Below are 72,089 nucleotides of genomic sequence, written 5' to 3' on the forward strand. Positions count from 1 at the left end.
TGTGTTTGAACTTTCCAGAGCCCCTAACCCTGCCCATATCTCTCCTAGAGTCTCACCTTCATGGTTTTCATAAATAGAATATACATGTTAATAGACTTTGGAATGAATTTTTCCTGAGAGCAGTAGACTTGATTAGATGCCCTTTTGTCGTCTCATCAAATCCTAGATTATGAGCTCAAAGTTTTTACATATAGTTTCTAATACTAAAAAAAAATAGTCTCACATTTATACACCTTCCTAGTTTAGCTCTGTTTTCCTAAGCCAGTTCAATATCAGAAGAAATAAAAGACATCCTTTCACATCATTTGAAAGGAAGTTACCCCTTTAACTAACACATAACTTTGAACTAATTCAAATCATATTCATAGAATCAATTTCTATCATATTAATAGAAACTCACTTTTGGTTTTATGTTGCTTTAATATTTCATGAAAGCAATTTCTTCAGTTATACAGTGATGGGGCTTGTCCCTCCCTCTTTACCTGGATGGTGTAACGCTGTCTGGTTGATGTCTCCATCTCTAGTCTCTCCCTTCCTAAACTATCCTGCACACAGTCATCAGATAAACTCTCCACAAGTGGTTTGCAAAGACCAGCATCTCCTGGGAAATTATTGAAGATGCAAATTCTTGGTCCCACTCTAGACCAACTGAATCAGTAACCACGAGCGCGGAGTCCGGAACTGAGTTCTAACGTGCCCTCTCAGTGATTGTGATGCAGATCTATCTATAGCACTGCTGCGGTAACACGGTTCCCCATGATGGCTCCTCAGCTTGGCATTCAAAGCCCTAGAAGATCTGGCTCCAATTTCCTACTCTCCCTCCTTGTACTCTACAGGTACTCATGGCATTCCTCGAACACTTTCCTGTGATTTGCCCTTCTCCCATTTTCCTTTTGCAAGTTTAGAATACTGTCCCTAAGATGTCTGTCCGATGTTACACAATGGCCCTTCAAAGTCCTATTCAAACGGCATTGTTCTAGTAACATCTTCCTGGGTCCAGATTGAAGGCATTTTCCCCTTTTCTATGCTCCAGAAACAATGTATCCCTCCTCATGCCCACATCCATTTCTTCTTTTTAATGTAGTTATTTTTTATCCCATTTCTTCTGAGCATAAACTCCTTGCAAGCATGGACTAGGTTTTGCTCATCTGCATTGCCCACCATGTTTAAAACTGACACATGGAAATAAAGCAAATTCAAATATTTGTTAAATAAATGAATAACTGGGGGAGTAGAAGGAAAATGACTATTTTAAAGGAAATGTAGTTTTATTACTTCACAGCCACGTAGCACTTTGGCATCCACTTGAGGGTCTTTATATCCACTTGCCTTAATTCCTCTACATTTGAAAGAATCTGTTTGCAAAACAGCATCACTAATGAGCTTAATAAGGATTAACGACATACACACCTCTATGGACAAAGGATAAGAATCAAGCTTCCATAGCAATGAACATAGTATCTTCTTGTCTCTAAACAGACAGAAATACTATGCAGGTATCCCTTTCTTGGTAACAGGGCTGGGGAGACAGTTATTTTGTAATTGGTGAAGAGTTAGGGGCATTTCTGGTATGCATCTTAGTGTAAACATTTCTAGCTCTACCACTTAACCATCATTTTAAACATCTGTTTTCATATAACAATTCCTGAAATGAAACCCTTAATACCAGTCTATTCTATTGGTAGCTTAATATTCTTGATCTATTATTTATACAATTCAGCTGATTTTTAATATTTACTGTTATTTTAATTCATATTAAATTACCAAAAATTTCTGGATTAATGATGTTCAAATGAATGTAGGTGGTCTATATTTTCTTCTCCTTTAGGCAACAATCCGAAGTTAACTTTAATTCCTTTCATCCTACTAAACCAACTTTTTCAAATCTTTTTTTGTGAAAGTCAGACAGTAAATATTTTAGGCTTTGTGGGCCACATATGATCTCTCTCACATATTTCTCTTTCTTTTCTTTTACTTTCATAGTCCTTTAAAAATGCAGAAACCATTCTTAACTTAATGGGCTATTTAAAAATAGACCATAGATTAGATTTGATCTATTGGTTGTAGACTGAATAGAAGAAGATGGTGTGTGAACCCTTATAAAACAAGGTTCATATGAGTGTCAGTCACTGCTCAGATCTTCTTACCATGTGAAACTTTTTTCTGTCTGCATTTTGTCTATATAATTTAAAAACTGAAAATGCATAGGACATAGCTAATGCTAGAGATGGGCTGAGACCCTATACAAACCTACAGAATTGCAGAATTTTATTGCTGGAAGAAATCTTAGAGATTATCTAATTTGAACCCCTTATTCATTTTACAGATAATACGACTAAAAACTCACAAATGTGATTAACTAACTTACAAATACTGGAGGGATAGCAGGCCTTCAAATGAATCCTTATGTAATTCAGTCAAATAATTTTCATTGAGAATTCTGGAAAATGAAAAAGTTATTTCTAGATTAAAATCCTAAGTACAACTATTTGCCACACAGGACTATGTCCTGCATGTGGGGGAAAGCTGGGTCATGGTCATTTCAAGACGGTGGTATCTGCTCTGCTTTCATTCAAATATTTTCTTACATTTTCCTTGTTGTGTCCATCTCTGTCCACCACTACACACACACACACACACACACACACACACACACACACACACAGAGGCACACACAGGAAAGCGCACACACACACAAGCACACCCCTACCCACTCTTCCCACCAAACTGCCTCCTCTCTAGATCCCAAAGTCCCTGTTAGAATCCACCTCTGGGTGGCACCAAGATCAGCAGAACTTCCATTTTCTCCTCTTTTCCCAAACCTAATGAAAGCCCCACATGGAACCATGTCAGGGCTGCAAGTGAAGCTATTCAACCTTTTACCCCCATCAAAAAAAATGTGAGAACTACAATGTGCATACAGTGTACAGGTCATCAATGTTCTTTGTATTTTATTTAATTTCTGAGACAGGGTCTCACTCTGTACCCAGACTCCTGGCTCAAGTGATCCTCCTGTCTCTGCCTCCCAAAGTGTTGTGATTGCAGACATGAGCCACCTCACCTGGCCAAATATTCAGTTTAATAATTAAAAAGGAGATACCCATATTGTTACAAAAGAACATTGCTAGCATCCCAGAAGCCCCAGTGTGCCCCTTTCCAATCAAATCCCTCTCTCTAACCCAAATTAGGTAACAACTATCCTGACTTTTGTAATAATTGTCTTGCTTTTAAAATGTAGCTCTGGCCTGGCATGGTGGCTCATACCTGTAATCCCAGCACTTTGGGGAGCCAAGGCAGGTGAATCACCTGAGGTCATGAGTTCAAGACCAGCCTGGTCAACATGGTGAAACGCTGTCTCTACTAAAAATATAAAAATTAGCTGGGCATGGTGGTGGGCACCTGTAATTCCAGCTACCCGGGAGGCTGAGGCATGAGAATCGCTTGAACCCAGGAGGTGGAGGTGGTGGAGGTTGCAGTAAGCCAAGATCGTACCATTGCACTCCAGCCTGGGCGACAATAACAAAATTAGGTCTCAAAAAATAAATAAAGCAATTATCCTGCCTCAGCTTCCCAAGTAGCTGGGATTACAGGCACCCACCACCACACCTGCCTAATTTTTGCATTTTTAGTAGAGACGGGGTTTCACCATATTGGCCAGGCTGGTCTCAAACTCCTGACCTCAGGTGATCCACCTGCCTAGACCTCCCAAGGTGCTGGGATTACAGGCGTGAGCCACCGCATCTAGCATGTGTTTTATTTTTAATTTAGAACTCACGTATGGCTTGTCTATATAAGTTGAACTGGTAATGTGACACACAAACTGTTGTGAAAAATGCCAGTTACTTCGAACGTAAGCATTTTTTTCCAAAATCATTTGTGTCTAAATCAATTCCTTCTACAAATCAGTAAGAAAAGGATAAAACAATTCAACAGGAAAAAGAACAAAGGATAGAAAACTCAGAGAAGAAACACAAATGTTCCATAAACATATAATGATAATTAAATTCATGAGTAATCAGAAAAATTCAAATTTAGGTGGAATCCCTTTTATTCATCCATAACATCAACAAAAAGTTGGAGAATACCGAGCGGTGAAAAGGTGTGGGGAAATGAATGATGTCATCTCCCCACACCTTTTCACCGCTGGGTATTTTCCAACTTAGAGTAAGTTGGCACAACATTTTTGAGGGCAATTAAAATTTTATATCTACATAGTCTTCACTTCAACAATTCCATTTCTAGATATCTATGCTACAGGAATACTTGCCCATGTTCACAAAGAAGCATGTACAGGGATTTCACTGCAGCAATGCATGTAACAAGAAAACTAAGCATAATCTAAATATTCATCAATGGGGGAATTATTAAATAAACTATGATGCATCCAGACTATGGATGATTCAGGAGTTTAAATGAATGGGGTGACCATCTGAGTACTGGGAAGGAAAGAAATCTATGGCATATCATGAAGTGAAAGAATCAAATTGCAAGATGTTACCATTTATGTAAAGAAAAAAGATTTTTAAAATCACACAGCAAATCTATTTTGCTTTATGTAAATATGTATGTAGGCAAATGGGAAAAAGTCTGGAAGGATGAACACTAAATGCAGAGTAGCATTACCTCAGGGATGAGGGAGTAGGGCACAAGGAGGGTTTTTGTTATACCTGTTATTGCATTTTTATACATTAAAAATAGAATTGGGCTGGGGGTAGTGGCTCATGCCTGTAATATGAGGATGTTAGGAGGCCAAGGTGAGAGGAGAACTTGAGCTCAGGAGTTCAAGACCAGCCTAAGCAGCATGGGAAGACCCTGTCTCTACAAAAAATACAAAATTGGGTGGGCGTGGTGGCGTGCACCTGTGGTCCCAGCTACTTGGGAGGCTGAGGTGGGAGGATCGCTTGAGGCTGGGAGGTGAAGGCTGCAATGAGATGTAATTGTGCCACTGCACTCCAGCCTGGGGGACAAAGTAATATCCTGACTCTGAAAAAAAAAGAGGAAAAAAGAGAATATAACCATGTATTATTTGTATGATAAATAAATTTAAGTTGCCTCTTAAAGAGAGCCTACCAAGGCCGGGCGCGGTGGCTCAAGCCTGTAATCCCAGCACTTTGGGAGGCCGAGACGGGCGGATCACAAGGTCAGGAGATCGAGACCATCCTGGCTAACCCGGTGAAACCCCGTCTCTACTAAAAAATACAAAAAACTAGCCGGGCGAAGTGGCGGGCGCCTGTAGTCCCAGCTACTCTGGAGGCTGAGGCAGGAGAATGGCGTGAACCCGGGAGGCGGAGCTTGCAGTGAGCTGAGATCCGGCCACTGCACTCCAGCCTGGGCGACAGAGCGAGACTCCGTCTCAAAAAAAAAAAAAAAAAAAAAAAAGAGAGCCTACCAAATTTAATTTTAAAATAACCATAGGATTGCAATCAACAGAGGCTGATTTGGGGAATGGAGGGGAAATATCTTTTTTCAGAGGTATTGACCTCAAAATTCTGGACCGAGAAGGATCTTACAATGCAGTTAGTTTTCTGTCATATTCAGAGAGAATATATACTCACAGTTTCTCGGTCCAACTGTATGCTTTCCATACATTTCCATCAATGTGAGAAATATAGTTTCCTTGGAAATTTCTGTGAAGAAACACAGTTTATATCTTTGAATAGGTAGGAAAAGAATGAACAGGATAAGTAAAAGAATCGTGGCAACCTTGTCGGGGATATTCAGTTACAGAAAATAACACCTGCTTTCTCATTTCCAGAGCTATCAGCTTCCCAGTTTTCACAATTCATCAAGAAACAATGCGGGGCCACTGGCACAAATGATGAGGCATCTACTGGAAGCTTAACTTCCTATCTGTCCCATCTCTTGGACAGACGATGCCAGTTAATTACCTTGAATGTAAGTATTTTATCAAAAACCACTTATGTGTTTAAACAAACTTCTACAAATCAGCACAAAAATGGTAAATAATTCAACAGAAAAATAGGCAAAAGCTTATCACTATCAATAAATAAGTAGAAAGAAACCCTATGCCAGGTAGACCAAAGCTTTGCCCTCTGCTGAAACATCCTAGGCTTTTTCTTTCCACTCTTATTACAACCCATCTGATTTGGACCCTTCACACTTTACTCCTACGTTTTGCGAGACCTTTCTGTGTTGTCTCCCTGGAAATAAGCTTCTCCTTTTGGGCGCTCTACATACGGATTCTAAAATAATCCTTTGCATGTCTACACTTGAACATAAAGCAAAAAACTAAATAAAATAATTCTCCTGTTTTAGTAATTTAACCTCTCTTGCTTGGAAACTTTCAATGGCTTTCCATACCTCACTGTGTAACTTTCAAACTCCTATAGCTGATAGTCAAGGTTTTACATAATCATATCTGCATTGCTCCCTCACCTAATTCTTTGCAGCCAGATTGGTCTACTAAATTCCAACCATACCTGTAGCCATGCCTTTGCCTAGACTGTACTCCCATTTTTTTTCTATTTAACAAATTATAGCTACTCTTTAAGACCAAAGTAAAGTTTTAGCTTATCCATATAGCTTTCCTTGATCTCCGCACCTCAAGGATCACAGATTCTGGTAAATTCTAGTACCGATAGTATGCATTTTCTTTTAGTGATTAATTATACATACTTCCCTTTTTATGCCTATTGTATTTCTTCCCTCCTATCATTTTCATGTTCTGGAGACAGTAGCATATTTGGCCCTGGGTTTGACACAAAACGAGTGCTACATATAGAAAGCCAGGGACAATGATGAGTTGTGGACATAACTAAAGGACTGAGTAATCATGTGGACAGCCAACACTCCTACATATGCTAGGCACTGATGAAGTGTTTCATATATTCACTCACCTACATTTCACAACAATCCTATGAAATGGGAACTAGCATAACCCCCAGTTGAAAGGTGAGGAAACTGAGTCACAGAGCGGAATAACTTGCTCTGAGTCACCAACCTAATAAACAGACCTGGGTTCAACCCCAGGTAGCCTGGCTCCGGAATCAACTCTTAACCACTTAGAGCCTCATCACTGAGATTGGGAGGGGGACAGGTTGCTGTAAAGAGGGTGAAGCAAAAATGGGAGGAGAGTGGCGGTTAAGCAATGATGTGATGGGGCTAAATAAAAATGGATGAGAAAACAAGTAAGAGTAAAAGACTGGAGTAAAAGTAAAAGACTGGAGAATGGGTCTAACATTAAAGGAGAATGAAGGAGAATGAGGAGAAAGGAGAATTGACAAGCAAAGGTGAAAGCAGAAAGTCAGTTGTCAGGATGGCTTGGGGAGACAAAGAAAGCCCAGGAAGGCCTCCAGGAAAAGGCTGCCACGTCAGGCAGGACACAGAGGACAATTGGGGAAAGGTGATTCTTACAAGATGGTGAAGGTGCCATTGTAGGTGTTGGGCTCTGGCACAGGCACTTGGCGGAGCCTCTGCTTTGGGCTGAGATTAACACATGACAGTGTCTCATCTCCGCAGGTACAGAGCTCACATATGTTGGTGCTTGTGGAGGCCTTCTGTTCCTCTGATGCAGTTAAAGCCTTATTTTGGGCGTGACTTTCAGACTGTACCAATGAATCCCGAGTGGGTTCTAGTTCAGTATGTGGACCTGTGACTTCAGTCAGGCTTTGATGCAGAGTCTGAACCTGGTCTGGATGAGAAGCTGTAGTCTTCTCCAGGGCTGTAGAATGTCTAGTCTCTGTAGTGGGCTCTGGAGTTACAGCAAGCCCCGGGTCTGGAGGCTGAGTTGAGGTCTCCTCTGTGGTTGGAGATGGTTTAACCTCTGTAGTAGGTTCTGTAGTTATAGTAAGCTCCAGGGCCAGAGGTTGAACTGTGACTTGAGTCAGGTGTGAATGCTGAGCCTGACCCTTGTCTGAAGGTGGAAGTGTCACCTCAGGGTGTTCTGGAGGAGGAGCTGTAGTCGTCAGGGCTGTAGAAGGTTCAACCTCCGCAGTGGGTTCTGGAGTGCTGGTAAACCCCAGGTCCAAAGGTTGAACTGTAACGCTGGGTGACATTGGATGCTGAGCTTCATGCTGACCTGGTGTTGGAATTGTTACCTCTTGAGGTACTAGAAGTTGGGGTACAACTTTCTTAGGAGGCTGAGTTGGGGTCTCCTGCATGGTTGGAGAAAGTTCAACCTCTGTTGTGGATTCTGGAGTGATGGTAAGCCCTAGGTTCAAAGGTTGAATCGTGGCTTGAGTCAGGTGTGAATGCTGAGTCTGAACCTGGTCTGAAGGTGGAAGTGTCACCTCAGGGTGTTCTGGAGGAGGAGCTGTAGTCATCAGGACAGTAGAAAGTTCAACCTCTGTTGTGGATTCTGGAGTGATGATAAACCCCAGATCCAAAGGTTGAACTGTGGCTTGAGTCAGGTGTAAATACTGAGTCTGAACCTGGTCTGGATGTGGAAGTGTCACCTTAGGATGTTTTGGAGGAGCTATAGTCTTCTTCAGGAGTGTAGAATGTTCAGCCTCTGTAGTGGGTTCTGGAGCGATGGTAAGTCCCAGGTCCAAAGGTTGAACTGTAACGCTGGGTGACATTGGATGCTGAGCTTCATCCTGACCTAGTGTTGGAATTGTTATCTCTTGATGTACTGGAAGTTGGGATACAACTTTCTTAGGAGGCTGAGTTGGGGTCTCCTGCATGGTTGGAGAAAGTTCAACCTCTGTCACAGATTCTGGAGTGATGGTAAGCCCCAGGTCCAAAGGTGGAACTGTGGCTTGAGTCAGGTTTGAATGCTCTGGAGGTTGAGCTACAACTTCATTAGGGAGCTCTGGAGTCTGAGCTGGGGCCTCCTGCTGGTTTAGAGAAGACTCACCCTCCTCAGCGGTCTGTGGATGCTCAGCTGCAGCCTCCTGCTGGGTTGGAGAGGGGTTCTCACTATTAACAGGTTCCGGAGATTGAACTGAAGTCTCCTGTTGAATTGCTGAAGGTCCAGCCTCTTGCAGTGACTCTGGAGGCAGAGGTGGGCCCCCGTGCTGGATGGCAAGAGGTTCTGCATCATTACCTGGCCCTGAGAGCTGAGCTGTAGCCTCCTGGAGGACTGGAGAAGTTCCCACCTCTGCACTAGGCTCTGTTGCTATGGTGAGCTGCACATCTGGAGGCTTAACAGAGACACTGGGCAAATCTGAATGCTGAGTCTGATGGTGACCAGAAGGTGAAACTGTGACTTCATGATGTTCTGGAGGCTGAGCTGGGGTCTCCTGCAGGGCTGGAGAAGATTCAACCTCCCCAGAAGACTCAGAAGGCTGAGCTGGCTGATCCTGCTCACTGGGGGAAAGTTCAGCCTCTATAGGAAGACCTGGAAGCTCAGTTGGGGCCTCTTCCTGGATTGCTGAAGGTTCTGTCTCTTCTGGAGGCTGAGCTGGGGTCTCCTGCTGGGTCTGAGAAGATTCAACCTCCCCAGAAGACTCCGAAGGCTGAGCTGGCTGCTCCTGCTCACTGGGGGAAAGTTCAGCCTCTATAGGAGGACCTGGAGGCTCAGCTGGGGGCTCCTGTTGGGTTGCAGAAGGTTCCGCCTCCTCTGGAAACTGAATCGGGGCCTCCTGCTGGGCTTGGAAAGATTCTGTCTCATTGGTAGGCTCTGAAGTTATGGTAACCTCCACATCTGCAGGTTTAACTGTAATGTTGGGCAAGTTATAATGAGCTTGATCCTCACCTGGAGGATGAACTGTCACCTCATGATTTGGTTCAGTTTGAGCTAGACTTTCCATAGAGGACTCTGGAAGCAGAGCTGGGGCCTCCTGCTGGGTTGAAGAAGGTTCTACCTCCTCAGGGAGCTGTGGAAGCTGCCCTGGGGCTTCTTCCTGGAGTGAAGAGGACTGGATGCCTTCCAGGGTCTCTGGATTTTGAGTTTTGGGCTCTTGCTGGAATTCCTCAGGGATCCCTGAAGGCTTATCTGAGTTCACCCGGAGTTCTGGAGGCAGGCTGCTGGGATACAGTATATCCATATTTGAATATTCATCTTGCAGAATTCGGGGAGTAAGCGTATAGGGAGTCTCCCGTGGGAGATCAGACAAGCCGGAAGACCAACGTTCAGTAGGTCCCAGGGTGTTAGAGGTCAGCTGGAGCTGGTGTTTGACCCACTCCAGAGGCTGAGCCTCCCGGACTAGTAGCCACAGGAGTTGCCACGTGAGGAGGAGCCGTGGGCCCCAGAGAGGTAGCAGGGACATGACAGGCGCTGGCGCCACGCACTGAGCGGGAGTCATTCTGGCAGCCCTGAGACCATCACGCCTCTGATAAGTGTGCGCCCCGCCCCGTCTTTATGACACCTTTATTTATGTCACCTTTTTTAGGCTCCAGTCTAGATCTGCTCCATGTCACCAGGGCAAACTTAGGTCACAATCCCTCCTAAGCCCCGCCTCCCACCCCGCCCGGCCGGAACATCCCTCCCCTCCCCTTAGGGAGGAAGGATTTGGGCCGCAGACCCGGGTGGTCCCAGGACTCCAGCAGCCTGTTGTGGTGGGGTGGGGGCGCGGCAGAACTTCCCAAATAAGTCAGGGGACCTCACTTCAGGATCTTCAGAAGTGCTAGTCCAGTTGTGGCAGCCTGAACTCTTCCTCCTCCAAGGTGAAATCTGAGCATACTCTTCCTTTCAGGGAGAGCAACTGAGCTGCAAAATGGGCGCCAGTTCGGGTGGCAGGCACGACGCACATTACAGTCATTTATTCCAAAATGTTGCCATTTTCGCTAAACTTTCGGTATCTTTTGTTGCATGTTTGATAATGAATTCACCACCCTATTAGGTAGGGGCTGCCAGGGAATAAGCGAGGACTCCACATTTTCTGTAGGAGAGGTGTTGGGGGTGGGCAATTCAGTCTGGGAGAGAAGGCTTTAATCGGAGTCAAGAGCCCTTTGCACTAGCCTAGGAGGAGCCTGAACTGTCATCCTGCCTTGACTCAACACAGCTATTACTCTAGAAGTTACAGTGCCACCCTTCAGAGATCTACCCTGTGTGCACACATGGAGAGGAGGCTTAGGCTGTTAAAGTCAACATGTTAATTTCCTGAAATTGGGCTATAACTAGGACCCAGCTGACTTCCCCCACAGCCATTCTTACCTATTTTATTACTGTCTGGCACAATTATCAGCATGTAAACTCCAAGAAGGTGCTTCATCTTATTCCAGTGCCTAGCAGAGGCACAGGGTGCATAGTGATGGTTTTAAAATGGAAGGGGGGCCAGGTGCGGTGGCTCACACCCGTAATCCTAGAACATTGGAAGGCCGAGGTGAGTGGATCACTGAGGTCAGAAGTTCAAGACCAGCCTGACCAACATGGTGAAACTCTGTCTCTACTAAAAATACAAAATTAGTCAGGCATGGTGGTGCATGCCTGTAATCCCAACTACTCAGGAGGCTGAAGCAGGAGAATCGCTTGAACCTGGGAGGCGGAAGTTGGAGTGAACTGAGATCACAACACTGCACTCCAGCCTGGGCAACAAGAGCAAAACTCCATCTCAAAAAAATAAAATAAAAAATAAAATTGAAGGGATTCCAAGATTCACCTCACTTAGGGATGGATCTATTGTTATAATTAGATTTGTGAAATCAGTGCTGACTTCCTCTCACATTTCATGGGAACCTAGACTTCTTAAAGCTTGAAGTTTACTGGGTGGGTTTTATTTAAATTGAATTAAAATAATTATTTTACAGGGAAAAATTTCAGAACACGTTGCAACTTTGGGGTGAAAGTTAAATATAACACTCTAGCCCCAAATTAGTTCCCATTGAAATGAAACTTTTGCTCCTTTTTAAAAAAAATTCCATAAATAGTAAATAATGACTGTTTTCTTTTGAGATTAATTTAGAAATTTATTCCCTATTTAAGAGCTTTCATATGCAGTCATGCATTGCCTGCCATGTGAGGAGCTTTAGAAATGTGTCACTGGGTGATTTCACCATTGTGCTAACATCATAGTGTATACTTACACAAACCTAGGTGGTGTAGCCTAGAGTACACCTAGGCTATATGGTAGGGCCTAGGACTCCTAGGCTACAAACCTGTACCCTATTTTACTGTACTGAATAATAAAGGCAATTGTAACACAATGACAGGTATTTGTGTATGTAAACCTGGAAAAGGTACAGTTAAAATACTGTATAAAAGATAAAAACAGGGCCTGGATGCAGTGGCTCACACCTGTAATCCCAGCACTTTGGGATGCCGAGGTGGGTGGATCATCTGAGGTCAGGAGTTCGAGATCAGCCTGGCCAACATGGCGAAAACCAGTCTGTACTAAAAATACAAAAATTAGCTGAGTGTGGTGGCGCGTGCCTATAATCCCAGCTACTCAGGAGGCTGGGGTAGGAGAATCGCTTCAACCTGGGAGGTGGAGGCTACAGTGAGCTGAGATCGCGCCATCGCACTTCAGCCTGGGCAACAGAGTGAGACTCCATCTCAAAAAAACCAAAAAACAAAAGACAAAAATAGTATACCTGTATAGGGATAGCTCCATCATAATCTTACGGAACCGCCATCATATATGTGGTCTATTGTTGACCGAAACATCGTTTTGCAGCACATGATTGTAAATGATTGACAGAAAGATCTTCAGCGAAATATTCCACCCAAGATATATGGGAGATATTGAGATCCAAGTAATAAGCCATATTTGAAAGGCATTATAGTTTTCGAAAGCTGTAGCACAATCAGTCTTAAGGCCAGTTAGTTTCTCCCCACATCTCTGGGATCCTGTTTGAAGGGAGTTCTAAAAAGGCCTGTGTTCAAGCAGCCCAGCATCCCTTACTCCTGGGGCTGGGGGAGACTAACCCCTCTACTGTGTCCACAACTGTAGTAATACAGTCCTCTCTCCCTTCTTAATCTAAGAATGACAGGAATTATCAGTAATGTTGTAGTGTAGATCAGGGATCCCCAACCCCCAGGCCATGGATGGATGGGGTATTGGTCCAGGGTCTGTTAGGAACCAGGCCGCACAGCAGGAGTGAGTAGCGGGTGAGTGAGCATTACCGCCTGGGCTCCGCCTCCTGTCAGATCAGTGGCGACAACAGATTCTCATAGGAGCACAAACCCTATTGTGAACCGCACACACAGGGATCTAGGTTGCCTGATCCTTATGAGAATCCAATGCCTGATGATCTGTCACTGTCTCCATCACCCACAGATGGGACCATCTAGTTGCAGGAAAACAAGCTCAGGCTCCCATTGATTCTACATTATGGTGAGTTGTATAATTAGTTCATTATATATTACAATGTAATAATAATAAAGTACACAATAAATGTAATGCACTTGAATCATTCTGAAACCACCCCCACCCCCAGCCTGGTCTATGGAAAAACTGTCTTCCATGAAACCAGTCCCTGGTGCCAAAAAGGTTGGGGTGTGCTGGTGTAGAGACTTCCGTAAAATAACCAAAATAGGGTTTTGCTATGTGGCTACTCTGGTAGCTCTCTATGAACTGAATTCACAGCCTTGTAAAATGAAGTCCTTCAAGTATCTTCAGTAACTAAAACTGCTCTGATGGGTTCATAACAAAATGATCTTATTCTAAGTTCTGCTCTATCATGAAGACTGAAAGTCCTATTGGATTTTTTTCTTTTCTTTTTTTTTTTTTCTGAGACACGGTCTTGCTCTTGTTACCCAGCTGGAGTGCAATGGCGTGATCTCGGTTCACTGCAACCTCCGCCTCCCGAGTACAAGTGATTCTCCTGCCTCAGCCTCTCGAGCAGCTGGGATTACATGTACCCGCCACCATGCCCGGCAAATTTTTTGTATTTTTGGTAGACATGGGGTTACTCCATGCTGGCAAGGCTGGTCTCGAACTCCTGACCTCAGGTGACCCACCTGCCTCAATCTCCCAAAGTGCTGGGATTACAAGTGTGAGCTACTGCGCCCAGCCACATTTTTCTTCATTAATTTAAGAAGTCTCCAAGATGAACAGTGCCCTTCCATACTATGCATCCTGATCAAATCTCTATCAATTCTTAAGAAAGGTCTCAGCAAATTTTATATCAAGCCCTTTCCTCCAGGTCAATTCAAGACACCTGAATACCATGTAAGGTTATTAAGTGCCTCATGAGTAGTAACAATTTCTCCCTTTTTACAGTGTTACACTACCATTGCTCATTCTGTTTTTTTTTTCAATTAGCATAGATTTTAAAGCTGTAAGGCATTAAACATTAAAACAAGTTCAATAGCATGGTCTCCTCTTACTAAAAAAACCAGTTTTGAGAATTATTTTCAGTAAACTTTAATAACATCTATAAAGTCTGAACGCAGTGCTCTACTATGTTAGGATACTTTGAAAGAATTACTTCCTAAAGGATCAGCAGTTCTTCACGACACATTTTTTTTACATTAAAGTTTTTAAAATTAAGTTAACCTGGATCCTGGATTCACTGTAACATTTTACCTAATTCATTTAATTCAGGCCAACACTATGAAGTCACAGTTATTATACTTTGATTTAAAAGGTATTTAGACTTTAGGTCAGTTTGAATGAAACCAAAATTCATATAACTTTAAATTCCACACTTACCTGCTGTCTTCTAACTGTATCACTGTCATTTGGCCCAAGTTTGCATAAATCCAACCTCTGATCTATTTGAAATCAACAAAGAAAGCAATGAAAACATTACCTGATATCAGGGATTCTAACATCTATAGAGTGACAATAATTTTCCACAATCTATTAGAAATCAAACCTATCATTTAAAGAATTCAGATTTCAAAAACTATGAAGTACTGGTGTATTACATTGCCAATATGCAGTCATTTTCTCTCCAAAACTTTTAGACCACTTTAGGCTGAGTCTTAATAGTTGTTGTTCTTAAGGAATTTATCCCTGAGCCTTGGTTTTCTCACATACGACAATATGTGAATCCTTATATTTTTTTAAGGATTAAATCAGATAATTATGCAAAACCCTCAGCATAGTGCCTGGGACGTAAGTGGTCAACAAATGTTAGTTGTCATTATTATTTTGTAACTAACCATTTCAAATGACATGTACACAAAAAAGTATTAATAAGAAGCCAAGAATAAACTGTAGAATCTGGGTTTGCATCAGTTCTGCCACTAACTCATTCAGGAGCAACTCACTTATTCTCTCAGATGCCTCATCTGTAAAAGAGATATAACACTGGTCTGACCCTGAAAGTTACAGTAAGGAACAATGTCACCCAAAGCACGCTGGTTCTACTTTGATTACAGCACTTATAGCTGAATGCTTTTACAACTGTATGCCATCTGTCTACTTATTTGTGAATTGATAAAAGGAGGAGACCATCTCTTAGTCTTTGTATTTTCCACTCCAACCTGGTAGAACATTGCATCAGGTAGGTGCTCAATGAATATTTGATAAATTCAGTATTACTGCACATCAAAAAGGTCAAATAAATTAATACAATGAAACAGTCACAAGAAACACAAAGAAAAATCCATGCCCTTAAACTACAGTCCATAGTTATCCAACCAAAAATTTAGACACTTTTCTCTTTGTAAAATAAATGGGTGCTACTAAGTTGACTATACAGTGGATTCTGCAGAGCAACTCCTCCTCTCCTATTCAGTCCTTCCAATGTGGCATGCTCCAGCATGCCTTTGCCCTTCCTTCTCAGAGGACAGGATTCATGCCTTTTTCTCCTTTATACAGCCAGGGTTTAGAAAGTAGCACATTCAGTCTTCAATAAATCTTGGGTAAATTGAACTAGGAATAATGTCAGACATTTGAGCTATAATTTTTCAGTTTGCTGAGTAAGAAAACAGTGCATTTTTATATGCAACTCGTTTTTTCCAATCCCATTGTGCTTTCTATCCTGTTGGTTACCCTGTCAGCCCAGAAATACAAGAACTTCTCAGATGCCTTTAAATACCTTGGACTAAGAACTTCTAGCTCAGTTTTCTGCCTTTTTCTTTTTTACAAGGTCAATACATACCTATGCTGTGGTATCACACTACATTAAAAGAGACAATCTCTTAATATATTTAACACTCAATACTAAATTTACTCTGGTTTTTATTAATTTCTTTAGATACTATGCGAGTTTGTTTAGCATAAGAATCTGGGCTAAAATCCTATTACAATGACTACGGTATTTTTTACATTATATAAAAAAGAATTCTATAGAAACAAACACACAATAAGAACCTGTTGAAAAAGGAATTCCCATTTATGCTCCAATGGAAAGACCAACCCAAAAGACTGTCACCTGATTGTGCTAAGTCACCTTATAAATCCATTATGAAAACCACTTCTAATGTCTTGATCTTGGTCTAATCTTCTAAATGCCCAGGCTGGTGATAAACTGAGCTACAGTTAAGTAGTTAATGGAGCTGTCATACTCTCAAAATAATGTTTAATCTTTCTTTAACTTTTAATTTTGTCACAGCTGTTTTATATATTATACCATTCTTATCCCTTCATAATTGTCCTTTAACTGCCACCTTAAATATTCCAATCACCTCAATAAAAACATTTCGTGCACAAATCAACCAAAACCAGAAAAGGGTACTAAGACATTTTAAAAGGCATATACTTCCTGACACCTTTCTTTTTGCCGTTCTGGATATCAATCATTTCTTAATACTTTTAAATTAACTGGAAATGAAGCACCAGCTCTCATTTAGCTGTAAGTTTCACGTATTTAAAACGTTTCCTTTGTAAGTCTACAAAATAAATTTAGACCAGGAATTTTTACCAATGTTTCAGACATACACAAGAAGTTGTGTTTGAACCCCTACCAACATACTCAAATATATATCTTATTTATGTACATATATTTGAGAATACATAGTGTATGCATATATGTATATGCACACGTACATATACACATACACACACACACACACATATATATCTTTTTTATTTTAAAAAGCGCTAATATCTACTCACAACCAGTGTCTTTGAGGTGGCTGATGGCATTGGAAAGAAGACGAACACAACCGAGAAATCCAGCACCTTGTTTCTTATGGATCTTCTTGTGATTCCATACACTGATCGTAACTGAATCAGACTTTTCAATATACCAAAAAATCAAAACGGCTGCAAGAGTAAGTTGGTAGTTACAGGCAGTTGGTGTAAAATTTTTCTTTTCTTCTTTTTATACCCTAAAGTTACAAATATGCTTCAGAAGCTGGCTATATTATGCAAAATATGTCTTGAGTTAATCCACAGGATTGAATTTAAATTTTTAAAAATCTTGAAAGTAAAATTTTAAAAACAATTTTAGTATATTTTTATCACATCTGCCAATCTCAAGCTGGGCTATAGTTCTGGTTAGTAAAAAGGCTATTTTAGTAGCTAGTGTCTAATAACACTAAGGGAGTTTATTAAATAACTTCTTTTCAAGACCGGCCTGAGCAACATAGTGAAACCCTGTCTCTACTAAAAATACAAAAAACTAGCCAGGCATGGTGGTGGGCACCTGTAATCCCAGCTACTCAGGAGGCTAAGGCAGAGAACTGCTTGAACACGGGTGGCGGAGGTTGCAGTGAGCCGAGAATGCGCCACTGCTCCAGCCTGGGCCACAGAGTGAGACTCCGTCTCCAAAAAAAAAAAAACAAAAAAACACTGCCTTTCGTTATAATGGAAGTTAATTTGAGAACTTCATTAAAATGTTCACACCAATAATCAAAGAACAGCAGCAATACAAAGTAAGGTACAGCCAATCAATCCTAGGAAGCAAACACAAGCAAGAGAAATGGCATGTAAAGGAACTGAAGAATAGCAAATTCAAAAATTACAATATTCCCAATTCTAAAGAAAAATGAATGAGGCTGGTAATGAAAAAATAACACGTCTTACCTTAAGAGGCATCCAAATAGCATTCATAGTGTCAGGATATAAAGACAATACTCAGAAATGAGCAAGAAGTCTTAGTAATTCCCTCAATCACCAAGTATAAGCAGGTAGGAAAATCTTTTGTTTCAAGAAGGTATCTGAAAGAGAGGACTTGCATTTAGACTAAAAAATAATCGAGAAAATGCAAATAGTTTAAACTACCTGGGCAGGGATCTTGAAGTACTACTTGTCTCACCACATTTTACGACGTATAGAAAAGACAGTCCCCTTTAGAAAAGGGCAAATGTGTGTGTGTCTCCATAAATATGTGCAGAAACACACTTTACATAAAAAGAGAAATAAATATGTAACATATTTTAGATAATGTAAAATTGCTTATCAAATAATTAGCCAAAATCCCAGAAAGAATAATTTTCCAGGGTACTTCATAAACATTTAACGTGATTTGTTAATGATCTAAAAGAAGACCCTTGCCACATTTAATCGTATTTAGCAAAGTAAAACCTCTCTAATCATCCCGACTGTCTCAAGATTATGCTTAAGTTTCAGAGTCAATTTCACATGAAAAGTAAAACCTACTCTTGACTGAAGTACTAGAAACAAATAAAAGATCCTTCTTCTCCAGAGATCGTTAAAAGCAGACCGAGCAACTTAATTCTGAGGGTGGGAGGAAGGTAAATTTGCCTGGAGGCTGGAGGATGGACTAAATGACCTTTGGTAGGATCCTCGTTTAAGCCCCGGGCCTAAATACAATTCCAGCTTAACCAGTTACTGCTTCGCTTAAAATGGAGGCTTGCCCGAGTAGGGACAAAAATAACAGTACCCACCTCATTAAAAATTAAATGTCGAAAAGTACTCTTATTTAAATAAAAATAAAAAATAAACACCTCTGGAGTGGACGTGTGCTTGCTATACGTTTGTCACTGAGGCTTCGAAGACTTGGCATCACTTTCCTTACCGCTCACCGGATTTTGGGGTAGGGGCGGGCTGGGGGGGCAGCAGTTTGACTTTTGACCCAAGTCTGAGGCAGGCTTCAGAGCCCCACCGGGGCCCCCAACTCCAGAGCCAGCGGGAGCAGAGAGGCGAGAGCCTGAGGTCGCACCTCCCCGCACCACGGACCCCAGTCCCAAACCTACCCCTCATCCCTCCGCAGTGGGGCGCCTCCTTCTGCCCCATTCCCATTGTTAGGGAGGGGAGAGCGCGGGGTGGGCTTAGGGCAGGGGCCCCCCGCGGCCGTTGCCCAGCTCACTTCAGAAGGGACAGCACGCGGGATGCGACTTCCCCTCCTCTCCGCGTCAGTCAGTCCCATTTCGGCTCGGCCTGGCGCCCCGAGCTCCGCTCCGCGCCCCCAGCTGCGGCCCTGGCCCCGGCCCGCCCCCCGGGCAGCCAGGCCCCCGGCAACTCGGCCGGCAGCCTGCGGCCCAGGCCTACGAGTGGGCGCCGGGCGGGGGTCCCCGTGCCCCACACTAGCGTCCCCTCTTCCCCAGCCCCGCCGCTTCCAGGGCCCTGGGCGGTGCCCGCTCCCTGGGACCCTAGGCCCCCAGCCTCCCAGCCGGGCGGCTCCCTCAGGCTCCCCAGGTCGGGGGCCACCTCCTCTGCCTCACCATCACTCCTGCCCATTCGTGCCCCCACCCCATGGGCACTAGAGCCAAAGGCGGCTCCCCAAGCCCCGGACCTTCCAGCATGGCTTAACCAACCCTAGAAGTGGGGGCGGGAAATCTTCCACCCTCCTCTGGCGCTCATTGGCCCTTCCAGGGCACATTGTGAGCGCCATTGGCTGAGGGATGGTGTCCGTCAGAGCGTTGGGGCGGGACAGAATGGGGAGAGGGATGCAGATGCCACGGCGTCTCTGTCTCGTGTTTATCGCTGTCTGTATTTGTCTCGGCCCTTGGATGGGAGGGCCCGCCTCGGCCTCCCAAAGTGCTGGGATTACAGGCGTGAGCCACCACGCTAGGCCAGAAAACCTTCATCAATTAACAATCTTTTCTCTGGCCGGTCTCGGTGGCTCACACCTGTAATCCCAACACTTTGGGAGTCCGAGGCGGGCGGATCACCTGAGGTTGGGAGTTCAAGACCAACCTAACCAACATGGAAAAACCCCGTCTCTACTAAAAATCCAAAAAAATTAGCTGGGCGTGGTGGCCCATGCTTGTAATCCCTGCAACTCAGGAGGCTGAGGCAGGAGAATCACTTGAACCCGGGAGGCAGAGTTTGTAGTGAGCAGAGATAGCGCCATTGTACTCCAGCCTGGGCAACAAGAGTGAAACTTTGTCTCAAAAAAAAAAAAAAAAGAATATTTTCTCGGAGTTTATTAATTCTATTTAAATCAACCGCAGAAAACACCTTCAACACAGCTCCTCATTTCATATCTGTAAAATGGGGCAAAAACATAGTTCCCACCCCTTAGAGTTGTTGTGAAGATTAAATTAGTGAATACATATGATGGATTGCAGTGAGCCGAGATCGCGTCACTGCACTTCAGCCTGGCCAACAGAGCGAGACTCCGTTGCTAAATAAATAAATAAATAGTACAGAAATACTATGACATGATGAGATGCCAAGTAACTTTTTTTTTTTTTTTTTTTTTTGAGACGAAGTCTTGCTCTGTCACCCAAGTTGGAGTGCAGTGTAGTGGCACCATCTCGGCTCACTGCAAGCTCCGCCTCCCGGGTTCACGCCATTCTCCTGCCTCAGCCTCCCAAGTAGCTAGGACTACAAGCCACCACTGCCGGCTAATTTTTTTTGTATTATTAGTAGACACGGGGTTTCACCTTGTTAGCCAGGATGGCCTGGATCTCCTGACCTCGTGAATCACCCGCCTCGGCCTCCCAAAGTGCTGGGATTACAGGCATGAGCCACAGCGCCTGGCCGAGATGCAGAATAATTTTATTATTCATTAAAATGTAGAATTCTTGGTAATTTGCCCGGTATCACAGAATGTAGAGATGAAGGCAATGTGTATCTTGTCACATCACCCTTTTCGTTAGTATGATCAATTGATGCAACAGGATTAGCCCCCCTGAAGATTTTTCTCTGATATGATGTCAATTGACTGGGATGATAAAACGAGGAGCCACTGCTGTCCTGGAGAAATCCAGGCACAATTAGATTATTCTGCCTTCATAACTTTGCAGCCGTCCCTCCCCACAGAGGCTTACAGATAATAATTAGCGCACATTCAAAGACACTTCTGTCTGTGGGAGAAAAATTATCTCTATTTATTTTGCTTCATATACATCCATAGTTGAATTTTAATACAAAAGAAAAAATTATAATCTGACAAATGTTTACAGACAAGATACCTTCAAACAGATTTTACTCATTTTAACCTGGTGCATTGTAATTGACAAATTGTACTGTTATATTCAAGGCAACAGAGTCTGCAGTCCAGGACCACTTAGCCCAATCTTTATGTAAGCTTAATTTTAATCTACCAGGAACAATAAACTCATTGTTGATTCCCAGTTGTGTGTGTGTGCACATGTGTACATAGCAGCTCCTTTCATAGAAAGAAAAGACATCTAGAGGTCGTCTTGTACTTTTACGTACAGGAATCATGATAAGATACAGAAGGATTATACGTAACCAGTGCTGGATTTTATAAGAGAAAATAATTAGCTGACAAATGAAGGCAGCAATAAAAACGTGTCTTTTTTGCAACAATAAATATACACAGTCAAAAGCTGTCTTTGAGACTCTAAACCAGCTTCTTCACGGAAGAGCAGATGTAGCATTTCCATGGAGTTGCACTTGACCCCATAGTATCTTTTTTTCTTGCTTTCTTTTTCTTTTTTTTAATAAGCAGAGTTTTCTAGCTTCTGCCACAATAGTAAAACCATTTGATCCTGACAAGATAATGCTGCCGTTGACTTTGCTTTTTTCTTGTCCATTGGACAAAATTGGCCAACAATATAATTGGATTATTATGACCAATAAAAACGAAGTTTAGGTCAAATCTCGACTAAAAACATCTGGCTCCTTAATTTAAAATAGTTCAGACAACCAGATTCTTGCTGCATTTTATGTTAAACTTTAAGAAGCTGTAGACTGCAGTTTGTTGTTGTGAGACCTACAGAATATAGAAAAAAGGGAACAATTAAGCACCCTTCATTTTTGAAAACAATGATGCTTTATGCGGATGCCAAGGTCAGTCAGTCTGGGAGAAGCAGCCTTGTTCTTTCATTCATCCTTGGCAAGTGAATAAAAAAGAATGATTAATAAATTTTTAATCTATAATATTAAAACTTTTCACTGTACACTAAACATAATAGCTCACTGGAAAAAACCAATATGAAAAAATATATATTTTTTTGTCTAATAAAGATTACAACATTTTCAGCCAACTGGACAAATAAAGACATTTAGAGAAGATTACCATTGTAGTGAAAGGTGTGTGTGTGTGTATGTGTGTGTTTATTTACACTGATGAAGGGAATATAAAGGGAAAAATAATGCTAAAACAAAAGAAAAAGCAATCTTAAATCACATTTTTCTATTAAAGTCCAGGAAGTCTCCCTTCTAGTTTCACAGTTGTATTCAAAATTTTCGTTGATAAACCAAATTACTGTACAGTCACCAGGACTAAGTCAAAGGACTTTATATTGCAATAGCAGATAAATACAGTATTCCAAGAGTTTACAATTTTTAAATGCATTGTTAAACATGGCTGCTAGAATAAATTTTTTACCACGATAAATCTTTTTTCTTTCTTTCTTTCTTTCTTTTTTTTTTTTGAGACGGAGTCTCGCTCTGTTGCCCAGGCTGGAGTGCAGTGGCATCATCTTGGCTCACTGCAAGCTCCGCCTCCCGGGTTCACGCCATTCTCCTGCCTCAGCCGCCAGAGTAGCTGGGACTACAGGCGCCCGCCACCACGCCTGGCTAATTTTTTTGTATTTTTAGTGGAGACGGGGTTTCACCATGTTAGCCAGGATGGTCTCGATCTCCTGACCTTGTGATCCTCCTGCCTCGGCCTTCCAAAGCACTGGGATTACAAGCTGAAGGAGGGTGCCACACTTGAGGGGCAAGGGAAGATCAGGTGGGGGACCCTGTGCTTCAGAGATTTGGTCACATCCGTGAGGAGCACAGCAGGCCCTGCCAGATAAACAGACAAAATCAGGAGGGCTCCAAGGTGGGACAGAGAAGGAAGATTGTTAAAAATTGAATCTGCTAGGCCGGGCACGGTGGCTCACACCTGTAATCCCAGCACTTTGGGAGGCTGGCGCAGGCATATCACTTGAAGCCAGGAGTTCGAGAGCAGCCTGACCAACATGGCGAAACCCCGTCTGTACTAAAAATACAAAAAATTAGCCAGGCATGGTGGTGTGAGCCTATAGTGCCAGCTACTCAGGAGGCTGAGGCAGAGAATTGCTTGGATCCAGGAGGTGGAGGTTGCAGTGAGCCGAGATCTCACCACTGTAGGTCCATCCTGGACAACAGAGCAAGACTCTGTATAAAATAAAAAAGAAAGAAAGAAAGAAAAAAATTGAATCTGCTGTGCCCAACCAAGCCATCAGCTGTGGGGTCCTGCCCTGAATCATTTACTCCTCACCATATCCCTGGGACCCTCAGGGCAGGCAGGCAGCAGCAGATGTTTTCCAAGCCCTGCTGCTCCCAGGCCAACGTGACATCTGCAGTGACAATTTTAACAGGCTGGACACGCTTGTGTCCCCCTAGCACTTATCCTTGGCTCACTTGCCACTTGTGCCTTACCCAGTGGGGAGGAAGTGGCAAGGCCTTGGCTTTGGGTTCCACAGGTAGAGTTTTTCAGGGGAAAACAGTTAACTCATTCTTTACAAAACCTACCCAGGCCTGCTTTCAGCCACCCCTCCTGCTGAGATTATATGTAATATATAGTATTATATATAATTTTTTTAAAAGAGACAGAGTCTTCCTCTGTCACCCAGGCTGGAGTATAGTGGCATGATCATAGCTCACTGCAGCTGCAAACTCCTGGGCTCAAGTGATCTTCCTGCCTCAGCTCCTCGAGCAGGAGGGACTAGAGGCATGCACCACCAGGCCTGGCTTTTTTTTTTTTTGGGATAGGGAAGGTCTCACCATCTTGCTCAGACTGTTCTGGAACTCCTGGGCTCAAGTCAACCTCCTGCCTTGGCCTCCCAAAATGCTGGTATTACAGACATGAGCTACCGCACCTGGCCAAGAGACTATATATTTTGAGCAGCTGCTGGGAGGTGGGGACTAAGTTCTGGTCTAAGGAGAACTTCCTGGGAGTCCAGGAAAGAAATATCTGTCACTGTTGGTACACAGTGACTATGGTCCTCACTGGTCACCCAGAGGACAGGGTGTGGCTCTCTCCACAGTGTAGTTCCCTAGCCCCAGAAAGCTGGACCTGGGCTCTCCCCAGTCACCAGAGATCCCTCTCCTTCCTACCCAACAAGGTGTTTGGCTGGCTGCAGCAACTGTGCAGACCCTGACTAGTGAACATTCCTAAGTACCAGGGTCTTGCCTTGTGTCCCGCCAGGGTCGTCCAGAAGGCTGTTGTGGGTAGGTGGGATCAGAAATTCAGGAAGCTGAAACAGCCAGAAGGTGGAATCCGGCCGGCTTCAGGGGACTGCCTGTGGAATGCACCGGCCCTGAATGAGTGGAACAGTGGATGGGCCTTGAAGGCAAGCTCAGGAGATGGGGCGTTGCGCACAGACAAGTCGCTAACCAGGAGCCCCACGCCTCATTCCAACCAGATCAGGGGACCCCGCCTGTCCAAGTCCCCGCGCCAGGTGCGCTCCCCTTCCCAGGGCCGTAATTGCCGCCGCCATCCCCACGCGTCTCCAGGTCCAGTCTTTGTCTGTTCAGTTCCGAGGCCGCGCTTGGACTAGGGCGCCCACGACTGATCCTGGAGGCTCAGCAAACGGCGCAGCTGCAGGGACGCCCTGTCCTGCAGGCAACTGGGCTCTCGCGAGGCAGCAGGTGCCGAGGACTAGCCGCAGATCTGGTGTGCAGAACCTTGGATTAGAGTCCCCGCCTCAGAGCCCCTCCGCTGTGTGACGTGGAGGCCTCGGCCGCCCTCTGAGAGCCTTCGTGGATGACAGCTGATGCTTGGGCCTACCTTCCTCGGCTGCTAAGAGGCTCAGAAGGGACCGCGTGTAAAATGCCTTGGATTCTTAATTCTACTTAATTCCATTTACCTCCTTCCTAGGAACGGTCTATGGCTTCCGTCCCCGTCATAGCGCTGCGCAGCGGGACCGCTCTGCCCTGTTGCCCTCGAACAGCCCGTCCGCACTCCATTGCCTCTCGAGGTGCCGTTATTTTGCCTTTTAACCTGGGGCTGGAGGTTGCAGATGAGGTTGCAAGTCTGGGCCGGCGGGGGCCTGAGGGTCGGTTGCAACCAACACCCGAGACGGTGTCTACACTGGAATTCCAAGCCAACCGAAAGAGGGCTCCAGGGGCGTGACCAAGGTTCGGTCTTCTGCCTCCGGTTGCGCGCTGCTGGATGGATCGCCAGCCTTCCCCCGCGGCTCCCTCCTCCACATCTCTGACCCTAAGCTCGGCAAGATCCCCCAAGCGCAGGCCCAGGCTCCGCACAGCTCGTGGGCCATGAGGTCCAGGTCCTGAAGCTCGGCCCCGCTGGGACTGTCCCTCCGCCTCTATTTCCAGGGTAAAAACAGCAGAACCAGGCCGGGGTCTGGTGAGCCAGGCAGGGACCTCTGCTGCAGGCTTCCTGCGGCTACTTCCAGGGTGCTGTCCACCCCGTGGTGCTGAAGCGCCCCACTCCCCTCCGCCATCTACCGGAAGCCGCGTCCGCGCTGCAGCCTCCACTCAGGATTCGACCCGAACTCCAGGACATGTCCACACTGGTCCAACAGCCCTCATGGATCGTTGCCTGCCTCAACTGTTCAGACCACCGCGGGTTTCACCCGGAAGCACCGGGGAGGTCGGAGCTTGCCTGAGAAGTCTCGGCGAAGGTCCATGCTTTGTCCAGTCCCAGGCAGCGCGGGAGAGGTGGGCGAAGCTCTAACCCCATGTTCTGCCCTGGCACTGGCACGAATTCACATATTATGGAGATAGTCCTCGCTCACTCCAGACCTGTCCTATAATTGTATGGGCCCCGGGAAGGTTTCCCTCGGCTTTTAGAATCTCAACCCCGGCGTGGCCATCCGAGCTGTGCCAACACCGCTACCTGCGAAGCAGGAGAGAAAAACCCCTGGAATTCCTCTTGCACATCTTTCACAAAGTGAACATGCCCTTCTTTGACACTGGGTACAGCAACTTCGAGACCAGATTTTTGATCCTCAGCATGTAAAATCACAAGCTTGGGCGGGTGCAGTGGCTCACGCCTGTAATCCCAGCACTTTGGAAGGCCGGGGCGGCGGCTCGCTTAAAGCAAGGAAAAAAAGACAAACGCGGGAAAAAAAAAAAAAAAAAAACCAAAAAAAAAAAAAAAAAAAAAAAAACACCATAAAAATTAGCTGGGAGTGATGGCGCTGCACCTATAGTCCCAGCTACTTGGGAGGCTGAGGCGGGAGGACCACCTGAGCCCAGGAGGTTTCAGTGAGCTATGATCACACCACTGCACTCCAGTCTGGGCAAGAACATGTCAAAAAAAGAAGGAAAGAAAGAGCAGGGCAAGAACATGTCAAAAAAAATAAAGAAAGAGGAAACAGAAATAAAGAAGAAAGAAAGAGAGAGAGAGAGAGAAAGAAAGAAAAAGAAAGAAAGAAAGAAAGAAAGAAAGAAAGAAAGAAAGAAAGAAAAAGAGAAGGAAGAAAGAGAAAAGACAAGAAAATAAATGTCTTTCGTTTTTGGAAAGCTTGAATGGGAGATAGGCTCATGAACTTAAAATACCTTTTTCAGTTACAGTGTGACTGGAATACGTCAGATTTTTTTATTACACCCCGAGCCTATAATGAGTCTAAGCATCACTGGGACATGGTTAGATGCCATCTACAAGGAAGAAAAAATAATCTTACTTTAGATATTTCAAAATTAAAAGAACAAAATTTTGAGGCATCAAAAGCTCATTTAAATCTGGTGCCAAAAACTGAGACAATCATAAAAGCTGCTGATGGGCTCACAAATCTTAACCCCGTCACTTAGGTTAAAATCATTGAAAGTTCCACTATTGTAAATTTCATATTAATCCTTGCATGTCTGTTCTGTCTGTTGTTAGTCTACAGGTGTATCCAGCAGCTCTGAAGAGACAGCAACCAACAAGAACGGGCCATAATGATGATGGTGGTTTTGTCAAAAAAAAAAAAAAAGTGGGGAGATATGTAGGGAAAAGAAAGAGATCAGACTATTATTGTGTCTATATAGAAAAGGAAAACATAAGGAACTCCATTTTGACCTGTACCCTGAACAATTGCTTTGTCCTGAGATGCTGTTAATCTGTAACTTTGCCCAACCTTGAGCTCACAAAAACATGTGTTGTATGGAATCAAGGTTTAAGGGATCTAGGGCTGTGCAGGATGTGCCTTGTTAACAAAATGTTTACAGGCAGTATGCTTGGTAAAAGTCATTGCCATTCTCCATTCTTGACAAACCAGGGGCACAATGCACTGTGGAAAGCTGCAGGGACCTCTGCCCCGGAAAGCCAGGTATTGTCCAAGGTTTCTCCCCATGTGAGAGTCTGAAATACAGCCTCATGGGATGGGAAAGACCTGACCATCCCCCAGCCCAACACCCGTGAAGGGTCTGTACTGAGGAGGATTAGTAAAAGAAGAAGGCCTCTTGCAGTTGAGATAAGAGGAAGGCCTCTGTCTCCTGCCTGCCCCTGGGAACGGAATGTCTTGGTGTAAAACCCGAGTGTACATTTGTTCAATTCTGAGATAGGAGAAAAACCGCCCTGTTGTGGGAGGCGAGACATGTTGGCAGTAATGCTGCTTTGTTATTCTTTACTTCACTGAGATGTTTGGGTGGAGAGAAGCATAAATCTGGCCTACGTGCGTATCCAGGCATAGTGCCTTCCCTTGAACTTATTTGTGACAGATTCCTTTGCTCACGTTTTCTTGCTGACCTTCTCCCCACTATCACCCTGCTCTCCTACCACATTTCTCTTGCTGAGATAGTGAAAATAGTAATCAATAAATACTGAGGGAACTCAGAGACTGGTGCCAGTGCAGGTCCTCCATATGCTAAGCGCAGGTCTCCTGGGCCCACTGTTCTTTCCCTATACTTTGTCTCTGTGTCTTATTTCTTTTCTCAGTCTCTTGTCCCACCTGACAAGATATACCCACAGGTGTGGAGGGGCAGGCCACCCCTTCATTGTACTGGGCTGCTATAAAAAAAACGTGTATGTGACTGAGGGTCAGAGTCAAAAAGAAGTATGAAAGACACTGCTTTTAAGCAACTGCTGTGATGTTAAGAACATCATTTATTCTTGCATATCTACCCTGCAAATAATTCTCGAATTTGGGAGACACATTTGGGGCCATATCCTGTCACCATGGCTAGCTGAAAGGCAGAGATACCGAGTCCTAGCTCTGATCCCATTGTTCGTGATCAGAGCTGGGATGCCATGCTGTCCTATCCACAGTATTCTGCTATCAACGGGTAACCTTCATCCTTTAGCTGCAGGTTCACCTGAAGTGATCATAGCTAGAAGTGAGTGGTGAATCATCTACAGTTCTTTAATAAACCATAAAACCCAAAATAGCCTACTCATATGTGTAAAGAAGGGCTTAATTATTTAGAATTATATGTAGAATAAAACTGATCATGTAGTAAGAAAGTGTATCAGCCACTTATAGCATTGTTATGCCTTGACTGAAATTTGGGTTGACAACTATACTCACAAAGCCTAATGCTTTTAATCTTATTATCTACTACAGTTTTGGAAATAGAGAAAATACAATTCAAAAATAGGTCTACAAATTTCTACAAATGTCCAGTACCTATTTTTAAGGTGTGGTAATTAAAATTATCTCACATTCCACAGATTTTTGTTTTAAACAGAAAGAACACACCTCTTTGTCCTCCTTAAATAATTTACTTCCTTCATGGGCAGCGGCTGCCACCTGCTGGCTCTTCGGTTGGCTAAGTTTGCTATCTGGATTCCATAATCTGGTGATGATTCGAGTTGAGCCATATGCTCCTTTACCAGCTCCAGGAGATTCCCTTAGCTCCCGGCTGGACTTCTCCGATTTGAAATCACCTACTGTCAAATGAAAAGGCCACAAAGCAATTGCTGACATAAGTAAATAATTATAACCACTTTATTTCACCAAAACTCATATCTGGTGTATATGTAAGATCCACAAAGTAAACATATTAAAAAAAAAAGCCCTTGAATGGCAAAGCGAGTATCATTAATCCTTAATCCTTTTACTTAAAAGAAAATATGTCATAACTTTACTGTGAGTCATCTATTATTCCACAAAAAAATTCAAACATGCTACGTTATCTATTTCAAAGCTCATCTATTTGAAAACAGGAAGGGCTGCTACAAACTTAACAAGTAACAAACATAATAATAACTCAAAAGCAAACTAAAAAAATGTTGCCTTATATATTCAATAAGGTTTTCTGTATAAAAAGGTGTAAGTTTTTGAAAGATTTCCACTGAAATTCTGTTTAAATACCAAATAGTTTTGAGCTTATAAACATAAACATCGTGAATTTTCCACTAGGGAATTTAGATAATTATCTGTGTATGCTTATCAATATTAAAAATAAACTAAATTAGTTTTTTATAACCTAATAAAGACCTCTCAACATTTTCCTAGTAATTTAATTTTTTTAAGTGACAGGCTAAACTTCATAGGAGCAATTTCTGCTTTGTGTACTGATGAATCTCACTTTGGCTGAATTTTTTTTTTCTTTTTTTGAGACAGGTTCTCACTCTGTTGCCCAGGCTGGAGTGCAGTGGCACGATGTCAATTCACCTCAGCCTCAAACCCCTAAGCTCAGGTGATTCTCCCATCTCAACCTTCCAAGCAGCTGGAACCACAGGCATGCACCACCACACCCAGCTACGTTTTTCATATTTTCTGTAGAGATGGGGTTTTGTCATGTTGCCCAGGCTGGAAAAATTTGCATACGTTCTAAAACTACTGCATCACTGTTCAATTTCCATTGGCCAGACAGCTGAATAAGCTCCGATTTTTCCTTTTTAATTTAAAGCTTTAAAAAATTAAGACGCTGTGGCACTGGCAAATGAAAAGACAGAGACTTTACTATATTATATATAATAAAGATGGCATTGTTATTCTTTACTCCACTGAGATGTTTGGGTGGAGAGAAGCATAAATCTGGCCTACGTGCGTACCCAGGCATAGTGCCTTCCCTTGAACTTATTTGTGACAGATTCCTTTGCTCACGTTTTCTTGCTGACCTTCTCCCCACTATCACCCTGCTCTCCTACCACATTTCTCTTGCTGAGATAGTGAAAATAGTAATCAATAAATACTGAGGGAACTCAGAGACTGGTGCCAGTGCAGGTCCTCCATATCCCAATAGAGAAAAACTAGGATTGGGAAAAGTTATTCATTTTGGGGAAAATAAGACAATTTTGTAAACATTTGGTAATTTTACCTTTTCCATACCCCTTCTTTCCTTTGGGGAGATACTTCCCTCACCGCTGCCCTCCCACACTTTAATCACATGATTCTGCCAGGGCTGCAAATCAAGTATGTTGCCCCTTTGGAGTGAGCAGCAGGACCCAGCATGGCCAGACAAAGCACACCACTAGCTCGCCACAGTGACTGCCCCAGGACTGGCTATTTGGCCCAATCCTCTCAGCATCCTTTTCCACTTTTTAAAATCTGGAGATGGAGAAAAGGTCTTTGCTTTTTGTACTAATGAGCAGGAAGGGTGTAAATCAGAAGTTGGCCACTTTTATTCCCACAACATGGAGAAAACTGTCAATAACAGGAAGCGATAAGCCCGTCACTGAGAAGAAATAAAGAGAAAAATATGAAAGGGCAAAATTCAGAAGAAGCCTCGATAATCAAATTCACCTCCCTAGATCCAATAATGCACCTGAGGCTGTCACCAACACTGGACTTCTCAATAGTGTAAGTCAATAAAATTCCCCTTTTAAGTAAGTTTGATGGATTTCTATCAAAACCAGTAAATTCTAAATAATCCAGTAGAATATTTTAAGATTTTGACTCCAAAATATCGCACTACTACAGTTTTGGAAATAGAGAAAATACAATTCAAAAGTAGGTCTACAAATTTCTACAAATTTCCAGCCCCTACTTTTAAGGTATGGGAATTAAAATTATCACACATTCCACAGATTTTTGTTTTAACAGAAAAAATACACCTCTTTGCCCTCCTTAAATAATAAGTCAAAATGGAGAGGGTGCTGAGCATCTTGCCACCCCAGGCTGGAAAGCAAGTCACTTTGGATGTGTGGTAGCAAAGCAGTTGGTCAGATTATCAATTTTCTCTTGGGTCTCAGGTCATGGAGTTTGTTGTTGTTGTTGTTGTTGTTTTGTTTGTTTGTTTTTGAGATGGAGTGTCGCTCTTGTAGCCCAGGCTGGAGTACAGTGGCGCAATCTCGGCTCACTACAACCTCTGCCTCCCAGTCCCGGGTTCAACCGATTCTCCTGCCTCAGCCTCCTGAGTAGCTGGGATTACAGGCGCCCACCACCATGCCTTGCTAATTATTTTGTATTTTTAGTAAAGACGGGGTTTCACCATGTTGGTCAGGTTGGTCTCGAACTCCTGACCTCAGGTGATCCACCCGCCTCAGCCTGCAAAAGTGCTGGGATTACAGGTGTGAGCCACCACACCTGGCCTTCAGATCGTGGAGTTTTTTTTTTTTTTTTTTTTTTTTTGAGGCGGAGTCTTCACTCTGTCGCCCAGGCTGGAGTGCAGTGGCGCGATCTCGGCTCACTGCAAGCTCCGCCTCCCGGGTCCGCGCCATTCTCCTGCCTCAGCCTCCCAAGTAGCTGGGACTACAGGCGCCCGCCACCGCGCCCGGCTAATTTTTTGTGTTTTAGTAGAGACGGGGTTTCACCGTGTTAGCCAGGATGGTCTCGATCTCCTGACCTCGTGATCCGCCCGCCTCGGCCTCCCAAAGTGCAGGGATTACAGGCGTGAGCCACCGCGCCCGGCCTGATCGTGGAGTTTTATGCCAAGATGTTGAACTATGGTAGTTAGTTCTTGGGGCCATCTAGGAAGTCCTATAATAGACACTTTTTAGACATCATTTAGTCTAGGTCAGATTCCCTGAAAACAGAAAGAGAATGACACAGTGCTTTTAAAAAGCTTCCTAGTTCAGAGCCAACAATCCAATACTGCTCAGAGTCAATCCTTTGTCATTTGCTAAATTTAGTGCAAATAAGGGAAAGGAGGAGAAAATTCAACCACAGGGGTAAGACTTAAAGGAATGGAGAAAGAGAACTAGGCTGTAGAGGTCTTTACTGAACACCCTCTGCCCAAAGGCCATATTCCTCCTATTATAAAGCAGTGAATCCTTGTGACGCAGCCTGGCGGCAGGCTACAGATCTACATCAGCCTCTCCAGCTCATTATTTAATGATACCAGCAGGCAGAAGCCTACACAAACTCTTCACCTGAGGGCTAGGACTATTGGCCTACTAAACAGATAAACTGAGGAAGTGGAGGGTGTTCACCTTCAGGGATCCTGAAGAACAAGTTATTGAGCATCGAGTACTAGCTGGGAACCTAGGAATCTACAAGTGAATGCTATTGTCAGAAAAAAAACCAAACGTGCCAAATAAGGACATATGATTATTTAATCCTACAGAAGTCCCCAGCAACCCAACCCCAATAACAGCCAGCAGGAACTAGGGAGCTAAAACAGAATGGCCTCCAGAAGGGGAGTCTTCTCATATGCTTCTCACCTCTCAACCACAGCCATTCTCCCAGAAAACTAATGGCATCCTAATTTATTAAAGAACACCCTCCACTATGTTTATGAGTGTCATACACAGTTAAATTCATAATGTGGCTCATGGATTGTGAGATCAAGATAAGCCACCTCCAGATCTATCGGAATTAATGTACAATACACAGAAATACTAGATTTGGGTCTAGATACAATTACAGGATGTAATTGTGGGAAAGAGGTTTTTGAAAAAGTTTTAAGTTGTGGGTGAAATCTTTGCATTATATTGGGCAGAACCATTTTTTAATTGTATGTATGGGAACAAATGTGAGTATATGCACATGCTGAGCTACCAAATGATGGAAGTGTAGATATTTACTATGCTATAATCTTTGCAGCATCCCTCTTTCCTTGGAAAACCATTCCTACCCAACTCCAGTCATACACTTTTGCTGGAGGCATCAATCACAGTACATTGCCTGCTCTGGCCATAGGGGTAGAAACATTATGATCCAAGATAAGCCACTCAAATTCCTTCCTCAAGGGCTTTTGATTTGGAGCACAAGTAGGGGCCTTGCCTTTGGGTCACAGACCTTTGAAAGGTATAAATACAAATTGCTTGTGCCATCTTCCCTGCCACATGGGAATAGCCTGTCTATATTGGGAGAGAATGAGGTTAATACACACAAATATATGTAGACCTAAAAGGTGAGAGAGAAAGAGGGGAAAACAAAGAGTTTGATACCTGAGGGTCCAGTTATGCCTGATGATGGCTTGGACTTCCCAACTATATGAGCTAATTAAACTCCCTCTTCACTTAAGCTAGTTTAAGTTGGTTTGGTCACTTGCAACTGAAAAAGTCCTAATTAAAACAGATTTCCAACTCATATCAAATGAAAATTATAATTTAGATAGATTTAAAACAAAGTTATAGAAGTATGATGAATTACTGTAAAATATATGTATATTCTTGGGATGGGGATAGCCCTCCTTAATAAAACATAAAATCCAGAGAAACTCTAAAGAAAAAGACTGATACATTTAACTATATAAAAATGTAAAAATTTCTGTATGACAACAAAGAGCTAAAAATAGGCAATTACAATACAAATATATATGTAAAATTGAAGATTAACAGCCATAATACATAAAGCATTCCTATTCCTAAAATTCATTAAGGACAGATAACAAAACTCATTAGGAAAAAGTGACAAAAAGACATGAATAAGCAATTCACAGGAAGTTCAACAAACACATGTAAGAAACTTAACCACATGAGTAAGGATATGCAAATTTTTATATGAACTACTTTTCACCATTGGAAAAAATGTTAAGAGGAATGATGTTGAATTTAAGTGAGAGAATAAGGAAACAGACGTGTATGTAAATTACTGGTATAAATCTCTTTTGATATACAATTAAGCAGTAGTTATCACTGTTTTTTTGTTTGTTTGTTTGTTTGTTTGTTTTTTTTTGAGACGGAGTCTCACTGTGTCTCCCAGGCTGGAGTGCAGTGGCGCGATCTCGGCTCACTGCAAGCTCCGCCCCCCGGGTTCACGCCATTCTCCCGCCTCAGCCTCCCAAGTAGCTGGGACTACAGGCGCCCGCCCCCTCACCCGGCTAGTTTTTTGTATTTTTAGTAGAGACGGGGTTTCACCATGTTAGCCAGGATGGTCTCGATCTCCTGACCTTGTGATCCACCCGCCTCGGCCTCCCAAAGTGCTGGGATTACAGGCTTGAGCCACCACGCCCGGCCATCATTGTTTTTTAAATACAGCTACCATTTGACCAGCAAGTCCACTTACTGTTTCTGTACTGCCAGAAATACCTGCACAAGTACACAAAGATTTACGTTAAGGATGTTTAAAAGCATCACTATTTGTAATAATGAAAAACTGTTAACAACCTAAATGTCCACTAATAGAGAAATAGTAGATGATTTATGGTACATCCATACTTTGAAGTATCATGCAGCAGTTTTTAAAAAATGAATTTAATTATAACATAAAAAGATTCTCTACATGTATCATTGAGTAAAAAAAGCAGGATGCAGAAAAATACATGCAGAATGATCCTGTTTATGTTTAAAAAACCCCCAAAACTAAACAAATCACCCAAAGCCCCCCAAAAACTTTGTAAACATACATAAATAAATGGAACCGCAGAGAGAAAGATCTAAAATGTTACACACCAAACTGTTGATGGATGGTGGTTACCTTTGGGGAGGGAAGTATGAAAAGGATCTTTCTTCCCCGCTCGGTGTGCTTTTGTATATTTTTATTTTTATTTTTATTTATTTATTTATTTTTTGTTGTCCCAGATTTATTGAAAATAATATAGCACTGCAGAAAAAATTCAAACAGGTCCCCGAGGCGTTTTGAAATTCATCCCAACTGTAGGCTGAGTGACCTGCAGGTTGGACAGACTACCAAAGTCCAAAAGCTTCAGCATTTCCTTAGTGTCAGGATCTACTTCAATTATCTCCTGATCCAGGGCTGAGACCTCGGGAACGTAATTGTCTCTCCTTTCTCTCTCCTCCTCCTGCAGCTTGATGGAGATACCTCTTACAGGGCCTCCCTGAATCCGCTTCATCAGATGGGTGACATAGCCTGCTATCTTGTTGCGGAGCTTCTTGCTGGGGATAATGGCGATCTCTTCGCACACGCGCTTGTTCGTGTGGAAATCGTTGCCCAGGTGCGTGTAGTACTTCTCTATGATGACCCGGGCTGCCTTCTTCACGGTTTTGGTGCGAAGGCGGCCCATGTTGGCGGGTCCTTGGTAAAGAGCGCTTTTGTATATTTTTAAAACAAAAACATTGAATGCAAGTACTATCAGTGTTTTAAAAAAAATGAAAAATAAAGGAAAAGAACATCTAAATTTTCCCACCCCCACCAAACTTTCATTTAAAAAATCAAAAACTAAAAAAATAAATAAAATAAAAAATAATAAAGCGAAAATAGAAAAAACTTCCCTTTAATGGAATGCATGAGGTATATTCTTACCTATCTCTTCCTGAATAGAGACAGGTGTATGAGATTCTCTTTCTTCATTTTCAGGATCATCAGCTGCCTTAGCAGATTCACTCTGGGAAGAATTTAGTTCACTGCTGTTACTGTTTTCCAGATCAGGCCGCATGGAGGTAGTGGTAGCACTAGTGTTACTGCTCTCACATGTCTTGTTAGGTTCTTTTAGAAAAACAGAATATCTGATTTTTAAATTGGAAATCACATGAAAAATGACGAATTGTCAGAAAAGACATTTGTGTTAGAATTTCATTACAAAGCTGTATTTTTAAAAGAAAAGCTGTTCATGTATGACTAGTGCAATGTATAAAAGAAAGTGGTAAGCAACACCTTATGAGTTATTTTTTAAGTCTTCCAGGCTATTAACTTACTGATTATTTATTTATTTATTTATTTTTCTGTAGAGATGGAGTCTCGCTCTGTCGCCCAAGCTGGAGAGCTGGAGTGCAATGGCGCGATCTTGGCTCACTGCAACCTCCGCCTCCCGAGTTCAAGCAGTTCTCCTGCCTCAGCCTCCCAAGTAGCTGGGACTACAGGCACATGCTGCCATGCCCAGCTAATTTCTTTTGTATTTTAGTAGAGACGAGGTTTCACCATGTTGCCCAGGCTGGTCTCGAACTCCTGAGCTCAACTCACTGACATTTTTGTGGGGTGAGGACCCAACCCTAACCCACTGACTCATACCACCTTAGTCTCCAGCACAAGGCAGACAATCTTTTGGATACCCCAGAGCTGGAGAATAACCAACTGATATGACTATCTCTGAAAACTTACAGTGCACCAGATATTGCAGAGGTGGTTTTGCTGAGATAATATTCAAAATCTGAAGCTTACAGTCTTACTTTTGAAAAGTATTTAAACAGTATTAGAAACAGAATTAAACAGGATTATTTATCTCTATGGTTTTCTGCCTGAATAGTATAACCCCCAAATTAACTAGAAGGTAATGCGTACATGTGACTGTTTTCTCCTCCTCCTCCTCCTTCTCCTTCTCCTTCTTTCTTCTTCTTCTTAAAAACATAAAACAAACAAACAAAAAAACCAGTCTCGCTCTGTCATGCAGGCTAGAGTGCAGTGGTACAATCTTGGCTGACTGCAGCCTCCACCTCCCAGGTTCAATAGATTCTCCCACCTCAGCCTCCTGAGTAGCTGGGACTACAGGTGCGTGCCACCATGCTCAGATAAATTTTTTGTAGATTTTGGTAGAAATGGGGTTTCACCATGTTGGCCAGGCTGGTCTTGAACCCCTGACCTCAGGTGATCCGCCTGCCTTGGCCTCCCAAAGTGGCTGAGATTACAGGTGTGAGCCACTGTGCCCAGTCGTGATTGTTAACTTCTAAGGACAATTTAGTAGTATCACTATGAGTATAGTTCTTAAAAGCATATAAAAATTACCACTACCAGCCAGGCGCGGTGGCTCAAGCCTGTAATCCCAGCACTTTGGGAGGCCGAGACGGGCGGATCACGACGTCAGGAGATCGAGACCAACCTGGCTAACACGGTGAAACCTCGTCTCTACTTAAAAAATACAAAAAAAAAAACCTAGCCGGGCGAGGTGGTGGGCGCCTGTAGTCCCAGCTACTTGGGAGGCTGAGGCAGGAGAATGGTGTGAACCCGGGAGGCGGAGCTTGCAGTGAGCCGAAATCCGGCCACTGCACTCCAGCCTGGGCGACAGAGCAAGACTCTGTCTCAAAAAAAAAAAAAAAAAAAAATTACCACTAGCATGAACAGAAAACCTGTCTTTCCATGGTAGTTCTGAAATTAAGAGTCTCCCTCTGTGTTTGTTTTTGCCATTAACAAGGTACTCTTCAAATCACCCAAAATAAAAATTGGTTGACAATCTATTGCAGTAACTATCTCTAATGTATAATGTCGGGTTTCAGGAAAAGAACCTGACAACCCGATGGAAATATGTGAGCCGTCACAAAAGAAAAGAAAATGGCCTTTAGGCATATGGAAATATGCCCAATTCAAACTAAGAGAAATGTAAAATAAAACTGTATGAAGAAACTACTCTCAGTTATCAAGTGGCAAAAATCGCAGTCTCACAATACACAAAGGGAAAATTACATAGCATTTACTTAATGTAGCAATCCTGTGTAGCCCAAGATACACTAAAAAAATACTAAATTATTTATCTATAGAGCTATTCATTGGAGTATTTAAAATGGCAAAAGACCCAGAAATGAAGAAAATGCCCATGAGGCTGAGAGCAGTGGCTTATGCCTGTAATCCTAGCACTTTGGGAGGCTGAGGCAGGCGGAATACTTGAGGTTAGGAGTTCAAGACCAGCCTGGGCAACATGGCGAAACTTTGGCTCTACGAAAAATACAAAAATTAGCCAGGCATAGTAGTGCATGTCTCTAGTCTTAGGTACTTGGCGGGCTAAGGCAGGAGGATCACTTGAACCCTAGAGGCAGAGGTTGCAGAGAGCCGTGATTGGGCCACTGTACTCCAGCCTGGTGACAAAGCTGAGATCTTGTCTAAAAAAAAGGGGGGGGGTGCCGGGTGCAGTGGCTCATGCCTGTAATCCCAGCACTTTGGGAAGCTAAGGTGGATGGATCACCTGAAGTCAGGCGTTTGAGACCAGCATGGCCAACATGGTGAATCTTGGCAGTGAGCCAAGATCACGTCGCTGCACTCCAGCCTGTGTGACAGAATGAGACTGTGTTTCAAAAAAAAAAAAAAAAAAGAAAAGAAAAGAAAGAAAAGAAAATGCCCATCAATAGGGCACTAGTTGAACAAAAGATGGTATATACAATTAAATACCATGCATCATAGCAAGAACTGAGGATAATCACTATGTTCACATATAAAATGATCTCCAAGATTAAATGTTAAAAGCAAGGTGTAGAACAATACTTATAATACGCTCACTTTTGTGTGAGAAGGGGAGGAAATACAAATTTATAAACAGTTGTTGTTTTTACTTATAAAAAACAAAACCAGCCAGGCACAGTGGCTCACGCCTGTAATCCCAGCACTTTGGGAGGCCGAGGCAGGTGGATCATGAGATTAGGGGTTCAAGACCAGCCTGGCCAAGACGGTGAAATCCCATCTTTACTAAAAATACAAAAATTAGCTGTGCGTGGTGGCAGGTGCCTGTAATCCCAGCTACTCGGGAGGCTGAGGCAGGAGAATTGCTTGAACACAGTGGGCGGAGATTGCAGTGAGCCAAGACCGCACCACTGCACTCCAGCCTGGGCAGCAGTGTGAGACTCCATCTCAAAAACCAAAACAAAACAAAAACAAGAAACATTGAAGAATAACCAAAAAACAATAAAAATGGCTACTTATAAGGGAAAAGAAAGACATGGTTACCTAGAGAGAGAAGGAATGAAAGTGAAAATTCTCTGAGTATCTCCAGTTACATAGTTTTGAATTTATAATAATGTAAATGTTCTTCTACATTTTCAAAAAAATAAAGTTATTATAGAAATGCATCCCTAAAAATTAAAACAGAAACGAACTGCGTATCAAGTTGTGCATAACCACACAAAGGATTATTATTATTATCTTTTTTTGTTTTGTTTTAGACAAGGTCTGGTTCTATCACCCAAGCTGGAGTGCAGTGGTGCAATCTCGTTTCACTGCAACTTCCACCTCCTGAGCTCAAGCCATCCTCCCACCTCAGCCTCCTGAGTAGCTGGGACTACAGGGAAGCACCACCATGCTCGGCTAACTTTTACAGAAAAGGGATTTTGCCATGTTGGGCAGGCTGGTCTTGAACTCCTGAGTTCAAGCAACCTGCCCACCTCGGCCTCCCAAAGTGCTGGGATTACAGGCGAGAACCACCACGCCCAGTCCAGAGGATTATTTTAAGTGACTTTAGAATATGATATTTTGTCTGTACATCCTTACTAGAAATGTAGTATAATGAGAAATAAAGAGCAGCAAAAAGTCATAAATGCCATTCAGCAGTCTTAGTGTCAGCAGTAATACTGGTATTATGAGAATACTGCCATATTGAAAAATCACTTCCTCTTATTATTAATGCACATTAGGATAGGAATATCCTGTATTGGGATAAAGCAAATATGTAGCTGAATCACTGTTGCTAGGAACTGAGGCTTTCAGTATAGGGAACAGAGATACAAATGTAAAAACAAAGAAACTAAGTACGCTATCTGCAACCTGAATCTGAAGCATCAAAATAAACTGATGATCTTTTTCTTTTCAAAAACATGTCTTTCATAACACTACCCACCCAAAAAGCCTAGGGGCTGTGAGAGCCCAGTAGCAAAAAGTATCCCTGAGTCTAGATTGTGGTCTCTAAATATCATTTCCCATTAAAAGGAACTTGGACTTCTTGAGGAAAAAAACCAATTCCAAGTCGGGATAGGTACTGTGTCACATAAGCCTCAAACATTTTATTCTGCTGAAGAGCAAGAAGTCCAGCCAGCATGGTGGCTCACGCCTGTAATCCTAGCACTTTGGGAGGCTGACGTGGGCGGATCACCTGAGGTGAGGAGTTCAAGGCCAGCCTGGACAACATGGTGAAATTCCATCTCTACTAAAAATACAAAAATTAGTTGGGCAATCCCAGCTATTCAGGACGCGGAGGTTGCAGTGAGCCGAGATTGTGCCCCTGCACTCCAGCCTGGGTGACACAGCAAGACCATGTCTCAAAAAAAGAAGAAAAAAAAAAAAAAGGAAAATCCCCAAAACTCCATATTACAGTCTCCAGATAAATAACTGATTCTGGAAAGATCATTAAAATGAGTGAGAGGTTAACAGAGACTCTTGCAATCTCACCACCTAAACTCTGATCAATCTAGGAATCTCTAAAGGTAGAAAAACCATACACCATGAGCCTCTTGGTGTGACACAATATCAATTAACCAGCACACTGTTTATAAAGTATTCTTCCCAAAAACAGATGAAACTGAATAGGTACTAGGAGATTAACTTTTTAACTTTATAAGTGATATGTACCAATCTTTCCCCAAATATTGTCCAACTTTTTCAGTTTAATCTTTAATCTGAGCCACACAAAATGTTTCTGATCATTGATCATACTCGATATAATGGGTATCATGAAACCTGACCAATTTTCTTATGCTCTCACTCCTATCATTTTTATACTACAATTTTATCATTTTTCCTTCACATAATAACTTCACCAAATTATATGAAAACAACAGTGTTCTCTGACAAGATCTTATTTCAAAGTAAAGCCCTGAAATAAAATATATACAGAAGCAATTCTGTATATATAAGGAAATACTAAAGTAAATGTTTGTATTTCTACAAAAATTCTAAATTCTCAGATTTTAAAAAAAGTCCTTCTATTGCAGAAAATAAATACAATACAAACATTAACCAAAAGAAAGCTGGTGTAGGTTGAAAACATTATTAAAAATAATGGACATTTCACAATGATAAAAAAACCAACAAAATATAAATATTAGGTGCTCCTAATAACACGGTTTCAAACTGTATAATGCAAAAACTGAAAAAAAAACAAAAAGAGAAAAAGGCATATCTACAATAAACAGAAATAATTTTAAAATATCTGACAGGAAAAAAAAACACACCCAAAAACATACCAAGAATACAGATTAGAACAATACAATCAGAAACCTTATCTGAAGTGAGACCTTGTCTCTAATAAATAAATAAGTAAGCTGGGCATGGTAGTGCACACCTGTAGTGTCAGCTACTTGGGAGGCTGAGGTGGGAGGATCACTTGAGCCTGGGAGGTCAAGGCTGCAGTGAGCCATGATTGCGCCACGGCACTCCAGCCTGGATGAAAGAGTGAGATTCTCTCTCAAAAAAAAAACTTTACCAAAAATATCTTTCCATCTGAAATGCTATCCAATCTAACAGTCTCTTTTATTGATAAGTTTTAATCATTAAGTTGGATGTCTAAATACATTCTGAAAGTTTAGAAAAACCAAGTAAGATATCTTCTGTCATGGCTATTGTTGTTAATCTGCCTTGAATAATTCTTCCACCCCAATTTTTTTTTGTTTTTTTTTTTTGAGGCAGAGTCTCGCTCTGTCGCCCAGGCTGGAGTGCAGCGGCACGATCTCGGCTCACTGCAACCACCACCTTCCAGGTTCAAGCGATTTTCCCGCCTCAGCCTCCCAAGTACCTGGGATTACAGGCGCTTGCCATCACACCCAGCTAATTTTTGTATTTTTAGTAGAGACGGGGTTTTGCCATGTTGGCCAGGCTGGTCTCAAACTCCTGACCTCAGGTGATCCACCTGCCTCAGCCTCCCAGGGTGCTCGGATTACAGGCGTGGGCCACCGTGCCCGGCCCACCCCAATTCTTCTAACAAGGCATCTCATCCACTGACCATAGGTAGTAAACAGCGGTAAGAGTTTGGTCCAGGGATATCATAAAGTGTTTAGCACATTGCCAGGCACATTGTAGGCACTCAATAAATATCTGCTGAATAAATAACTGCATAGAGAGCCACAGAAACAGAGGGAAGCAGGTAATTCTCTCTGAAGGTCACAACTCTTTTAAGTCTGTCTACTGCCCTTTGGAATGTAAGTCACCAAGGTCCCAGATCTTATCTATTTTGGTCACTGATATATCCCCATTAGTATATTCTGAAGTCAGGGACCTATTAAAATGCTTCTCTACTTTATAAAAGTACCAAACTCCTCTTTAAAATCTGGTATGATATATTTAATAAAGTCTTTTAAAACGTTTTTCATGTTTTGGAAACAAGTATGATAATTCTGTTTTGTTTTTTACTCTAGTCATGAAGAGAACTAGGAGTTATTAAATGGGAAGGTTTTGAATTTATTGTAGGGACAGCATTTTCAGCTGCCCAGCATTCTCACCCTGCTAATGACCCAAAATCCCCTCTGATGCCAGCTACTGACAATTGCTATATTTGCTCCCATTCTAGTTTTCTTGAAACTGCTTGCTTATGTTTTCATATAAAAATATTTCCTTTTTCTTTTTTTGAGATGCAGCCTTGCTCTGTCACCCAGGCTGGAGTACAGTGGCATGATCTCAGGTCACTGCAACCTCCGCCTCCCAGATTCAAGTGATTCTCCTGCTTCAGCCTCCCAAGTAGCTGGGACGACAGGCGTGTGCCACCATGCCCGGCTAATTTTTGTATTTTTAGTAGAGATCGGGTTTCTCCATGTTCATCAGGCTGGTCTCAAACTCCCGACCTCAGGTGATCCACCCGCCTCGGCCTCCCAAAGTGCTGGGATTACAGGTGTGAGCCACCGCACCTGGCCATAAATATATTTTTAAATACATGAAAATACTATTATATTTGAACTGTGAAGTATAACTACAAAGGCTCTCATTTACAAGAGATCAACATTCGTTATGTTCAACAAATCATCAAATCAGCATTTTTTATGTTGATTAACAACTACTGAATCAGGAAAAGTGTAATTCAATTCACTCACTTCGTTATTCTCTTTTTGCTAGGCTTTCTCACTCTTCAAAGGAGTTAACTATAAATATCAGTAACAGTAATACTCAACGTTTACTGAGCAGTTAATATGTGTCGGGCACAATCCTAAGTGCTTTATATATATATTATTCATTTAACATTCTTTAAAAACATGTAAGATACTAGGATAATAGTTTCTCCCTTAAATCATTCTAATAACAAAAGAACATATATCTCAGAGAAATATACTGGTAATATAATACCTTACAAAGCAAATGTCTGCTAAAATCTAAGTATAGCTGTTACTCAGCTGAGTTTGGTTTAGAAACAGAACTAGATCATACATAAACCCACTAGTTGTAAACCTCAATGTAATGTAATGTACTGATCAATGTAAAAGTACAAAGAATACTTTAAAAAGTATCTACTAAGATTGTAATCATGATTCCAATAAGAATTAAATATTTTCCACATTATTTTGGGGGCAATAATCAACTTTCAAACTTTTAACCCTGAATATGTGAGTCAGGATAACATAATTTTTAAGAACTAGATAGGACCCAGAACTTTAACCATACCATTGTAAAATTAAATTATAGATCTCTGAGTTTCTCCAATCTATTCAATAAAGGACTCTCACTGAAATAATCTCTTACAGGTACTTATCAAATGCCTCTAGTGAAAGGGAATTTATTATTTCTATTTTCTAAAAAGCTCTAATTTTAAGTTGTTAATATTTAATCAAAATATTCTTCATTATATTTATATTTATGACTTAGCACCTTACATTTCAAAGAAGAAGTCTCATATGCCCACACATCAGCCCTTCAAATATCTGAGGACAATTACGTTATTTTCAGCTCACCCCTCGATGTCAAGCCCCTATTCTTTTCTAGAATAAAAACTTTTTTTTTTTTTGGAGACGGAGACTTACTCTGTTGGCCAGGCTGGAGTGCAGTGGTGCGATCTCCTCTCACTGCAACCCTCCTGGGTTCAAGGGATTCTTGTGCCTCAGCTTCCCGAGTAGCTGGGATTACAGGCATGAACCCCCAGGCCTGACTAATTTTAGAAAAACAGGGTTTCACTGTGTTGCCCAGACTGGTCTTGAACTCCTGGCCTCAAGTGATCTGCCCATCTTGGCCTCCAAAGTGCTGAGATTAGAGGTATGAGCCACTGAGTCCAAACAACATTTGTTTCTTTATTCATTTCACCAGGTGACATGGTTTCCAGAGTTTTCTTGATTTTTTTTTTTTTTTTTGACATGGAGTCTCACTCTTGTCACCCAGGCTGGAGTGCAGTGACACAATCTTGGCTCACTGCAACCTCTGCCTCCGGGGTTCAAGCGATTCTCCTGCCTCAGCCTCCCGAGTAGCTGGGATTACAGGCGCCTGCCACCATGCCCAGTTAATTTTTGTATTTTTAGTAGAAATGAGGCTTCACCATGTTGGCCAGGCTGGTCTTGAGCTCCTGACCTCAGGTGATCTGCCTGCCTTGGCCTCCCTAAGTGCTGGGATTACAGGCATGAGCCACCGCACCTGGCCGATTTCTTGATCTTAGTGACCAATCTCTCAACAATATAAAATATGGCAGACTTACTGCTGTTTGCTGCAGTTCTTCTGGACCTTACACTTACATCCCTATCTGTAGCGCCCTATTAAACTGGTGTTTTCAGCAACACAGTTCACTGTTGACCAGTACTCAAATGGAAGTCATCCTCATAAGAATGGTAGGTTGTCAAAATCCTTCATGGTATGCAACAGGGCATTCTTGGTGTGATATAACTTACTTGGAGTATAACTTTAACTTTAAAAACTGAAAATATGAATTACTGGTCAACCTACATTTTTATGTCAAAATACATCTGACAACAATGTTTTGTGATCATGATTTTCTACCATAACACTATGTATGGTTTAAAATGCTATAAATATTACATGAGCACATGCAAACATAAAATTAATTTGTTAGTATCTACAGAACTAGAAAGGTCAGATCATTCAACATTGAGCCATTAGCACGTAACTAATTAAAACTAAAATATCTGCTGCCAGTGTGGTCTGGTGATAAAATATAAAAATCTATCAAACAAAAACAGCTAAATGAAGTTTAAGAAGCATGAAAATCACAATGAGTTTCAAGCACTAACTGCGAGGACATTAATCAAACTCCAAATGTTAGGTGATAATTCAGCAAAAAGGGATGGCACTGTAAGCAAGCAGCATGAATGAACACATAAAGTTTTAGGTGACATTCGGCTTTTACTACAAAAGGGAAGGATTTCCCCCATTACAGAGGCATTGATATGCTGCCCTCTGTACCTGGCACATCCTGGGGGAGCTCAGATGCCACCTTCTTCTCTGCCACGTTGCTGCTATCAGGGGTTTCTGAGAGACACCCCACGGGGCTCCTCCCTTCAGGGGCACTAGTCTCTTCTGAAGATGCATTTGTTGTGTTGTCGCCAAGATTTGCTGACACAGAGTTACTTTTATCCCCAACTTCTGTTGGCTCTACAGCAAAATGCACAACAAAACTTTATTTATTTATTTATTTATTTATTTATTTATTTATTTTTTTGAGACGGAGTCTCGCGCTGTGTCACCCAGGCTGGAGTGCAGTGGCGTGATCTCGGCTCACTGCAAGCTCCGCCTCCCAGGTTCAGGCCATTCTCCTGCCTCAGCTTCCCCAGTAGCTGGGACTACAGGCGCCCGCCACCACGCCCGGCTAGTTTTTTGTATTTTTAGTAGAGACGGGGTTTCACCATGTTAGCCAGGATGGTCTCGATCTCCTGACCTCGTGATCCGCCCGCCTCGGCCTCCCAAAGTGCTGGGATTACAGGCTTGAGCCACCGCGCCCGGCACAACAAAACTTTAAAGATATTCTTTAAAATTGCTTCAGGACAAATGACCACATTCAGTCAACTACTAAAAATGATCTGTCACCAAAGAAACCTGCTTCCGTTGGATGGCCATTTTAAAGCAATTAGATTCTGGGATATTGCTGCAATAGGTAATCCAAAGAGTATTTAAGAATATTTAATAGTATATTAAGAATGTTTAAGTAATTAACACAAAAATGAACATATTTATATATATGTTCACACATACAAAAGTATACATATATAAGTATACATACAAAAGTATATATTCTGGTATAATATAAAAATAGTACTTTTTCATAGGGAAATGGCAACTTAATGGCAAGTATAGAGACATGAGTATAATATTATAGCAAATCCACTATTACGTAAAACTCATTACAATTGTCACACATGTTGCAAGAGGGGATGGTATCCTGATATCTTTAGAAATATTAAATTAAGTAGTTGCTTGCAATGTTTCACTTTCATTTTGCAAGTAAAACTGGAGGTTTCATAAATAACACTGATGAAATATTTATTTTTAATCAAGTAATTTTTTACCCTCAGATTTTCCTTGCTCAGGGTCATCGTCTGGTGTTTTGTATTCACTGTCTTTTTCAAGGGACTGGTCTTCGAATTCTCTGCTTTTCTGAGCATCTTTAGAGTCATTCTCAGTCTCGTTCTTATCTTTTTCTGTTTCTTCTGGGCTTTTAACATTATCAGTGTCTGCCTTTTTGGCTCTTATAGATTCCAAAATTTCTTCTATAATGAAAACAAATAAAAAATTATTTCTATATATAACCAAATAGAACAGTAAGTACAACGAATGCCACTTAAGTTATTAAAGAGGAAAAATTAAGTATTTTTAAAGCATTAGACCTATGAAATAACAATCAATATTACAAACAAAATTTTGTTTAGAGAGTTCAACCAATGTGGTGTATCTTCACGTCTGGAAAATACATGCTAATTATGCGTTCTACTTTTTTTTTTTTAAGTAAAGTTAGTCTTTTTAAAATACAGGCTAGATACAGCTATCTGTGACAGATGACAAAAACTGCAAGCTGACATAGACCCACAGTCTGGGCAGCACACTGTAGTGATCAAAACCTAGAAACCCAAAATCCACTGCAAATCTGACTTGGATTAGCTGTGTGACTCTGGGCAAGCTACCTAACCTCTCCAGGCCATCATTTCCTCAATTGTAAAATGAGAAAACAGAGGCCCTTTTGTAAGAACTTTCTCTCTGAAATCCCTTAACTGTTCTGAAAGTCATTAAGTCTCTAAGCACACTCACCTTCTTTCAACTTAGACAGAGTGATGCTATGGCATGTTACAGACTACGGGATATAGAAGGACCACAGTGCACAGAAACCAGGGTGTATCAGTATGGACTCATGGATATCAATTATATTCTTTGGGTTATCATGCAATACTGTCACTTTTAATTTTGTTGCACAAATTGTTTCAGCTTTGGTCACTTGGGACTCTTTCCAAGTCTAGTGTCCTTTTGATACATATTCACTCATTCATTCATCCATCCATTCATTCATTCACTCAGCGTTTTCTTAACTTTCCAGTATTACAAGATGTTCCAGGTTCACCTTGTATTTTCCCTGCACCAGTCCTAGAATCCACCATCTCTCCAAGGTTCCTTTGTTCTTTTTTGAAGAACAAATTGGAAAATGATGTTAGAAGTCACAATCTAGGTGCTTGGTGTGCTTGTTACAACTGGAGTGTTGCTTTCTAGGGTCTCTTGGCCAACAGAGCTAAGAAATGTAGTGATAAATATACACATCTATTATTATTTCTGTATTTATCTCTGCGGGCACATATGTGTATGAGTGAAAGCCTATGTGTCTGTGTAGGTTCATTTACCATTGTCCACTTACTTATTTGTAACTTCTCTGACAGTGAGAAATCTGGCTCACATTATCTGTAATATATCTAGTTATTTGTTCATTCCATTCCTAGCACATAGTAAAATAGTTTCGGAATTGCTAAACTGTTTCCTCATAAAAATAAATTTACCAACTTGAGTACAATATTTGTGAATAAGAAGAAACACCTTTTTTTTTGAGACGGAGTTTTGCTCTTGTCGTCCAGGCTGGAGAGCAATGGTGCGATCCTGGCTCACTGCAACCTCCACTTCCCAGGTTCAAGCAATTCTCCTGTTTCGACCTCCCAAGTAGCTGGGATTACAGGCGCCCACCACCACACGTGGCTAATTTTTGTATTTTTAGTAGAGACGGGGTTTCACCACGTTGGCCAGGCTGGTCTCAAACTCCTGACCTCAGGTGATCCACCCGCCTCAGTCTCCCAAAGTGTTGGGATTACAGGCATGAGCCACCACACCAAGCCAGAAGAAACAAACACTTTTAATACCATGTATATCCACAGTACTCCTCTTTGGATTTTTGGGTTTGTATTTCCTTTTTTTTTTTTTTTTTCCTGAGATAGAGTCTCGCTCTGTTGCCCAGGCTGGAGTGCAGTGGCGCAATCTTGGCTCACTACAAGCTCCGCCTCCTGGGTTCACACCATTTTCCTGCCTCAGCTTCCCAAGTAGCTGGGACTACAGGCACCAGCCACGACGCCCAGGTAATTTTTTGTATTTTAGTAGAGACGGGGTTTCACCATGTTAGCGATGATAGTCTCGATCTCCTGACCTCGTGATCCGCCTGCCTCGGCCTCTCAAAGTGCTGGGATTACAGGCATGAGCCACTGCTCCCAGCCTGTGTTTCCTTTTTTAAAATTTTATTTTTTACTTTTTTAGAGACAGGGTCTCATTCTTGCCCAGGAGTACACTGAAGTGATCATAGCTCACTGTAACCTTGAATTCCTAGACTCAAGTGATCCTCCCACCTCAGCCTCCCAAGCAGATGGAACTATAGGTGTGTGTCACCATGCATGGCTAATTTTTTTTTTTTTTTTTTTGAGACAGAGTCTTGCTCCAGGATGGAGTGCAGTGGCGTGATCTTGGTTCACTGCAAAACCTCCGCTTCCCGGGTTCAAGCGGTTCTCCTGCCTCAGCTTCCCCAGTAGCTGGGACTACAGGTGCGTGCCACCACGTCCGGCTAAATTTTTGTATTTTTAGTAGAGATAGGGTTTCACCGTGTTAGCCAGGATGGTCTCGATCCCCCGAACTCGTGATCTGCCCGCGTTGGCCTCCCAAAATGCTGGGATTACAGGCATGAGCTACTGTGCCCAGCTGCCTGGCTAATTTTTTAATCTTTTTAAAAATAGAGATGGAGTCTCACTATGTTGCCCAGGCTGGTCTTGAACTTCCAGCCTCAAGCGACCCCCCTGCCTTGGCCTATCAAAGCACTGGATTATAGTCGTGAAGCGCTGCCCAGCCCTTAATTACTATATTTTAAAGAACATTTTATTTGGAAAAAGAAATGTAGTTACCGATTATCTGCTTTTCTTAGAGGCACAGCTTTCCTCTTTTCTTTCTTTCTTTTCTTTCTTTTTTTTTTTTGAGTCTTGCTCTGTTGCCCAGGCTGGAATGCAATGGCACAATCTCAACTCACTGCAACCTCCACCTCCCGGGTTCAAGAGATTCTCCCACCTCAGCCTCCCAAGTAGCTGGGGCTATAGGTGCACACCATTGATGACACCTGGCTAATTTTTATATTTTCTGTAGAGACAGGGTTTCACTATGTTGGCCAGGCTGGTCTCAAACTCCTGACCTCAAGTGATCCACCCATCCCAAAGTGCTAGCATTACAGGTGTGAGCCACCATGCCCACTGTCTTTCAAATATAGCTACATCCTATAGCTTTTCTTAACCAAATCATTGTATATCCTCCCAACTTTCCCAGGCCATTTAATGAAAACCAAACCAAAAAAAATGTTTAATTGCCTACTAAGTTTAGACCATTTAAACTGGTTGAAAAGCACAGGTTGGATGACCATAGTTCTCTGATTTCTATAAAGATTCTAATTTCAAATAGTCTATCTTGCTAAACACTCTTGTATATATGTGTGTATGTATATGTGTGTATACATACACACATTCATACTGGTTTTAAGTCCAAAAACCTATGACAGTCATAGCCATAAGAAAAACAGACCAAAAATAGGGCCAGGCACAATGGCTCAGGCCTGGAATTCCAGCACTTCACAAGGCCGAGGCAGGTGAATCACTTGAGGCTAGAAGTTTGAGACCAGCCTGGCCAACATGGTGAAACCCCATCTCTACCAAAAATACAAAAATTAGCCGGGCGTGGTAGTGCACACCTGTAATCCCAGCTACTTGGGAGGCTGAGACATGAGAATTGCTTAAACCCAGGAGACTGAGGTTGCAGGGAGCTGAGATCATGCCACTTGCACTCCAGCCTGGGTGATACAGTGAGACTCTGTCTCAAAAAACAAAAACAAAACAAAACAACCAACAGCAACAACAACAAAACAAGAAAAATAGACCCAGTGTTCAGCAGAGGGAAAAATATTAAAGGATGAAAGAAAATTATGTTGTATCTGATCTATACTAAATATGCATATTCTATAAACATGTATATTCTACACTTTGCATGAATATTTCAAAACTAAACAAAGAATGAACCTAACAGGTTTTAGAAACCATCTCTACTTAGAAAAATTTCTTCTAAAAATAAACTTCCTTCAAATAAGCAAAATAAAGCATTATAAAACTTAATTACCATACAGGCATAGGATAAAGCAAATATAGTAAGCTGTATATTTAGCTATAAATATATAGTAAAGTACAGATCTAGATAATGAATATATGAGTATTTACTGTATAATTATTATTATTATTTTGAGACAAACTCTGTGCCTGTCGCCCAGGCTGGAGCGCAGTGGCGCAATCTTAGCTCACTGCAACCTCCACCTCCCAGGTTAAAGCAATTCTCCTGCCTCAGCTTCCTGAGTAGCTGGGATTACAGGTGTGTGCCACCGGGCCTGGCTAATTTTTGTATATTTAGTACAGACGGGGTTTTGCCATGTTGGTCAGCCTGGTAACTGTATAATTCTTTAAACCTTTCTGTACATTTAATTTTTTTCATAAAATATTGAGGAAAAATGCAGAAGAAAAATTTAACTCTCAGAAATAGAATTAAACTCACCTAAAGTAGACATGCTAGACATGCATGTGTATAAAAACCAGAGAGCTATACATTAGAAATGAAGTATTTTGTTTGAGAGGTTAACATCAAGTCAAAGTCATCAGGACAGACTACGATTCTGAAATTCCTGTTATGCTACAAATTATTCTTGGCTATTATCAGAACCTCAGTAGTTTCCATTGTTTTCATCTCATATAACTCCAAGTTAAAGAACACCATTAGACATTATTTTGGGTATTTACCTGGACTGGGTGGTCCCAAACTGACTATCAAAGCCAAGATTTTGGTTACCAGAGAGAGCAAATAAAGGTAACGGTGGTGGACTGGTGTTTTAATGGGGAATTCTTCTGAGTGTTGAATTCATTGCCAATATACTCCTTAAAAAGTTGTTGAGAGGATTAAAGAATTGTAAAACACCTAGTTGAGCACCTGGCCACAGTAGGCACTCAAAAATGTTAGTTTTCCCTTCTCTTCCCCATCAGTTTTCAACTCTTGTGAATCCTTCCTCCTCTAGTACCAGGTTGACGTTGTACCTTAACCAAAAAAGGGAGGCCGAGGCGGGCGGATCACGAGGTCAGGAGGTCGAGACCATCCTGGCTAACACAGTGAAACCCCGTCTCTACTAAAAATACAAAAATTTAGCCGGACATGGTGGCGGGCGCCTGTAGTCCCAGCTACTTGGGAAGCTGAGGCAGGAGAATAGCATGAACCCGGGAGGCGGAGGTTGCAGTGAGCCGAGATTGCGCCACTGCACTCCAGCCTGGGCGACAGAGCAGGACTCTGTCTCAAAAAAAAAAAAAAAAAAAGAAAGAAAGAAAATTTTAATCTATATTTTAATCTATTTTCAAAGTTTGCATTTCATACCAACTGATTTCAAACCAACTGATTTCATACCAACAGTTTAGCTCAGACTTAACAAAAATAAAATGAGAAAATGCCCCTCTCACCATTAGCTGCCGCCAGAAAGGATTTGTTACTGCCCCGAACCTTATCAGTCAGGTCTTCGGTTATGTCCATGTGTCGGTGGATTTCTTCACGCATTTCTTCCAGAATTTTGCAGAGTTCTGCTTCCCAATAATCTTTCTCTAGACAGTCAATTAATTCTGCAAGCTGGACCTTTGTGCTGTAGTACCAAATTTTATTTTCATTTTCTGTATCTTCTTCTCTGTTTAAAAATGGGGGAAAATATTTTATATATTAGACATAATGCCACTTACCTGAGTTTCATCTACCCAGTGAAAAGTTAAAACAAAGCTTATGTACTAAAACTCAATATATGTGCTCACAAGAGATCCCTGCAGGTCTTACTCAAACTTGATTGACTCTGAGAAAGGACATCTAAAAAACATGACACAAAGAAAGATGACCTCAAAATTCAGAACCACGTGAGAGTACTCTGTGGAAGCCAGTTTCAGCTACTTCTCAATCAACTTTAACATCATCAGTGTAACAATATGGTGAGCAGAATGTATTTAGAATTATTTTATTTTATTTATTTATTGAGACAGAGTTTCACTCGTCACCCAGGCTGGAGAGCAGAGGCGCAATCCCGGCTCACTGCAACCTCTGCCTCCCAGGTTCAAGTGACTCTCCTGCCTCAGCCTCCAGAGTAGCTGGGACTACAGGCATGTGCCACCATGCCTAGCTAATTTTTGTATTTTTAGTAGAGATGGACTTTCACCATGTTGGCCAACATGTTCTTGATCTCCTGACCTTGTGATCCACCCACCTCGGCCTCCTAAAGTGCTGGGATTACAAGCATGAGCCACCGCACTCGGCCTGGAATTATTTTAGAATAAAATAAATGTATTTGAGAGACAGGGTCTCACTTTGTCACCCAGGTTAGAGTGCAGTGGCACCATCATGGCTCACAGCATACTCAGACTCCTAGGCTCAAGCAATTCTCCCGCCTCAGCCTCCCAAGTAACTAGGACTACAGACATGTGCCGCCATACCTGGCTAATTTTATAATATAGTTTAGAAATATTTTCATCAAAATGGTGTAAATGCTTTGCTAAATTCTGGTTCTTGAAGGAGTTTTCTCAAATAATACCTCATCCCTCTTCTTTACTTCTGGACAACTGAAGCCCAAACTGGAGAGGAGCTTTCTCTCCTGCCTAAAACCCTCCTAAGGTTCCATTCACTTTTAATGGAGTTAAAGACTTCAACAGAGATGGTCACTAACTTAAAAGAAACAGGTAAATTAATGTCTAGGACTGGACGTAGAGGAACACATATAATGGTATTTCTGTTCCCACTCAAAAGGAATTCAAGAGTATGTGTGAGGCAATTGATGAGAGTGAGTCTGATTTTCTTGTTTCCTCAATGGCAAACTGAGGGAACTGAAAGAACTGGGCTTTAGGGGAGATCTGGCTTTAAATAGGCTCATTTGCTTGTAAGATATGTGGACATGGAGAAAACACAAGCTCTCTGAGCCTCAAAGACATTTTATTTACCTCACTTGTAAAATGAGGATATAATAAAAACCTGCCTGCAGGCCACTATAGGGCTTAAAGGTATAATGATAAGGTATCTACCATAGTGCCTGGGCACATTAGTGATCAATAAATGTTAATTATTATTATTATTATTTTTTTTTTTTTTGAGACGGAGTCTCGCTCTGCCGCCCAGGCTGGAGTGCAGTGGCGCGATCCCAGCTCACTGCAAGCTCCACCTCCCGGGTTCACGCCATTCTCCTGCCTCAGCCTCCCGAGTAGCTGGGACTACAGGCGCCCGCCACCTCGCCCCGGTTAGTTTTTTGTATTTTTTTTAGTAGAGACGGGGTTTCGCCGTGTTCGCCAGGATGGTCTCGATCTCCTGACCTCGTGATCCACCTGTCTCAGCCTCCCAAAGTGCTGGGATTACAGGCTTGAGCCACCGCGCCCGGCCTAAATATTATTATTAAGATAAAAAATGAATAAAAATTTAGTAGCATTACAGGAATGAGTCACTCAGTAATTCTGAGAAAGAAGGGCTATATTAAATCATAGATAAATAAAAGGATACTGGTGGAGTACCCTTATTCTGAAAACCTGAAATCCAAAATGCTCCAAGATTCAAAAGTTTTTGAGTGCCAACATGCTGTTCAAAGGAAATGCTCATTACAGCATTTCAGATTTTCAGATTAGGAATGATCAACTGGTAAGTATAATGCAAATATTCCAAAGCCCAAAACACTTCTGATCCAAAGCATTTTAGATAAGGGATGCTCAACCTATACGGTATTCACTGACTTAACATTTTTCTTCTTGAAGCCACAGAAAGAGAAATTCATTAAAGCATAAAGTAGCAAAACATCAAATACCTGCTAATCCATTCAAAGAAAAGTTGGGGTTTTTTTGGTCTGTTTTGTTTTGTTTAACTTTTCTCTTTTTTGGGGGGTGGGTAATGGAGTCTCGCTCGGTTCACCACAACCTCTGCCTCCCAGGTTCAAGCGATTCTCCTGCCTCAGCCTCCTGAGTAGCTAGGACTATGGGCGCATGCTAATAAAAATTAGCGCCCGGCTAATTTTTGTGTTTTTAGTAGAGACGGGGTTTCACTATGTTGGCCAGGCTTATCTCGAAATTCTGGGCTCAAGCGATCCGCCCATCTGGCTTCCTAAAGTGTGGGGATTTCAGGCCTGAGCCACCGCACCTGGCCATCCTCTTCAAACAAAACATGGCATTTCCATTGGCCTAGGTCTTCACCTTGTCTACTTCATTGACTTACATTACTTACCTAGTCCCTGCAGCCATATACACATTTGTCACCCTTAGAGCTCAACCAAATTGTATTGAATGCATTTATTTGGCAATTAGTACTCGTATTTTAATTTTCATTTCATGTATGTGTTCCATTTTCCTAATAAGATTGAAATAAGCCATTTGACATACAGAATCCTGTTAGGTATTTTTCTTTCTTTTTTAAAAATTTGGAGACAGAGTCTTGCTCTGTCACTCAGGCTGGAGTGCAGCGGTGCAATCACGGCTCAGTGCAACATCCACCTCCCAGGCTCAAACGATCCTCCCCCCTCACCCTCTCGCGTAGCTGGGACCGCAGGTGCGCACCACCATGCCCGGCTAATTTTTCAGTCTTTTTCTAGAGACGAGGTCCTGTTATCTTGCCCAGGCTGGTCTCGAACTCCTGACCTCAAGCTATCGTCCAGCCTTGGCCTCTCAAAGGGCTGGCATTGCAGACGTGAGCTATTGCGTCCGGCCAACTATTTTTAAATTACTTTTTGGTTGTCACTTATCTCAATAAATATTAAAGTTTATAAAATCTTTCTCTTATCTGAAGAGCTGACTTCAACCACTCAGAGTTGAGTCCCTGTGATAAGGTTTGAGGGTGCCTGAAATGTCATCATGATATGTACCCTGGGCTAAGCTCAAACCTAGTGACTTCTCAAGTAAATAAATAAAGGTTATTTCCCGATAATACAAACCTATAACACCGTGAAGTAGGTTTTAGGCAGGATTCCCTCTTTTCCACTGCAAAAGAGAGGTAAGTTCTTGCTTAGGTGGTCGGGGTCCTAGCTGGGACACTGGGAAGGTGGCGGGAGATTGGAACATGCAGCAGCTGCCTTCTGGAGTTTACTGAGGCTTTCGGAGTGGGGATTCCGCGTAACAGGTTTTAGGGCCCCCCTCCCTCCGGGCGGGGCATCCGGGAGCGTGGCTCCTGGCACAGATCCGGAACAGTTGTCATCGGAGTCAATTTCAGGACTCCAGCTCCAAGCCTCGCAGTTTCCTAAATTCTGGGGGCTTATCTCCCTGTCCCCCGACCCCGACTAATTTCCCTCGGTCGCTGGCGCTGCCCCGTCCCTTAGGTCGCTCGGGCCGCCCCCATCTGCGACTTTTTTTTCTTTCTCTGGCTGTTTCCCTAGAGGGCGGGGGTGGGGAATGATATTTGGGGGCTCTCCTGCCTTCCTGTCGGAGCCGCGGAAGCGGAGCCGCGGGAAGGAAGTCCGGCTAGCTTTGGGCTCCAGCCAGGGGTCCGCGGAGACTGTGGTCTCCGAAAGCTTAGACGCGGGGCGTGTAGCGAGCTGCGGGCCTCTCTCAGCCGCGCCATCCGCGCTCGGAGTCCAGCCGCGCCGCGCTACGCTACGCTGAGCCCCGGCGCCCCGGGCTCTCCGCTCCCGACTCAATGTTCCCGCGCTCCCCCTAGCGGCCGCCGCGCCACCTCGCCCCTTCCCAGGCTCGTCGGCGGCGCAGCTCCCGTAACGGCGCTCCAGTAGCGGGAAGAAATAAGATGGCGGTTGAAGGCGATCCGGAGTGGGGCCCCAGCAATTCGGTTGAGCCTCCTCCCTCCACCCGCTTCCGCCGGCCGGGCCCCTCCTGCCCGGCCCCTAGGGCCTCCCCGCCCGGCCCCGGCGCTCCCCACCGTCCCCACTGCGCCAGGCCCTCCCCGTCCACTTTCCCTTCTTCCCCCGCCTCAGGCTCCAACAAGAGGGGCCGGTGGGGCAGGCCGACCAAGCATCCCGCGGCTCCCGCTGCGGAGCGCTGCGCCCGGGCCCCGCCGCCGCCGCCCATGTCCGGACCCATCCGGAGGCTCCGCTCGCCGCTACACGGTAGCAGCCGGGGCAGGTGGGCAGCCGCCAGGCTGAGGTGGTGCCCAAGACGCGGCTGAGCTCGCCCAGGGTGGGCAGCAGTAGCCGGAGGAAGTCGCCGCCGCCGGGCCCCGGCGCTAGCACCAGCGACCCGGGCGGGCGAGGGGCGGGGGCGAGGAGGCGGGAGCAGCCACCTAGCCCGGACCACCGCGGCCCGGAGCGTGGTCAACAAAGTGGTGCACGACGATGACTCCGATTATCGAGAGGAGCTGGAAGACGACGACGAGGACGCCAGATACTACACGGAAAGCAGCTTCAGGAGCTGTAGTACCTACAGCAGCACTCCAGGTACCCACGCAGCTCAGTTGCTGCAGACTCCTTCCTCACCTCCTCTGCCCTCCTTTGCCCTCCCCGCTTGCTCACTTATGTGGTGTGCATCCTGCTCCGATCTCCCGCCAACCCCGCCGACCCCTACGCAGAGGGGGAAATGCGAGGGGAAAGAGGCGCATTGTTGAAAGTGGAGATTGCATTGTTGCAGTTTGCAGGCCGCACTCTCTCGCTGCCCCCCCCCCCCCCCCGCCAACCCCCTCTTTTTCCTCCTCAAAATTTGTGCCGTGTGCAGTGTCTCCACCGGGCAGGATTGAAACTTTGGCAAACACATATCCTTTGCATTCATTGTTCTCCCCTTGTTTTGGTGTGGTTTTCCGGAATGAAAGAAGCCTCTTGTTTTGCAAACCTCTTTGCATTTCTAATGTGGTTCCTTTCGGATTTTTATTATATATCTGTTCCTTAAAAGGGAGTTAAGGATTTGGACAGATTGTGGCACACAAACACACAAAAACATGCCTGTTTTCACACCCCTAGCTGTGGTTTTTAAATTGTGTTAAGGAAACAGATCATTTGGGTTAGTAGGGGAACCTTATCTGGTACTGTGTGTTTTTATTATTCGAGTGCTAATGGGCCCGTGCAACAGCTGCTGGTAAATGGCTGATTAAAAAGCAAAGCAGAAAGCCAAACAAGACCCAACCAAATTTGGTAATTCATCCGATTCAAAATTGTTTTGGTTAAATCAAAAATAAAAGTATAAGACCGCAGGAACGCGCGTCTTAACTCATTTGATCGCTTTGCCTTGCTTAGGGAATGCAGTTTCGTGTCACCTGTTGCAGAAGATGTGTAGTTGATCATCTAGACATAATTGCCGAAGATGAACTTTTGGACCGACTTCTGTCACACAGCACACCAGTATCAGATTTCTTACACAGCGACTTTTTCTTTTCACTCTTATTTCTGAGGAAAAAGCCCTCCTGAAATCCGTAGTGAATTTCTCCATGGTAACCCCTCTTCTGTTTTCACACAGAAACGTTTCTCTAGGCTGGTGCATTTTGTTAAACACCCCCGCCCCCTGCCCCCACCGCAAAGTCTACTTTGTATTAAATACGTGGTTGCAATTTACTAAATTGTGAAATTAACCGAAACAACAACTGGCAAGACTTTCCTTTATAATTTTGCAAATCTAGATTAATTAGAATCTGGTTTTAAAAACATTTAAAAAATAAAGTTTATGAGGAAATACTTGTGATAAAAAAGTACCCTTTTTTCCTTGAAGTGAGTTGTGTCATGTCTTTCTCAGAGAAACTAGGGTAGTAGAAGTGGTTAAATTGCAAAGTTTCTGTTTTTTTAAATAAGTGCTTAAATACTTATTGGAGAAGTAGGGTAGTATTATATTAAGCCAAATGTAAACCCATGTAGATTGTCCTAACATAAACTGAAAAAGTAATTTCTTTTGCCTGATAGTCAGAATCATTGCCAGACTTGCCCTGGGAGGCTGGCTAGAGAATGAAGGGAATGAATCAAGTGTCCGATATTTATGTCTTATATGTAGAAAGGAATACATGTAAATTCTTCCCAACCTAATTTTTAATGCATCTTTTTTTTGTTTGTTTGTTTGAGACAGAGTCTTGCTCTGTCGCCTAGGCTGGAGTGCAATGGCGCAATCTTGGCTCACTGCAAGCTCCACCTCCCGGGCTCAAGAGATTCTCCTGCCTCAGCCTCCATAGCAGCTGGGATTACAGGCACCCACCAGCGCGCCTGGCTAATGTTTGTATTTTTAGTAGAGTTGGTGTTTAACCATGTTGGCCAGGCTGGTCTTGAACTCCTGACCTCGTGATCCGCCCACCTTGGCCTCCCAAAGTGCTGGGACTACAGGCGTGAGCCACCGCGCCTGGCCTAGTACATCTTTTATAGTAATAACTTTTGCCTTAAGAAATCACATGTTCGTCTTTGTACCCAGAGCCGGTAATTGAAACATGGAGACTGGATTGCATACACCCGTTGGAGAAGTTTTTTCTGGTTAGAGCTGAGACATTTTGGCAGGGCAGTAAGTCCTATTTGAAGGCCTAGCAAATAATATTTAGGATTGCTGGTTGTGCATATGCTGACTTAAATTACAATTTGTAGCTAGGTGTCCTTTAAAAAAATGTGTTTACTTTTGATACTTTTGTGACATTTTGTTTTTCCTTTTTGGAGAAGGAGTTTTGCTCTTAGTGCCCTGGCTGGAGTGCAATGGTACAATCTCAGCTCACTGCAGCCTCCGCCTCCCAAATTCAAGCAGTTCTCCTGCCTCAGCCTCCCAAGTAGCTGGGATTACAGGCATGCACCATCAGGCCTAGAGACGGGGTTTCTCCATGTTAGTCAGGCTGGTCTCGAACTCCCGGCATCAGGTGATCCATCCGCCTCAGCCTCCCAAAGTGCTGGGATTGCAGGCATCAGCCACCATGCCGTGCCTGACTTTTTTTTTTTTTTTTTTTTTTTGAGACGGAGTCTTGCTGTGTCGCCCAGGCTGGGGTGCAGTGGCCAGATCTCAGCTCACTGCAAGCTCCGCCTCCCAGGTTTACACCATTCTCCTGCCTCAGCCTCCCGAGCAGCTGGGACTACAGGCGCCTGCCACCTCACCCGGCTAGTTTTTTGTATTTTGTAGTAGAGACGGGGTTTCACCGTGTTAGCCAGGATGGTCTCGATCTCCTGACCTTGTGATCCGCCCGTCTCGGCCTCCCAAAGTGCTGGGATTACAGGCTTGAGCCACCGCGCCCGGCCCTATTTTGTTTTTTTTTAATGACACTTGTAGCCTACTGTGTGTCTACTTGTCCTATCCGTATATGAAATGATTAACTCTGTAGAGACAGTATTGAGCTTATTCTCCTGCAGCTCCTGTAACAGTGTTTCGCGCATAGCCGCTGCTCATCAAAGGTTGGTTGGATAAATTATTGTTAGTAGATGAGAACTTGGAATAGATGAAGTTTTAATAATTCTACAGCGGGTGTCATAACCCCTAAATATTTTGGATTTAGGAAACTAAAAATTGTTCTAATTGGTTGTTCTTTTCTAATTGGGTTTTAATGGACAATTTGATCAGTAAATGTTTTTATTTTTATTATTTATTTATTTGAGATGGAGTCTCGCTCTGTTGTCCAGGTTGGAGTACAGTGGCACGCACGATCTTGGCTGTCTGCAATCTTCGCCTCCCAAGTTCAAGCAATTCTCCTGCCTCAGCCTCCCGAGTTGCTGGGACTACAGGTGCACACCGCCACGCCCAGCTAATTTTTTGTGTTTTAGTAGGGATGGGGTTTCACTGTGTTGCCCAGGCTGTTCTCGAACTCCTGAACTCAGGCAATCCGCCCTCCTCGGCCTCCCAAAGTGCTAGGATTACAGGCGTGAGTCACCTCGCCCAGCCCAGTGCATGTTTTTCATTGCAAGAGTTACTTTGTTTTTGAGTTGCTGTTTCATATTGCTTGCCAGGCATTTTCCTTTATTTTCTGTGATGTTAATTTGGATGTTTTACCTTTTGCAGCACATTATTTCTTAAGATTATGGTAAAATGGATGTGACTTTTTTTTCCTTATTTCTTCTAAAAACAAAATGGGGTACATGTGCAGAGCGTTCAGGTTTGTTGCATAGGTATACGTGTGCCATGGTGGACTGATACACCTATTGACCTGCCCTCTAAGTTCCCTTCTCTTGCCCCCTACCCCGCCAGATGTGAGTGATGTTTTGAGTTCTAAACTTTTAGAACATGCCCACTTGCCTCGAATGAGTAACAACGCGTGACAGTGAGTTGTTTAGGCTCAGTACTAGTTTCATTGGTTTTATAGTCTGTACTTCCTGGGTGGAGGGCTGTCAGGTAAATGTGTAGATGGAAGAATGGTTTAAGATATATGAATAACACATAAAGAAGTATGATGAATTTGAATCCTGTTGTACTGCAAAGGCTGAAAGAGGAATTTACTTTATTGGTAATTTAGAGTAATTTGATTAATTTTTATAGTTTACAGCGTTGGCTTAGTTACTGACATTTGACATTCCTAACATAAGAAATCACCCACTCCTAGTATAAGAAATAACTCAGTATTTTGTGGCTAATATAACTTAATGCAATGACTTTAGTTGATATTACTAAAGTCATGAAAGGTTTATTTATTGAAGATTGTTTTCCTTTTATGGAAAAAATTCAAGGATGACAACTTTTTAGTATAAAATTGAAATCACCTAGTTTTGCTTAAGCTGAAGGCATATGGCTGAATAATGCTTTGATTAATTTATTTTGACTTTTTAAATTTAGAATTATTTCAGCCTATAGGTTTTATGACATTGCCAATATAATGAGAAGGATTGTGTAGGAAGTGTTTTCAATAGGCATTTGGTGAAGTTCTGACAGCACTTTGAAATTAAGCATTTGCTAACTTTAAGAAATTATATGTAAAACAGAATTGTTCTTGTGTTTCAGTCTCAGTCTTGTGTGAGACTTCTGAGAATACTTACCTGGAATTTTAAAACTTGGAACCTCTGATGACTTCATAAAACAAAAGCCCTGGTGTTATCCTGGGAGAGTTAGTGATTTATGTCCTCTAAGGATTGTGACAGTGGAGATCAGTGGCAGAGATGCCATGAGTGAACCATAGATTTACCTCAAACAGAATTTATCACTGGTTTGACAATATTATTCCCACCAGTGACAACTTGATATCTTTTCAGTATAATTTCTGATTGCTACAGGCGTGGTACAAAGTGCAGTGGGCATTTAAAGGAGGGAGAGATTATATACCCTGTTTAAGGGGATTGGTGTGGGCATAGGCTTCCTGGATGGGCATGTGGAGGGTAAGGACAGGCAGATTGAAGGAGGGAGGGGGAGGGAGCAGGAGTAGTAGCAGGCACTTGTTGTAAAGTGTGGGCAGTCTCAAGTAACTCAGTTTAACAAGAGCCTGAGAGTGTGAATAGGAAATAAACCAAAGCTCCCTTGTATGCTGTGTTGGGCAGTACCTAGAGGATCAGGCTATAGCAACTGTACTTTCCCCCTCATCTGTAGAATAAGGATTGGGCTAGATCGTGATCCTCAGACCTTTTTCACTCCTGAACACCCCGAGGAGATATGCTGTATTCCCAGCAGCACCATGCACAAACATGAAACAGAACCACATCAAATCACAGAGATGCTGTTGAACCACTGGTGTAGCCTTTCTCCCAAACTGAGAGAATTACTAGGGAAGTGGCCTGAAACTCTCTCTTTCAAATCTATTTCAAATCTTTAATTTTGGGTATGGGATGATCGGAAGATCTTGAAAGAGTGGGGTGTGATTTCAGAGGGATGCCACGAAGTTTAGCATAGCTTCTGTTCTGCAGGATGGATTGACAAGGACGAGCTAGCTGGTAGGTTTTGTAGTCCTGAATGGAAGATCAGTCCAGGAGGTACTTTAGAGTTCTTCAGGCCTTGACACATAGAGTGTAGAGAGAGGAATGCATCACCTATGCCTCCCTAAGAATGATAGTACTTTCAGGAACAATAGGGAGGTCAAGATTATAAGGGAAATTAATGACATCTGTTTTCAGGTATCAGTACCTCAAGAGGTTAAACATGGGAATTAAAATGAGAGCCAAAAGGGTTTTGAAAAAGTTAGGCAACATGATTTGTGAGTAGTAGAGAGGCGTGTCCTAGTTATGCAGTAATAAATAGTCTTGCATACAGTTCGTGCTTTTCTATTGTGCTCACGCATGGGCGTGTTTGGAAGTTTGTATTGAAACATGCATATAAAAGGACTGGGCATGTTAAGACCAGGAGCTCTGGTCTCTTCTGTTAGGTCCTCCTTTCCTCAGTCCTCAAGACCCCGTGTCTTCCCTTTGACTAAAGCCCCGTAATGGTGGAGACATGGGGGTGAGAGAGTGGTAGTCATGGTGGGCAGGTGGTAATCTGGGTAACGCAGGAGCAAATCCTAGCTGATGCCCTTTTCCCTTCCTGCTCCTTAGCCAGGCTCGAATCCCACTTCCTGGGAGATCTTCCCTGAGTCCTGTTGCACACCTTGTTCTTCCTTCTCTTTGAGTGCCTGTTGACAGTGGCTATGATCTCAGCACTAGCTTAACACTGACACTAATTATTCTAATTTTTTTTTTTCTTTTGAGACGGAGTCTCACTCTGTCACCCAGGCTGGAGTGCAGTGACACAATCTCGGCTCACTGCAACCTCCGCCTCCCAGGTTCAAGCGATTCCCCTGCCTCAGCCCTCTGAGTGGCTGGAACTACAAGCGCCTACCACTACACCCAGCTAATTTTTGTACTTTTTAATAGAGACAGGGTTTTACCGTATTGGCCAGGCTGGTCTTGAACTCCTGACCTCGTGATCCACCTGCCTCGGCTTCCGGAAGTGCTGGGATTATAGGCAGGAGCCACCATGCCCGGCCTCTAATTTTTTTCATGCTTTTGGTTCTTTAACGTAAGCATCAGGAGGCAGCATGTTTCTTAACTTAAAAAAAAAATTATACATTAAAATACACTTTAAAAGATCGAAAGTGACCATATGGAAAGAATTAAAATGCATGTAATTAAATATAATGTTTTAATTGTTTTGTCTGCTGGCATATATCTAAAATTTTTATGTTTTTCTAGATAGTTATTTTCAAATATTATTTTGTGATTGTCACATTTTAAAAACAGTGACAGTAATAGTTAACATTTACTGAACATCTTTTAAATTGCAGAATGATTTTCAAGCAATATTTATGAAAATACAGTTTTTAAAAGGTAACAGCTTTATGGAGATATAATTTACATACTGTAAAATGTAACCCTTGTAAAGTATATAATTTAGGTTTTTTTTAGTATATTGACAGAGTTGTGCAGCCATTAACACTACCTAATCCAGCACGTTTTTATGTCCCTGCAAAAGAAGTCCATACCTATAGCAGTCACTCCCTGTTCTTCACCTCCCTCCTGCTCACCCCCTGGCAACCACTAATCTACTTTCATTCTCTGTTGATTTGTCTCTTACGGACATTTCTTATTAAGTGGAATAATACAATGTATGGCTTCTGTTATTTAGCCTAATGTTTTCAAGGTTTATGCATATCTTAGCATGTATCAGTACTATATTTGAATAACACTTCATTGTATGGCTATACCACTTTTTTTTTTTTTAAATGGAGGCAGGGTCTTGCAATGTTGCCCAGGCTGACCTGAAACTCCTGGGCCCAGGCTTCCTGCCTCAGCCTTCCAGCCTCCAGAGTAGCTAGGGTTATAGGCACACACCTCTGTGCCCAGAGACCATGTTTTGCTTATCCATTTCGTAAGTTCATGGACACTTTAACTGTTTCCACTTTTTGGCTATTATGAATAATGCTGCTGAGCACATTCGTGTACATTTATCTATACATATGTTTTCATTTCTCTTAGGTAGATAACTACGATTATTTGCTGAATTATTGCAAATTAAATTTTAATTTCTTTTTTTTTTTTTTTGACACAAAGTCTCACTCTGTCACCCAGACTGGAGTACAGTGGCATGACCATGGCTCACTGCAACCTCTGCCTCCTGGGTTCAAGCGATTCTCCTGCCTCAGCCTCCTGAGTAGCTGGGACTACAGGTGTGTGCCACCACGCCTGGCTAATTTTTGTAATTTTAGTAGAAGGGGATTTCACCGTGTTGGCCAGGCTGGTCTTGAACTTCTGACCTCAAGTGATCCACCCACTTTGGCCTCCCAAAGTGCTGGGATTACAGGTGTGAGCTACCGCGCCTGGCAGAAAATAATTCAGGAGTTAGAATGAATCCTTAATGATAGATTGGTTAGGCTGGGATGTGGTGAGTGGGAGAAAAGGAGTCATGGATGAACTGACTTCTAAATCTCCTGTTAGAAATGCTTGCTCCCCAGTGCTGTAAAGAAATAGCACTTGAACATAAATGTAATTTATTTAGTAAGGCCATTATTACTTCCTGCAGAAAGGGTACACTCGCCAGCAGTTTTGCCATGAGAGTACACTGAACAAAGAAGACAGGGTCATTTATAAACTGAAGCGTCTACCCTACTGCTGTGTCTGGTTTCCTTTGACTGGAACGGGACCTCACATTCTGTATTTGTCCCTATTGGCTAGTAACTTAGAACTTTTAAAAGAGGCAAAGGTAGAGGGGAACAAAGGAAGAAGTAACTTATGGAATGCTGAGAAAGGTAAAAACACTTTTAAATAAGGAAGAGGAGGCGAGGTGTGGTAGCTCATGCTTGTAATCCCCCCACTTTGGGAGGCCGAGTTGAGCAGATCACCTGAGGTTGGGAGTTTGAGACCAGCCTGACTAACATGGAGAAACCTCATCTCTACTAAGAATACAAAATTAGCTGGGCATAGTGGTACGTGCCTGTAATCCCAGCTCCTCAGGGGGCTGAGGCAGGAGAATCACTTGAACCTGGGCGGCGGAGGTTGTGGTGAGCCAAGATCATGCCATTGCACTCCAGCCTGAGCAACAAGAACGAAATTCCATCTCAAAAAAATAAATAAAATAAAATAAAATAAGATAAAATAAATAAAATAAAATGGAACAGGCTATGACCTAATGCTTGCTTGGACCACTATAAGCATGCCAGGGCAAATACTTAGGCTACATTGTGGGAGCCAAGAACATAAAGCACATTGATTTTTTTATTACGGCTAGCAGATATTTAAGAATGTTAGCACAGGTCTTCGAATAAATTTTGCTTCTAAGAGAAGTTACTATTTAGTCCTAATTAGACAGGGAGGAAAATCTTTGAAGAGGAACCTCTGCTTTACTTTTTACATCTCCCTTATTTCTTTTTTCCTTATTCACTCCTTATTTCTTCTTTTCATCTCAACTTGATGTAGTAATATTGATTTCTTTGTAGTTCCCACACACCTAACTCCTAGTCACCCATCCATCACCTTCTCCAGCCTGCCGTCTCTGATCACCATTCCCTGTACCCCCAGGTGGGGCTGAGTTCCTTTGGTTCCCACCCCCTTAACCTCCAGGACCATGTGCATTAATTATTTTAGTTTCCAAATATTTGGGGATTTTTTTAGGTATCTTCCTGTTACTGATTTCTAATTTCATTTCATTTTTTTCAGAGAGCATACTTTGTATGACTTTAATTTTGTAAAACATTTTTAGAAGTTTGTTTTGCATCCCAAAATTTTGTCACTCTAAGTGAATGTTCCATATGTACTTGAAAAGAATTTTGTATTCTGCTTTTGTTAGGTGGCATATTGCATGAATATCAATTAGGTCAAGTTTGTTGATAGTGTTATTAAGATCTGTCTTTCTACTTGTTCTGTTGATCAATGAGAGAAGTGTTGAAGTCGACAGCTATTGTGAAGGATTTGTCTGTTTCTCCTTGAAGTTCTTGCAATCTTCATGTATTTTGAGGCTCTGTATTCATGTATTTTGAGGCTTCTTCCTAAAGTCCATACACCTTTAGGAAGGATTGTTTTATCCTCTTAATTACGTAACCCCTTTATCTATATCTTTGTCTGTTAAGACGTGGAACTGAAATGGCCTGTTAATGATCTGGCCCTTCCTTCTTTACACCCTACTTTGGGCAGGGAATGTCCCATTCAGTCTCTGTAGTGCCTAGTTAAATCTCTTGAATGCAGTAGGCAGCACAGGTAATTGTGGAACTGAATGTTGAGTCAAAGCCTGTGGATTGTTTTCACCCTCTGTACTGTCCAGTATGGTAGCTACTAGACAAATGTGGAGAGTTAAATTAATTAAAACTAAGTAGGCCAGGCGTGGTGGCTCACACCTGTAGTCTCAATACTTTGGGAGGCTGAGGTGGGAAGTCACTTGAGGCAAGCAGTTCAAGACCAGCCTGAGCAACAGGGTTTTGTAAAAACCCTGTCTTCACAAAAGAATTAAAATAGTTGGGCATAGGATGGCGTGCCTGTAGTCCTACCTATTTGGGAGGCTGAGGTGGGAGGATTGCTTGAGGCCAGGAGTTTGAGGCTGTAGTCATCTATGGACTATGCCACCACACACTAACCTGGGTGACAGAATGAGAACCCATCTCTTAAAAAAAAAAAATTAAGTAAAATGAAAACTTCGGTGTCTCCAGTGGCACCAGCTATTATATGTTCATTTCAAGTGCTCTGTATTCACGTGTATTGCACCACACAAATGTAGAGCATTTGGGGCATTTCCTATCATTGCAGAAAGTTCCCCTGGACTCATTGTAGGCAGTCTGCCTCTGTTAGACCAGTGAGAATTTACCTAACATCTCTTTTTTTTCTAGCCTTGTATTTGCCCTAAATCCTGCACAGCTTGGGTAGCCCCAGCGATCTGGCTGAGTGAGGTCCTCCTTTGTGGAGACTCTGGGCCCCGTGTTATTTGTGTATGTGATGGTATCGCATTTCTGCAATAAGATTTGGGGTCATGTGTGAGATGACTTTCCATTATTTGTTGTTCTTTGTGGTAGGGTGAAGAGGCAGTCAGTTAACACATAATTAGAAAATCTGCCACAGTCCTGGTAAAATTAAGCTAAGAGTCATATATATAGGCCAGAAGGGAAGGAAGGATTAGGATTCAGAGACTTTTGGTTGAGAAATTAAATTTGATAACTCAGAGAATTTCAGTGTTATAAAAGTGTAAATGTTGATATGCAAACTGAATTGTGAGATGTTAGTATGTCCTAGTGTGTCTGGATTCTCCTATATAAAACCTCTTTCTCAGGAGTCACTGGTCAAATTATTTATCTATGGAACCCCCTGAGATTTGCTAAGAAAGTTATGCTTAGACTCCTCTCTACTCATGGATATGTTCTGTAATTCACACACTTGGGAAACGGCATGGCCATGTGATTCATACCCAATGGCAACATTCAGTAGGTGCAGTTTATATGTTTTACTAGAAATATGGCTTCTTGCTCGATTTCAGAATGTTCATAGTGCCTCTTTTGAGGTCTGTGTGTATATTTTATTTATGGAAGTTAAAAAGTATTTCAGAAATGCATATATTAATCTGTGTGGAATTTCTCTTGTCCTTGGACCAAGAAGTGGTCCAACACTTAAAACAGTGAATAACATCTTAGCCCATCCTAAAACAATCCTTCCTAAAGGTTTATGAACTGAATAACAAAGCCTCAAAATACATGAGGACTCGTAGAACTCCAAGGAGAACCAGACACATCCTTAACAATATTGTAGACTTCAACACTCTTCTTACAGTAATCAAGAGAACAAGTAGATAGAAAGAAAGTGCACTTTTCCCTGTTTCTGTAGACATCAAAATTATTTCACACACTTCTGAAAGTCTCATTCAGTAAATTACTCATGTCTCCACCTTTTGACTGTACTGTGCTTTCAAAGTGCTGTGCAAAGAATAAAAAGTTTTAAAGTGACTTTACTGTCATTTCAGATACATATTTGAACTTTTGAGTCTGAATTATCCAGGTGAAATGCATTGGATCTCTGATCCTCTGTAAACTGGGAAGATTACCTTCTTCCAGGTATGCTGATTGTCCTTAACTGCCTTAATGGCGTGAGTTGTGAATCTTCTCTGTCTCAGAAGAAACCTAACAGTGGAGATTGTTTATGGCAAGGGTCATAAATTTACATGCTCAGAAGGTTAGGACCCTCTGTAAGGTAAAGACATGAAGTGCCCCCTTCTTTATTAACACATAACTGCATTTGCTGATAATATTTATTTGCCTAGAATTCAGGCCCTTTTTGCTTTTACAGACAGCGCTGTCCTAAATGTGCTAGAGAAGTATCTTTAGTCACTTAAGCTGGTGTTTCTGTGGAGTAGGTTCCTAGGAGTGGGACTGGATTGTTGGGTTACAGTGTGTGCCATTTAGAAGACTGAACCAGATTAAACTCTCAGCATCTGTTTGTTTTTAAACCTTCCCTAGTCTGTGCTTACGTGTTTTTTTGTTTTTGTTTTTGTTTTTGTTTTTTTGAGATGGAATCTCACTCTGTCACCCAGGCTGGAATACAGTGGTGTGATCTGGGCTCCTGCAACCTCCACCTCCCTGGTTCAAGCAGTTCTCCTGCCTCAGCCTCCCGAGTAGCTTGGATTACAGGCGCATGCCACCATGCCCGGCTTATTTTTTTGTATTTTTGGTAGAGACAGGGTTTCACCATGTTGGCCAGACTGGTCTCAAACTCCTAACCTCAGGCAGTCCGCCCGCCTGGGCCTCCCAAAGTGCTGGGATTACAGGCGTGAGCCACTGCGCCTGGCCTATGTGGTTTTTAAAGTTACTTTTTCTAGAATGTACTAAGGTTTACTCAGACCTTTAGCAGGTGTTGGATAGTTACTAGGCCCAAAGTCCTCTTCTCATGAAATACACTCACTTGCGATGTGATAGGAGACTCTGAGGTTTACTTCCCAAACAGCAGGATGTCTGTTCTGAGAATTTCCTGGCCAAGTGGTAGAAAGTACCATGGAAATGGAGTCTTCATTGCTTCTTACTTAACTTGAGTTTGGACCATAGAGAAGCCATTCTTCTGTGGACCTCAGTTTACTCACCTGTACAGTGTAGGATGGACTAGATGATCTAATGGTCAGGGGATTGGCAGACTTGTTCTTAGGGTACCAATTAGTAAATGTTTTAGGTTTTGCAGGCCACCTGGCTCTGTCACAGCTGCTCAGCTCTGCCCTTGTAGGAAAGCAGCCATAGACAATAAGTAGACAAATGAGTGTGGCTGTGTTCTAATAAAACTTTATTTACAAAAACAGGCTGTGGCTGGCCATAGATTTTTCACCCCATTTTTGAGTTCTTGACATTCATTTATTCATTAGTCTGTGATTTTGATAATTAGTTTAGGAAAAAAGCTTTGACTTTCATAAATAATGCTTCTGGAAATCTAGTAAAACCTTTAAATTTTATTTTTGCTTTTTCTCTTTATCAGGAAAGTAATGTAGAAAATTCAGAAAACCCAGAACATTAATATTTTGGTTCCTCTCATTAGGTAACCATCTTTAGGTGAACATGTGTACATACATACTTTTTTTTTCTTTCTTTCTTTTGAGCAGGAGTCTCACTCTGTTACCCAGGCCACCCAGTGGCGTGATCTCGGCTCACTGCAACCTCCACCTCGCAGGTTCAAGTGATTCTCCTGCCTCAACCTCCCGAGTAGCTGGGACTACAGGTGCTCGCTGCCACGCCCAGCTAATTTTTTGTATTTTTTAGTAGAGATAGGGTTTCACCATGTTGCCCAGGCGATGTCAAACTCCTGAGCTCAGGCAATCCGCCAGCCTCAGCCTCCCAAAGTGTTGGGATTACAGGCGTGAGCCACTGCACCCGGCACATGTGTATGTACATGCTTTTTACAAAATTGGGCAAAGTATAATTTATTTGCTAAATATTTTCACCTATGCCATGAAATCTCATTTTATCTTTAATTTGTCTATAAAAATACCTGCTCTCCTAGGGGACTTCTAGTTGAAAACTCATTAATTTAAACTTAATTTTGAATTCAGCCACCTATTCTTTTTTTCTATTTGTTTCTTGTAGCTTTTGCTTTGATTGGAATAACTTTATCTAGGAATAAAGTTGTATCATTTGCAAACATGAATCATATACACATCTGATATTCTTATTATATCTCCTTCTTCTCTTCAAATTACATTGCCTCTACCGTTGATGGGAACCTGGGTAATAAAAAAAAGAAAAAGGGAAAAACATTGCATTCCCTACCACCACCTTCACCACAGTATCACGTGTTAGTTATAATGATAGGCATCTAGTGCCATCCCGGTTCAGCGGAGCTGATGCAGATATGTAATGGTTAGCTGTTGGTTTGAGGCCTTTAATATTTGAGTGTATTCGCCTGTTTCAATTGCTTTTGTAAGTTTTTTTTTTTTTTAAATCAGATATGGCTATTATATTTTGTCAAATGCCACCTTAGCATCTTTTAAGATGATCATATAGTTTTTCTCCTGCTTGCTACATATTAATTACAGTAGTGTATATTCATAGAATCATATTAGTAGATCTTATATTGATTCACCCTTACATTCTTGCAGAGAACCTCTCTTGATCACATTATTTTTTCATGTACTGTTGGACTTTTATTTATTTATTTATTTATTTATTTTTGAGATGGAGTTTCGCTCTTGTTGCCCATGGTGGAGCGCAATGGCACGATCTCAGCTCACCACAACCTCTGCCTCCTGGGTTCAAGCGATTCTTCTGACTCAGCCTCCTGAGTGGCTGGGATTACAGGCGCCTGCCACTACGCCTGGCTCACTTTTAATGTTTTTGGTAGAGACAGGGTTTCACCATGTTGGCCAGGCTGATCTTGAACTCCTGACCTCAGGTAATCCGCCGGCCTCAGCCTCCCAAAGTGCTGGGATTACAGGCGTGAGCCACCACGCCCGGCCTGTTTGACTATTAAAAAGGTATCTTAACTTTTTAATAAAATAGTTTATACATGTACAGTGCATAATGTATTTGTGATTCATCTATGTTGTTGTGTCAGTAGTTTCTTTATTGCTGAGTAGCAGTCCCTTACATTGAGTGTATCACAGTGCATTTATCTGCCCAATAGTTGAATATTTCAGTTATTTCTAGTTTTTGGGAGCTATGAATAAAGCTGCCCTAAACATTTCCATAATGTTTTTTGTATGAACACAATACTTGTTTCTCTTGAGTAAATACCTAGGAGTATGATTTCTGGGTTGTATGTTTATAAGAAACTGCCAAAACTGTTTTCCAAAGTAGCTGTACCATTTTGCATTCTTACCTGCAAATGTGTGAAGAGTTTTAGTTGCCCTGTGTCCTCCCTGGCACTTGACATCGTCAGTTTTTGTTGTTTTATTTTTAGCCACCTTAATAAGTATATGGTGGTAGCTCCTTCTGCTTTTAATTTGCTTGTCCCTAATGACTGATGGTTCTGAGTCTCTTTTTATGTGCATCTTTTTATTTGCCTTCTGTATATTATTGTTTATGGAAAAATACTTTTTTTTTTTTTTTCTTTTTCCGAGATAGAGTCTTGCTCTGTTGCCCAGGCTGGAGAACAGTGGCACAGTCACCACTCACTGCAGCCTCCACCTTCTGGGCTGAAGCCATCCTCCCACCTCTCAGCCTCCCAAGTAGCCGGGATTGCAAGTGCGCATCCACACCTGGCTAGTTTTTTTGTTTTGTTTTGTTTTGTTTTTTTTAATAGAGATGGGGTTTTGATATGTTGCCCAGACTGATTTCGAACTCCTGGGCTTAAGCGATCTGCCTGCCTTGGCCTCCAAAAGTGCTGAGATTACAGGCATGAGCTGCCATGCCTGGCCAAGATACCAGAATCTTTAAGATGTTTAATTGGGTTGCTTTCTTTATTGTTATTCTACTTTTATATATATATATATTTAGACAGAGTCTCGCTCTTTCACCCATGCTGGAGTGCAGTGGCATGATCTTGGCTTGCTGCAGCCTATCATTCCCCCCAACCCTGGGCTCAAGGTAATCCTCCCAC

At 42.5% G+C, this 72,089-nt stretch overlaps 2 protein-coding genes across 10 annotated transcripts in view; both read right to left on the reverse strand.

Annotated features, from left to right (window-relative positions):
• LOC100999055 (leucine-rich repeat-containing protein 37A3-like) overlaps positions 1 to 10,222 on the reverse strand; it is a 31,027-nt gene extending 20,805 nt beyond the window's left edge. For 2 of the 4 annotated variants that reach the window (XM_009190892.4, XM_009190891.4), the window contains exons 1-3: positions 7,375 to 10,222; positions 5,556 to 5,627; positions 2,369 to 2,440 (exon numbers count right to left, since the gene is read on the reverse strand). In XM_009190892.4, the coding sequence (XP_009189156.2) occupies positions 2,369 to 2,440; positions 5,556 to 5,627; positions 7,375 to 10,205 (2,975 nt within the window). In that variant the 5' untranslated portion in view covers positions 10,206 to 10,222. The remainder of the gene's footprint in view (positions 1 to 2,368; positions 2,441 to 5,555; positions 5,628 to 7,374) is intronic. The other 2 variants (XM_009190893.4, XM_009190894.4) reach the window with 2 other exon arrangements.
• A 24,597-nt stretch (positions 10,223 to 34,819) lies between these two features.
• LOC100998250 (40S ribosomal protein S17-like) lies at positions 34,820 to 56,911 on the reverse strand. Of its 6 annotated transcripts, none has more exons than XM_009190884.4 (6): positions 56,793 to 56,911; positions 51,796 to 52,013; positions 46,324 to 46,524; positions 45,224 to 45,412; positions 35,513 to 35,695; positions 34,820 to 35,284 (listed from the first exon to the last, which is right to left on the reverse strand). In XM_009190884.4, exons 1-6 carry the CDS (start codon positions 56,897 to 56,899, stop codon positions 34,866 to 34,868), a joined length of 1,317 nt encoding a protein of 438 aa, XP_009189148.3. In that variant the 5' UTR covers positions 56,900 to 56,911; the 3' UTR covers positions 34,820 to 34,865. The 6 variants fall into 6 exon arrangements, with proteins under 6 accessions (XP_009189148.3, XP_009189152.3, XP_021784064.2 ...); XM_009190888.4 differs by having other exon boundaries at positions 56,757 to 56,898; XM_021928372.2 differs by lacking the exon at positions 56,793 to 56,911 and adding an exon at positions 55,269 to 55,375.
• Positions 56,912 to 72,089: the final 15,178 nt, after the last annotated feature.

The sequence above is a fragment of the Papio anubis genome, chromosome 17, assembly GCF_008728515.1.
Source record: "Papio anubis isolate 15944 chromosome 17, Panubis1.0, whole genome shotgun sequence".
Classification (NCBI taxonomy): Eukaryota; Metazoa; Chordata; class Mammalia; order Primates; family Cercopithecidae; genus Papio; species Papio anubis.

Bases quoted from the DNA above. Each gene is read 5' to 3' on its own strand.
- LOC100998250 (XM_009190884.4), bottom strand. From the start codon at position 56,899: ATGCAATCTCCACTTTCAACAATGCGCCTCTTTCCCCTCGCATTTCCC. The intron at 52,014-56,792 runs GTGAGCAAGCGG...ATTTTTAAACAG, and splicing joins GCAGGATGCACACCACATAA to AGAAGAAGATACAGAAAATG. The intron at 35,285-35,512 runs GTAAGAATATAC...CTCTTTACCAAG, and splicing joins CTCTATTCAGGAAGAGATAG to GACCCGCCAACATGGGCCGC.